The 72,089-nt window shown below is 46.9% G+C and overlaps 1 protein-coding gene across 4 annotated transcripts; it reads left to right on the forward strand.

Moving 5' to 3' along the window:
* Positions 1-34,577: 34,577 nt before the first annotated feature.
* LOC119960695 (atypical chemokine receptor 3-like) lies at positions 34,578-58,092 on the forward strand. 4 transcript variants are annotated; one of them, XM_038788315.1, is made up of 3 exons: positions 34,726-34,869; positions 35,022-35,169; positions 56,920-58,092. In XM_038788315.1, exon 3 carries the CDS (start codon positions 56,946-56,948, stop codon positions 58,041-58,043), a length of 1,098 nt encoding a protein of 365 aa, XP_038644243.1. In that variant the 5' UTR covers positions 34,726-34,869; positions 35,022-35,169; positions 56,920-56,945; the 3' UTR covers positions 58,044-58,092. The 4 variants fall into 4 exon arrangements, with proteins under 4 accessions (XP_038644241.1, XP_038644243.1, XP_038644247.1 ...); XM_038788313.1 differs by lacking the exons at positions 34,726-34,869; positions 35,022-35,169 and adding an exon at positions 34,578-34,667; XM_038788319.1 differs by lacking the exon at positions 35,022-35,169.
* Positions 58,093-72,089: the final 13,997 nt, after the last annotated feature.

Consider the following 72,089-nt stretch of genomic DNA (forward strand, 5'->3'; position numbering starts at 1 on the left):
ACATTAACATTCAGGATTTTGTCAGATTCTTATTGGATTGATTCAGATTCACACACTGAATAAATTCAGATTCATATTCTGATTGATTCCGATTCACATTCGGAGGATTCCAATTCACATTCAGAATGATTCAGATAAACATGCTGATACATTCAGATTCACATTCAGATTGATTCAGATTCACATTCCTAATCATTCAGATTCACACTGAGATTGATCAGGTTCACATTCAGAATGATTCAGATGCACATTCAGATGGATTAATTTATACAATAGAAATGTTTCCAATTCACGTTCTGATTGATTCAAATTCACATTCAGTTTGGTTCAAGGTCACGTTCAATTTGATACAGATTCACACTCGGATTGATTCAGATTCATGTTTAGAATACAAAGAACAAAGAAAAGTACAGCACAGGAACAGGCTCTTCAGCCCTCCAAGCCTGTGCCCATCATGATGCTTTAACTAAAAAAAAGCCTTCTGCCCTGTCTCGGTCCCTCTATTTTCACCCTATTAATGTATTCATCCAGATACCTCTTAAATATTGCTAATATGCCTGCATCCATCACATCAGCACGTTCCAGTCACCCACCACTCTCTGCGTGAAAAACCTACCCCACACATCTCCCTTAAATATTCTCCCTCTCACCTAGAACCTGTGCCCCCTGGTAATTAACACTTCCACCCTTGCAAAAAACCTCTGACTATCCATCCTCTCTATGCCTATCATAATTTTGTAGACCTCTATCAGGTCTCCCTTCAGCCTCCATGTTTCCAGTGAAAACAATCCTAGTTTATTCAACCTCTTCTCATAGCCAACACCCTCAAGACCAGGCAACATCCTGGTGAACCTTCTTTGCACTCTCGCTAAAGCTTGCATATCCTTCTGATAATGTGGTGACCAAAATTCCACGCTATACTCCAAATTTTATATAGCTGCAACATGATTTCCCAACCCCTGTACTCAATGTCCTGGCTGATGAAGGCAAGCATGCCATATGGCTTCTTAATCACCTTGGCCACTTGTGTTGCCACCTTTAGGGAACTGTGGATTTGCACACCCAGATCCCTCTGTACGTTAATGTTCACAAGGGTTCTGCCATTTACAGTATAATTCATACCGAGATTTGATCCTCCAAAATGCATCAGCTTGCATCTGATTCGGCCCCTGCTCTTTCTCCCCTTGCCTTCCGCAGGAACGATAGATCCCATCCGGCCGCGGGGACTTGTCTACATTAATGCAATTTATGATACTTAAACACTTCCTCTTTTGATATATTGATATTCTCAAGAGAGTTCACACACCAATCCTTGACTTCAACATCCGTCATGTCCTTCTCCCTGGTGCATACCGATACAAAGTACTCATTAAGGATTTCACCCATTTCTTGTGGTTCCATGTATAACTTCCCTCTATTGTCCTTGAGTGGGCTGACTCTTTCTCTTGATACCCTCTTGCTCCCAATATATGCATAAAAAGCCTTGACCATATTTGCTAAAGACATTTCGTGGCCCCTTTCAGCCCTCCTACTTCCGCATTTTCCTTCTGACTCAGCTTACAATTTCCCTTGTCATAACTGTTTCCCAAATCCTGCCATTTCTATCCTTCATTTTTACGGGGACATGCCTGTCCTGCACTTCAATCAACTGGCCTTTAAAAAGCTCCCACATGTCAGATGTGGATTTGCCCTCAAACAGCCACTCCCAATCCACATTCCTCAGTTCCTGTCTAACTTGGATGTAATTAGCCCTCGCCGAATTACGCCACTCTTGTCCTTATCCATAACTCTTGAAACCTTATGGAATTATGGTCGCTAAACACAAAATGCTCCCTCACTGAAACATCAATCGCCTGGTCTGGCTCATTCCCCAATGCCAAGTCTAGTATGGGCCCCTCCCTGGTTGGATTGTCAACTTACTGTATCAAAAAACCCTCCTGGACATGTCTAGTAAATTGCTCTCCATCCGTGTCCCTGGCTGTAAGGGATTCCCAGTCAACATGGGGGAAGTTAAAATTGCCCATCACAACTACCCAGCTTTTTTCACACCTTTTCAGTATCTGTCCACACAACTGCTCCTCGGTCTCCTGCGGGCTGTTAGGAGGTCTATAATACACTCTCAACATTGTGATTTCATCTTTCTTATTCCTCAGCTCCGCCCATAATGCCTCACTACAAGATTAGGTGAATGCTTCTGATTTATACACAGATTTATTCAGCTTCACACACAAATGGATTGAGAGTTTGAATAGCGTTGGAATGTGCATGCCAGTTATGACACCAAGTGCAGATTTTTCAAACCTTAGCTATAATGCTTTAAATTACTGTGCCCAAAGCAGATCAAACTCTGAGGGACTGGAAAATGTGACTTCAACAATATAATTGGATCTTCACCACGTTCATAGCAAACATGCTTTTCTGGCTGACATTTCATATTGTTCCAAAACAGTTTCACTGACAATGAGTCATACCCTCATTTAAATGCATTAGATAAAGAGTGAACTGTGTCCTTATGTGCACTCATCTGTAAAGGAGCAAGGTGAAGGCATATGAGCTGATACTGAAACCTTTTGCCATTCTATTGTTTTCAGTTTTTCAGCAGATGTTTAGTACATGCTATTATTCATATTTCTTTTCAATTTTTTTCTTTTACTCATTCTGTTCAACCTAATATTGTCAAATGTTGTCGGCTAACTTAAGAGGAAGCACAGTAATTTAAAGCATTATAGCTGAACAAGATGAACTAAAAAATAGAAGTGCTTCACTAACTTTCACAAGCTATCTCAGGCAGAATTCCATGCTAATCAGTGTGGCGATATGCCTGTGAATAGTATTACATGCACTCAGCAGTGTGACCTCTCACCAGCAGGTGGCAGCAGACATCAGTCACGTGACATCCGACTGGAGGCAGAAGGCTGTAAGGCGTACACCAGGACAGTCGCACAGAAGGACAGAAGGGTAATTTCAGGAGAGTCTAATGTAACTTAACGCTACATTGTTCTGTATAGCATTCTGATTGTTAACTTACCACGTGTACATCAACAAATCATCATTCTAGTCAAGTCACCAGCAGTTCTGGAGAATCGTTGCAGAGACAAGATCACGGGACACAACATGGTTCCAGAAACGTTGAAGGTTTAAAGGTAACAGCAGAAAAGGCGAAGTTAATTCGGCTGAAAAACGAAAAAGAAGATTCTTCCATCGACCTGGTGAACTGCGACCATTGGCGACTCAACGCAGTAAATGATGATGAAGTTAGAGATGGAAGGTTTAAAGGCACCACCAGCTTCAATTCTCATGTTACGTAGTAAAAATTGGCATGCTTTTAAGCAGCAATTCAGATTCTATATTGTAGCCCTTGGCCTGCAGGCACAGCCTGGAGCGAGGCTTATTGCGCTGCTGCTCAGGGTTGCAGGTCCTCAAGCAACAGAACTATAGCATGCCTTCACCTATGACAGCAAAAAGGAAAGCAAGAGGTACGATGAGGTGATAAAGTACTTTGATCAGTACTGTTCTCTGAAAGAAAACGAAGCATGTGAACAAGACACATTTAGTCCACGCACCCAGAAAGAAGGGCTTCAATCAGAAAGCCATATTAAGGTGTGTCATGCGAGTGAGGTGGCTGCACAGCAAAACAGTACACTCACTCTGAAACATTTTGGCAGCAACATGGAAGAGGACACCAGCACCGTCAGCACTGTGATATAGGTCAAAAAGAAACATGGTCTCAGTGCAGGCGGCCATTTTAAGCAGCCTTCGAAAATGAGTACAGGCTCAGCCACATGATACAGGAGCATAATGAGCCCATTTTAATGCACCTACAAGATGTCGCAATAAATTTCTCAGATCCCGGACAGCCAATGAGCTTCACTCTGGAGTTCCAGTTTGAATTGAATGAGTACTTCACGAATGAGGTGCTTATAAAAACATACTAGATGGAGTCGCAGCCTGAAGGGGCAGGTTTCTTCATATTTCCAATCACGGGGTGCATGGGCTGCCACATTGACTGGAAGAAAAGAAAAAAAGTCACAATGAAAACCATTAGACTGAAACAGTCACATGAGGCTCAGCCTGCTCATAAAGCAGTCACGAAAACTATATTGAATGACTCTTTATTACTCCCCCGGTGGTTCCGGAACATGTAGTGATTGATGGGAGCTCTGCAACAAGACTTGCTGCTGATTTAAAAATAAGTCAATTCCTGCATGAACACATACTTCCACGAGAGGTTTTATACTTTACGGAAGATGATGATGACTAATACAAAGATATTGATGATAAGTACGATATTAACTCTGAAGGTGAGTACATTGTTGAATTCTATGAAGACGATGCAGACAATGAAGTAAGCAATGATGAGCCGGAGCTGGACGAATATGTAACACTAGTTTTGTGGGAGAGATGGCACACTCAGTGAGGGCGCCTGTGCAGTGCTACGTCAGTGGTTTGGCTGGAATGACGAGGTGGTCACAAGAGACGCCCAGACTGTGCAGCTCTGAAATGGTGCACTCCGAAACGAAAAATGAGATGGCAGTGGCCAACACCTCAGAGGACCAGGACTTGAATAGACCAGTAGCAGAAGACGCCATACCAATCTTGGAGCAGCTGGCTCCATGCCACATGGTAAATCGTCTCAGGCCTCTGAAATGATTCTGGTAGTCGACTGCCTGATGCTCAAGGCTACTCCACTGGAGGATGATTTGGATTTGGATTCTGTTTATTGTCACGCGTACCGAGGTACAGTGAAAAGTGTTTTTCTGCAAGCAGCTCAAACAGATCATTAAGTGCATGAAAAGAAAATATGTAATAGGGCAACACAAGGTACACAATGTAATGATATAAACACCAGTATTGAATGAAGCATACAGGAGTGTAGTATTAATGAGGTCAGTCCATAAGAAGAGTCTGGTAACAGCGGGGAAGAAGCTGTTTTTGAGTCTGTTCGTGCGTGTTCTCAGACTTTGTATCTCCTGCCCGGTGGAAGAAGTTGGAAGAGTGAATAAGTCGGTGGGCGGGGTCTTTGATTATGCTGCCCACTTTCCCCAGGCAACGGGAGGTGTAGATGGAGTCAGAGCTGATGACCATATCGCTCTGTAGGTCATCGGATCACACGTACATATGAGAGCAAGACAAAGTTGGCCCATTGCCTGGATCGCCAGGGCCAGGGAATGTTTGTATTGTAATCTCCAGTGATGAAGTTTCGTAAACCTCACATGGCGGGCTGCGGACTGTGTCCAGCGCCACAATAGTGTGGAGGAGGAGCCGTTACGCTGGCCGGGGGGGGCTTCAACGGTGGCTGGAAGGAGGGACTGGTGGGGGATGGTCCAGGGGTGGTGAGGGGGGTTACAGGGGGGCACTATCTGGCAGGTCGGGTCTGCGCACGGCCAGCATCATGTTGTATGGCGCGACCGCCGCAGGTCGCCGTACGTGGTGCGACTGCTAGCACACCACCCAGGGAGTATGGAAAGTGTCCAACATTACCATAGTTTGCTGACAGTTATGCCATTGGCCGGGGTGGGGGGCTTCTGCCAGGGCTGGTGGGAGTAGACGGAGCGTGTATAGGGGGTGGCTGCGGGGTCGGGGTGGACCAGCACAGAACACCATTGCCGTAGCCTTTACGGCAGTCATGCAGCTGCACACGCTGCTGACTTCCCACTGTGAACTTAGTGCCACGGATCGTATGGGTGACCCCCTTGGCACCCTTTGGCTTAATCAACCTGTCAACAGGATGGGTGCGCTCCAGTGTAATCAATGGCGCCTTGTTGACTGGGTTTAAAGTGTGTCGGGAGTGGAGTGTTAATATGCAGCTGCAGCTTTCAGCCTCTCGAGTGCCAATCCCGACCCCGGCAAATCGGACACTATTTCTCATTGGAATCTATTGTGTTCCACATTGCACCGGTGCTAGCCCCTCAAAAGTCGCTGAATCGGTCCAGGCGCGACACCAATTTTGCTGTCATAGAAGTCTGCGAATCCTGACCCAGCATCAACACAGCCTCAGGAACAGAAAATCCCGCCGCATATCTTTTGGCTCATTCCATTATCCTTCTGATTTGTGACATTACTCAACATAGAACATAGAACAGTACAGCACAGAACAGGCCCTTCGGCCCTCGATGTTGTGCCGAGCAATAATCACCCTACTCAAACCCACGTATCCATCCTATACCCGTAACCCAACAACCCCCCCCCCCTAACCTTACTTTTAAGGACACTACGGGCAATTTAGCATGGCCAATCCACCTAACCCGCACATCTTTGGACTGTGGGAGGAAACCGGAGCACCCGGAGGAAACCCACGCACACACGGGGAGGACGTGCAGACTCCGCACAGACACTGACCCAGCCGGGAATCGAACCTGGGACCCTGGAGCTGTGAAGCATTTATGCTAACCACCATGCTACCGTGCTGCCCCTAAAGTTGTCTGGCTTTACTAGAAGAGTTTTCCACTTGATCATATGACAGATTGTTGATTGTTGTTGCAGCATTCGTCACCAGCTCATCACATTTATCAATGGTCTTGGATTTTGCTTCTTTTGCTGTCTGCTGAGGATAGCCAAAAATAATTGGTAACAGCTGGTGCATTTGGACAGTGTCAAAAACCAGTAATTGCATATTGAAAAGTTTTTGACAATGCTGGCTACATTTGTACCAGCGCTTTAGCCTCCAGATCACGGACGATACTCTCTGTGTAGAATGGATAGTATAGAATTTACAGTGCAGAAGGAGGCTATTCAGCCCATCGAGTCTGCACCGGCCCTTGGAAAGAGCACCCTACTTTTGCCCACGCCTTCACCCTATACCTGTAACCCAGTAACCCTACCTAACCTTTTTGGATACTAAGGGCAATTTATCATGGCCAACCCACCTAACCTGCGCATCTTTGGACTGTGGAAGGAAACTGGAGCACCCGGAGGAAACCCCACGCAGACACGGGGAGAACGTGCAGACTCCACACAGACAATGTCCCAAGCTGGGAATTGAACCTGGGTCCCTGGAGCTGGGAAGCAACAGGCAGCCTGCAGATTGGTGACAAGGTGACATTGTCCATTACGCGCCATTCTGATTCATGGTATTATCCAATACAATTTATTTTGTTCTTTTAGATGGGACGTGGGCATTGCAGAAATGGCCAGAATTTGTTGCCATTCCTAATTGTCCTGGAGAAACTGCCTTCATAAATGACTGCAGTCCATGTGGTGTAGGTACACCCACAGTGCTGTTGGGAAGGAGGTTCCAGGATTTTAAGCCAATGAAGGTGACAGAATGGCACAGTCTCAGGATAGGACTGTGATTAGGAGAAACTGCTTCACTTAGAGGGTTGTGAATCTTTGGAATTCTCTATTCCAGAAGGTTATGGGTGTTCCATCGTTAAATACATTTAAGACTCTGTTCCAGACAGGATTTAAACAGCTCTAATTTTCCCTCTCACCACCGACCATAAACAAGAAAGAGTTTTGATTTGATTCCACTCCACCTTTATAAGTAGGTGGCATGTTTCCCAACCCATCAATTTTGGTGTGATCCAATTTTTAATAATAACCCCAAAGCAAATTTGAGATAGGATGAATTCAAAGGGTTAGTTTCTTTGCACAGACTTAAAAAAGCAAGAGGAGGGTTACAATGTTGGTTTCCTAGCATTCATAAAATAAAAAAGGATAGACAAAATAAAGATTTATAGTGCAGAGACAACCTGTCATGTGGGTTCCAGAGTCCAGATTCAAGATCCGATGAGGTATACCTTCACAAAATTTGGTGAGCTCAAAATCGGTTCTGGGCAATTCCCTTTTCCAATGGCGTTAACTTTGCATGATAAGATAGGCACACAGAGATAAATCAGTCTTGTAGGTGATGATACAGAGCTTGTCATAAAAACAGTGTAGATGGTCCAAGTGTTCAACCTTGCCTGCGATGCTGCTCGTTAGATGGTAAAGTGGCAGATTGACTTTGCAGTACAGCAAGGCAATATTACTGGCTTCACAAACCAGAGGTTCATGTCATATGACTCCCACCTCTACACACTATCTTTAACAAAAGGTGTGTATCCCTTATTTCGGTTCATGAGATTGTTAAATGTCTCAACCATTAAGAATTAATAGTAAATTGTAAGGTCCTTTCTCTTAGAAGACAAGTAGACTCTAGCTGGCCACTTGGTTTATGAAATGCAGATGGCCATTGTAAAGCTCTCTTTGAATTTCATAGAATCATAGAATTCATAGAATCATAGAATTTACAGGTATCTGGTGAAGCATACAGGGGTGTAGTATTAATCAGTTCAGTCCATAAGCAGGTTGTTTCAGATTCTGATAACTGCGGGAAATAAGTTGTTTTTGAATCTGTTTGTGCGTGTTCTCAGATGTTTATGACTCCTGCCCGATGGAAGAAGTTGGAAAAGTGTACAGCCCGGGTGGGAGGAGTCTTTGATTATGCTGCCCGCTTTCCCAAGGCAGCGGGAGGTGCAGATAGAGTCAATGGATCAGAGGCAGGTTTGTGTGATGGACTGGGTGGTGTTCGTGACTTTCTGATGTTTCTTGTGGTCTTGGGCCGAGTAGTTGCCACACTATCTGCTTTCCCCCACCAGCCATAGGCAGAGCCCCAGGTGCCGACCAGAGACAAGGATACCGATACAGGTGGGAGCCATAGACCCGAGACCCAGGACACCCCAGAGCTCGAGTCTGAGGATGACACCAATTTACAGTCACAGCTGTCTCCAACACCTTCCACCATCCCAGAGACACTCACCTCGGTTGGGCACTTTAGTGAAGAAGCTCCTGGGGCACTATCTGATGCGCACCACACTCATGCCCACAGACATGATCTGTTCAGACCACAGGATAGTGCACACTCTGCACCCCCCTCCCAGGAGAAGGCTGCCCATAACCGCCGGGAGCGGGAGAAGACTGGAGGGGGACCGTTGGAACTTGGGGCAGCACGGTAGCATTGTGGATAGCACAATCGCTTCACAGCTCCAGGGTCCCAGGTTCGATTCCGGCTTGGGTCACTGTCTGTGCGGAGTCTGCACATCCTCCCAGTGTGTGCGTGGGTTTCCTCCGGGTGCTGCGGTTTCCTCCCACAGTCACAAAGATGTGCAGGTTAGGTGGATTGGCCATGATAAATTGCCCTTAGTGTCCAAAATTGCCCTTAGTGTTGGGTGGGGTTACTGGGTTATGGGGCTAGGGTGGCGGTGTTGACCTTGGGTAGGGTGCTCTTTCCAAGAGCTGGTGCAGACTCGATGGGCCGAATGGCCTCCTTCTGCACTGTAAAGTCTGTGAACTGCGCCCCCTCACTGCAGCAGAGCAGAGGGCCTGGACGTGGTCTATGAACCCAGGGAAAGTGCAGTCGCCGGGATAGAGATCGCCATCGGGTTAGGAAGTGAGACCCCATTGAGTTGCGGCTCCCCGTGACATATGTGTCCAGCACCCCAACACCACTCCACACCCACCCCATCCCACACCACCCTCACACTCCTGCTCCACCACCCCCACCACCCCCACTCCCCTCCCAGCCCATGGTCGAATCATCCATCTTGTCTTATGTCTTGCAGGACCTGCTGGTGATGGATTTGGATTTGGATTTGTTTATTCTCACTGTCCAGAGGTACAGTGAAAAGTATTTTTCTGCGATCACCTCAAACAGATCATTTAGTACATGAAAGGAAAATATATAAAAGGGCATCACAAGGTACACAATGTAAATACATAACACCGGCATTGGGTGAAGTATACAGGGGAGTAGTGTTCATGATGTCAGTCCATAAGAGGGTTGTTTAGGAGTCCGGTAACAGCGGGGAAGAAGATGTTTTTGAATCGGTTTGTGCGTGTTTTCAGACTTCTGTATCTCCTACCCTATGGAAGAAGTTGGAAGAGTGAATAAGCCAGTTGGGAGGGGTCTTTGATTATGCTGCCCACTTTCCCAAGGCAGCGGGAGGTGTAGATAGAGTCAATGGATGGAAGGCAGGTTCGTGTGATGGAATGGGTGGTGTTCATGACTCTCTGATGTTTCTTGTGCCTTGGGCCCAGTAGTTGCCATACTATCTGGTTTCCCCCGCCAGCCACAGCCAGAGCCCCAGGTGCCAACCAGAGACGAGGATACTGACACGGACGGGAGCCATAGACCCGAGACCCAGGACACCCCAGAGCTCGAGTCTGAGGATGACACCAATTTCCAGTCCCAGCTATCTCCAACACCTTCCACCATCCCAGAGACACTCACCTCGGTTGGGTACTTCAGTGAAGCAGCTCCTGGGGCACTAATCGGTGCGCACCATACACATGCCCCGGTAGAGCAGGTGGAGATGGCAACTCCCTAGAGGGCTAGGGGGCAGATGGTGGGAGGGCAGGTTGACCCTAGCAACTAGCTGCCATACAGACGTGTTTTGGGCTACTGGAATGGACCGCCCTATCGATTGAAGAGATGCAGTCGCAGAGCAAGGGACTACATGAGGGGTTGTTGGCGAGTGGAAGCATTTGGGGGGGGCAAGGGTTTCAGTCATGGATCAGCATGTCCAGGGCCTGGGGCAATCTTTGCAGGCGGTAGCCGACCCTCTTATGGACTGAACTGATCTCTCCACACATCTTCCCTACTGAGTTGTACTACACTCCATATGCTTCACCTGATGCCTGTGTCTATGTCTATGTATTCACATTGCATATGTTTCGTATGTCCTATGATTTCCCATGTATGCAATGATCTGTCTAGACTGTACACAGAACAATACTTTTCACTGTACCTCAGTACTTGTGACAATAAGTCAAATCCAAATCCAACCTGGATCATTGGTCTACACAGTGGTCCCGGTTGGCACTGCAGACTCTGCCCCCATATGCCCCCCCCCCCCCTCCCCACCCCACCATCACTGCACCCCTGGCCCTGTCGTTGCCCGGCATGGTGGGGACCTCTAGCCCTGGTGCCTGTCCCTGCTGCCAGGTGTACCATTAGTTGGCGCTGCCCATGCCAGAGGTATGCTCCGCGGACTCCATCCTGCATCCCCTTGTAGAGACTACTGTGGCGGTTGCACTTGGGCGAGCTGCGTGATGCTCCACCGGTGGATGGTGGCCCCCTGGCAGAGGGGGTATGGTGGAGGGTGGAGTGCATGGGTAGTGGGGGTGTGGCACTCATACAGTCAGCGGGACTCTGTCGAACTAGGGAGGTGGTCAATTGGGTATACAGCGGGATGCCTGGCTAGCAGGCTGCGGTTAAGGCAGTTCAAGACTGGACACTGTCCCAGTTCCGTGGGTGGTCACCCTGGCCCCACACCCATCCCCCCCATCACCTCCCCTTCCCCAGGCCCTAGCAGTGCCCCAGCCAGCCCTGCCAATGTCAAGACTGGCAGCACACACTCACGCCTCTCCGTATCCTATCCCCTCTCTCTCCCTCATCAGCCATGGCGTCTGTTTCTCAATTTTTAAAAGCACAAGTGAACCTCTACCTCCGACATGGAATCATGGAAGCCCTGGAGGATACCAGGACAGGCCCGTTAATGACATACAAATGGCGTTTACTTACATGAAGAGTAGAATGCAGTGATGCCTCTGTCGATTTGGCATTTGGCAGAAAATTGCTATTTGGCGTGAACTCGGCTCCCGTCTCTATTGCAGCATTGGAACCAATTCTCTGCCTAATCGTGTTTCCCGATTCCAGTGTCAGCTGACGGAGAATCCCGCCCCAGATCATTTGTCCCTGTTTGAACAAAGGGAAGGATTCTCCGGCCGCACCTGCCTGACGAAGGAAATTCATGCCTGAGGTCAATGGACCTTTACATGGTCCACATCCCGCCCATTGAGGCGGGCAGGTGGAAGAATCCAGCCCAAAGGCTGTAATAAGATCAGGAGTTGAGTAGCCCTAGCAGAACCCAAACTGAGAATCAGTGAGCAAGTAAGTGAAACTTGATATTATTGTTGACAACACATAACATCACTTTAATTATCCATTTGAATGCTGAATGTTAATGATTCTTCTAATTGGTAACATGCAAGTCTTTCAGTCTAGGTGACATAAAACCATTTCACTGATTATAAAATCAGTCTAGGCTCAACATGGGTTTGTTGACCTCAGCATAAGAATCAATAGATGTCCTCCGCGACACTCCCATTGATGGGTCCAGGGTCAGGAAGTCATACATAGAACATAGAACATAGAACATAGAACAGTACAGCACAGAACAGGCCCTTCGGCCCTCGATGTTGTGCCGAGCAATGATCACCCTACTCAAACCCAAGTATCCGCCCTATACCCGTAACCCAACAAACCCCCTTAACCTTACTTATTTAGGACACTACGGGCAATTTAGCATGGCCAATCCACCTAACCTGCACATCTTTGGACTGTGGGAGGAAACCGGCGCACCCGGAGGAAACCCACGCACACAGTCAAACCTTTGACTGCCAGAAATTAGAGTCACATGGTGAGACGGATGGACAGCGAAGCAGCATCCAATGAATCTGGTATCAAGGCCAAGTGAGTAAAAGACTCAGTTTAAAATTTATTTTTTGGTTTTGTTTTGTTGGTCCACTATACCATTTAATTTAGTACTAATCGGCTGCTCGAGGACCCTTGCTGAGCCTGAATTAAGGGGGCAATTGAGCTCTCACGTGAACGCCAGAGTTAGTTGGGAATCCAAGACGCACAGACTGTTGAGTGTTAACGGTCGCGGAATTTGCCATGATACACTGACAAGCCAGGACTGCCACACTACGGGAGTGGATGATAGGTAAAGGCCTCTGAGCACAGTTGCTGAGCACACCAGATACGCGGGTGATAGAGACGACAGGGTTAACACATCATGGAAAAGGGAGGCACGAGGTGCTTTTCTGGGGTCCGCGGGGATCCATGAGTCTGGCGTATGGACAAGAATGAAAGACTCTGGTACAAAAAATGATCAGAGATGGGTGGGATCCCGATGCAGAACAAAGAAACTGGTGGGATAAACAAAAGCGAGATTCGGCAAAAAAAAAAGACAGGAGTCATCTTAGTTCACCAGTTAGAAGAACAAATGACAGAAATTAAGTGCACCCCCATGCAGCGTTTTGCTAATAATGTAAATTACAGATGTAAAGTCTTCACACCGTTTGAAAAACAGGCTATTTTAAAGGAATTGAGCGCTCACTCTCCCACATTCACACCAAATCATTTTAAGCATAGAAATAAAGCGAGAAAAGATAGCGGCAGTACAGATTGTGCAAACCGGCAAAAGAATCACAGGAAACAAAAAAAAACTAGTAAGATCTCTTTCAAACACTGGTTAAATAGCAAACATTGAAAATTGAAATCAGTTTAAAGAAGAAGAAAGAAATTTGAGTAACTTTAAAGGAAAGAATAAATAATGTTTGAGATCACTTAAAAGACAAAATGACATCATTCCAAGTTCTCCACCCATTCTCTGCCCCCATAGGTTCTGTACATAATTTAACCATTTCAGCAAGCAGGTCATCTGACAAAAAAAAATATTTGACTCTAAGAATAGCTAATGCCTATAAAATCAATCAGTGGAAATTGAATTAAATGGAATAAAACAGATAAAGTTTTGTGATGAAGTAGAATGGAAGATCTTGTTCAGTATTTTAATTATGCAATTGTGAAATTGCTGTCTCTTTGAGAATCTGTAGCCATGAGAGAGGGCTAACAGTTAACTCTGATATTTGCGAGCTGTGAGAATGTGTGTGTTTGGTCTGTGAATTTCATATATCTCTGCTAAGATTTATCTTCTGAGAAGTAACCTTGAGTTTAGAATTTGGAACTTTAAGAATAGGAACCAGAAGGATCTCTACCAAACTAATTTTGGTTAAAGCACTGAAGTGCTAGGTTTCCTTTGTGAGTGTGGTGATATTTGTGTGTCATCTGACATTGCGATTTAAAGATCAGAGTTTAAGTGTAATTAACTTTTCAAAAGTTATCATTGACATTTCCAGGGTAATTTTGATACACAAGGAATTTTAATCAGGGTACAAAATCACATATGTAAGAATAAGAAAATATTAGTTTTATGGTGTTCATTGGAAGTTAGGATAGTTGAAATACATATGACCAGTCCGGTGTTGGATTAGTCCCGGGTTAAAACTTCCCTGACACAACGCAGATGTATTAATTCTGACATTGCAGAATTAAGTGTTTAGGACAGATGGGTAAATGAAATGAAATGAAAATGAAAATCGCTTATTGTCGCAAGTAGGCTTCAATGAAGTTACTGTGAAAAGCCCCTAGTCGCCACATTCCGGCGCCTGTTCGGGGAGGCTGGTACGGGAATTGAACCGTGCTGCTGGCCTGCCTTGGTCTGCAAGGCATTTAGATAAAATATGTCCATGATCATGTTTCTTGTTTAAACAAAAGAAGGGTGGTGACAAAATGACATTTGGTAAAGAACCCTTACTCCACCCATTTTCAAACCAGCAGAGAATTGACCCGTGCTTGTTAATGCTTGGATCTGGTATGTCTCTTCTGTGGGAACCATGAATTGGATTCAGTTGAATTTGTTTTTGGAGCAGGCAAGGAGCTGGATTAGGGGTTTGTCGCTGTCCACACTCTGAGCTCTGTAATTCTGATAAAGTAATAAAGAAAAACAGCTGAAGATGTATTTTTAATTGGAACTTACAAATCTTAAGTTTTGAATTGTCAGATATATTCAGATTAATTAACCCACTCTGTCCAAAGCAGAATGGATCTTTTGTGTTTTACTATACAAGTAACTGCAAATGGAACAATATTTGCAGTAGCTTCAGGAATTTGAGATAGTTGAATTATTGTAAACTGGCGACTTAAACAGGCACAAGCACGTCAGGGTCGGGTTCAAGTGCAACAGAATCAGGTGCGTAACCATGAGGAAAATAGATGTGAAAAGGTTGTAAAATATGAGAACTACTGACTCCTGAATAACAGACGTGTTCAGCCCATACAGGAAAAGCTTTATACAGACAACACCTAACACTTGGTGACGATCAGGACACTGTTCAACTTTTCCTTTAAATTTTTAGATTAAACATTCAAAAAAGGCTGGAATGACAGCAGCAGCTGTGGGGACTTGTGATGGCTCTTGAGATCTCAGAACAACTACAAGCACATAAGAGCGCAGGACCATCACTGATTTCACAACGGACACAGGATGAACGTAGCTATATGAACTATGGTGCTTTATATAATTTTATTGATGGGATGTGCATCCCAGCAGCCAGAGACTGGAACAATGGTAGAACTTATTTTAATGCGTGGCTGCAGATACATTCGGGGAAAGACAGAAGATGCGTATATAAATTGTGTCTGTACTTCTCGTGGGTTCAGGTATTGTTTATAATATGAAATAAATATGTATAGTGTTTTAAGTAAAGTTGTTATGAAGCAGGCTGCCAATAAAATGCGTGCCAACCAGATTTTGAGGGCATGACAACCTACACAGGGTTAGAAGAGGCATAATCAATTATGCAGTGACATGACTTAACACAGAAACTTCTACAGTAAAGTCACTAGACATACAAAGGTTAAATGAAAAGGTGGAACAACTTACAGGAAAAAGGAAGAGAATATTAGAGAAAGAAAAGAAAGGTCTAGCCAGCTTTGGAGAAGAAGGCCTGGGTATACAATTGAATGGGACAACAGTGTTAGGTACACACACTAAGACAATCAACAATAATTGACAAACTCATCGACCGAGAAAGAGAGACAGCCGGAAGGCTCTGACAGGGTCAGCTAAACCACAACCTTGATCGGATCTAAAAGGGGGAGGTGCCTGATTGAATAGACAGCCCACAACTGGCTAAGCTAGCCAAATCACAAGGGACACTGGACAACTGTACTCTGAAGGAGGTAACCAGAGTATACTCCCCGACTGCAAAATGGACAAGATAACGGGAGTAGGTATGGTCTGTAATTGAAAATATGGAAAGATGTGTAATTTGAAACATGGAAGTCTGGCAATATCTGGTCTGAGAGAAACATGAGAGGATACAGGGAAAGATCCCATGAAGGGTTAATAGCAGCTGCAAAGAGCAGGATTATAAAATGCAGATTCCTTCTCCCAAGCAAACACACAGGATTTTTGTATTAAGCTAAAAACAATGGCTCACACCTTCATTGAAAGTAACTATCTTAGTAAGCATCTGGAAAAGCATGGATGAGAGTTTCAGTTGAGCTAGGTGATAAATGTAAACTTTTCAAGTTATAACCAAGTGGATTTTAGCGTACAGCTAAAAGCAATGTTTCACACCTTCATTGAAATTAACTATCTTAGTAAACAGCTGGAAAGGAAAGGATGAGGTTCAGTTGAATTTGGTGACAATTCTAGGTGTGATGTTTTGCCGATATCAAGTAAATTAAAGAAAACTGGAGACTATCAGTCTACAAGAAACATACTTTAGAGCCAAAATCAAAGTCAAAGTTACGAGCTGAGGACACAATTGGAAAATAAAACTATAGAAATGACAGGAATTAAAAGTAACACCTCTTGAAACAAAAGCATTTTTGAATACCACAAAGGAACTTTGAACATCACAAAGGAAACAATGTAACCAGAGACCTGAGAGGTGAGGTTATGTCAAAATGAACACTTAGTTGTATTAGAATGTTTAGATCAAAGATACTTCTTACAATCAAAATGAAATAATAGCTACTTTACAATAAGGTCATAAAAACATAATAACTGTTAGAAAGAGAATATAAACCCATAGCAGGAACTACCAGAATCAGAACTCAGAAAGAGGAGAGAAGCAGAGAAGGAACAAGAGAAGCAAGCATATTCAGCTTAGTCAGCTCGGTCATGGGAAAGATAAGATATAGCAGCCGAGCTAAAACAGCTAATACATCTAAGGAAGACTAGAATTTAAAGTGGAGGCAGTGTCAGCTCAGAGTCAGCTCAGCGATAGCCAGCAGAGCCAGCTCTCATAGCTCAGTACATGGGATCGACAAGACATAGCAACCGAGCTAACCAGCGAATACATTTAAAGTTGATTGATTGCCAAGGTGAAATGAAAATGAAAAAATGAAAATCGCTTATTGTCATGAGTAGACTTCAATGAAGTTACTGTGAAAAGCCCCTAGTCGCCACATTCCGGCGCCTGTCCGGGGAGGCTGGTACGGGAATCGAACCGTGCTGCTGGCCTGCTTGGTCTGCTTTAAAAGCCAGCGGTTTAGCCTGGTGAGCTAAACCAGCCCCTTTAGGTGGGCCTAAAGGTCCCTTCAACCAACCAGAAGGATCAATAAGCAAGATCTTTTCACCTTTCTGTAAAGAAAGTGATTGCAGCTTTTAAAAGAAAAAATTTAATAACAAAATAACTTAATTTAACATGAAACAGTGGTTATTCCTAAGTCTACTTTACTTACTTAGCAATGCGGGACCCAGGATCAATGCTACTAAGTGGTAAGTAGATGAAATCTTCGGCGAGAAGGTATGGGTTATACCGGGGAATAACTTTGACCTGAATAGCACCCATCGAAGCCTGCATCGGAGTCAGGGAGTGAGAATCCCTGTTCACCATTTAGAATGTCGGCCCTTTTTGGGATAGGGGGATTTCTAAGAATAGTGGTGAGTTTTAAACAACAGGTCTTGATGATCCCTATGATCACACCAGACCCAGAGCCATCCCGCAGAATATAGAATTCGTACGGGCTAACGCCTCCCTCAGGTACTATCTCGCTGAGACCTCTGCTATGCGCAGAAATGCTCTGGGCCCAGCAAGGATCATTTGAGTTAGGATTATAAAGAGCCAGAGATGGTCCCACATCTTGCAGAAACTCTGAGGGAACGAAGGCTCAAGATTGGTCAATCAGTTCAGTTTTACCACTAGTTACCGAAAAAAAAATCCATGCTTTGAAAAAAAACACAACACAGAGGAACTACTTCAGAGTGAAAGTTGGTGGCTGAGAGTGTGGGACTGTTAGATGAGCTTACTTAAAAACTGTTATGAATAATATCATTTAATGACAGACAGCAGAGTTAGTCAGGGAGGCAGGAATAATTGATATCAAGGCATTAAATGTGACTTACATGGGTTCGTTTGAGGGGTGATCTTTAAACACGTGTACGGTGTATGTACGGAAAATCTGGGAGGTTACAAGCCCCAAAGGCTGTATTAAAACGCACCCGGCAGCCCTCGTATCGAATCATTGTGGTCATTTGGGATTCAGTAAACATCTTCCATGACCAAAAGGAGGGGATGTTGATGAGAAAATTCTGTCTCTCACTTATATGATTGTGGGACATGTTGGTGGGAAATCCTGCTTTTCCAATATATAACTAATTCTTAACTATGTTACAAATTGTATCTAACTCTGCAGTTCAATATACTTTCTGTGTCTGCGACTGGAATAACAGCCCTGTGTGCAAAACAAATGACTCATTGCCAGGTGCGTACTCAGAGATAATGGACTATTGACAAACTTTGCCCACGGTCTGAATGCCTGAAGATATCCCTTCTCTGCCCGGCTAGCCACAAGCTGAAGAATTAGCAACAACAGGAAAGGGCTGTAGATCACAAACTAATAACCATTTATGGCATGAACTGGGATAATGGAGGACGAATTAGTTGCATGTAATGAATTGTGATGCAAATAAAGGTGATTGGCTATATGTAAATGAGATTACAAACTGATTTCGCTTTCAAATCTTAACTGTGTGAACCTTAGCTCAAGTGAAAAAGAGTGCTGTCTAAAGGCTGCGGAGCCTCAGGCCTCTCTTCCAGAATTTTGATATAATAAACTGCTTCTTTACTCACCTAAAAGGCTATTGTGTGAGTATTTTCACCTCTAACAATTTTATGTGAAGAATCGTCCCTCACGGCCAGGACAGGAAGCACGTGGCTTGGCCATATTGGAAGAGTCCCATGTGCCATAGTCTCAGAATTGGCTGACAGAAGGTGACCAGTGAGAAGGTGTGGGTGTACAATTCAAAACATCCTTTGCTGGAGACACATTTAAAAGCCAAGCTACTAAGTCTGATACTATAATATCCCCCGAATGGAGCTGTAAGACAGCAGTGCAAATTGAAGACATGGTCAAAACGCAATCAAGTGTCACCCCAAGATTCAGCAATACCTCCCTGGAAGTACTTCTTTGGGTTACAGGGAGTGGAGACTAGACCTGTTCCATTCGGATGGCACCAGCATAGCAGACCGAACAGACCTCCACAAAGGTTGCAGAGGATGTCAGCAGGTGTGGCATTGCCCCTTAGGAGTTATGCCTCTTTTTGATGGGTGACTAACAATGGAAAGGTATGTGCTTGCAGAAGAGAGTTCATAATGCTCAGGAATGTCAAAGATCTGAGGTGGCTGTCGTATAGCCCAATCCTTAATCCCATAGGAACAGAGGAACTGGAGTTATGTGAACTGGAGGCAGACCAGGCAATCAACGATTGTGGCTATGGAGCCCCAAGAAAGTGATCCTTCTGGATGAGCCTAAGAAACCATCTGGTGAACATAAATGATTGTGCCTATTTGTGCACCACTGCAAGCATAGAATGCCAGATGATGAATAGTTAGAAAGACAAATTGAACGCCCTTTCATCAGGCCTATCTGTCTGGTACATCCTGGACACCTGTATCCAGCTACCCTTCCTTAACAATTAGCTTTGAGAAGGAGAATAAGATCTGGGAGGGTGCACTAGCACATTATTCTTCTGTACTCTTTGCCAGTGCAGATACCAATACATGGGTGGGTGGTCATGCACGATTATTAATATGGCCACAATTTGATGACAACAGCACAGACATGTCTGAACTGCTGAGCGAGGCAGTGAGACAAAGATCATTCACACTTTAATGACTGTGGGAGGGCCTGGTGATGTTGTCTGGGTGATCAGCAAGGTAACAGATGCTGAAGCAACAGTGTGAGGTGCTGGAAAATCTGGCAGAACATCCAGAGAGTATGTGTACTCATATGCAGTAGCTGGAGAATAAGTGCAGGTATTATTTTAGTGTGGCGCACATGACTTTCTCCATTGGGAGAATGCCTACCCTTATGGAGAGTAATATCCAACATACCGCCTGGAAGATGCTTGACATGTATGGATCAGTATGCCACTTAAGAGCAATGACTGGTTGAGAGGGGAATGAGATGCCTGGAGCTAGAACATAGAACATTACAGCGCAGTACAGGCCCTTCGGCCCTCGGTGTTGCGCCTACCTCTAAAGCCCATCTACACTATTCCCTGATCATCCATAGGTCTATCCAATGACCATTTGAATGCCCTTAGTGTTGGCTAGTCCACTAATGTTGCAGTCAGGGAATTCCACGCCCTTACTACTCTCTGAGTAAAGAACCTACCTCTGACATCTGTCCTGTATCTATCTCCCCTCAATTTAAAGCTATATCACCTCGTGCTAGATATTACCATCCGAGGAAAAAGGCTCTCACTGTCCACCCTCCGATCAGCTTATGTGCCTCAATTAAGTCACCTCTTAACCTTCTTCTCTCTAATGAAAACAGCCTTAAGTCCCTCAGCCTTTCCTCATAAGATCTTCCCTCCATACCAGGCAACATCCTGGTAAATCTCCTCTGCACCCTTTCCAATGCTTCCACATCCTTCCTATAATGCGGCGACCAGAACTGCATGCAGTACTCCAAATGAAATGAAATGAAATGAAAATCGCTTATTGTCACGAGTAGGCTTCAATGAAGTTACTGTGAAAAGCCCCTAGTCGCCACATTCCGCCACCTGTTCGGGGAGGCTGGTACGGGAATTGAACCGTGCTGCTGGCCTGCCTTGGTCTGCTTTAAAAGCCAGCGATTTAGCCCAGTGTGCTAAACTAAATGCGGCCACGCCAGAGTTTTATACAACTGCAACATGACCTCATGGCTCCGAAACTCAATTCCTCTACCAATAAAAGCTAACACACTGTACGCCTTCTTAACAACCCTCTCAACCTGGGTGGCAACTTTCAGGGATCTATGTACATGGACACCGAGATCTCTCTGCTCATCCACACTACCAAGAATCTTACCATTAGCTCAGTACTCTGTCTTCCTGTTATTCCTTCCAAAATGAATCACGTCACACTTTTCTTCATTAAACTCCATTTGCCCCCTGTCAGCCCAGCTCTGCAGCTTATTTATGTCCCTCTGTAACTTGTAACATTCTTCTGCACTGTCCACAACTCCACCAAATTTAGTGTAATCTGCAAATTAACTCACCCATCCTTCTATGCCCTCTTCCAGGTCATTTATAAAAATGACAAACAGCAGTGGCCCCAAAACAGATCCTTGTGGTGCACTATTAGTGACTGAACTCCAGTCTGAACATTTCCCATCAACCACCACCCTTTGTCTTCTTCCAGCTGGCCAATTTCTGATCCAAACTGCTAAATCACCTTGAATCCCATGCCTCCGTATTTTCTGCAATAGCCTACCGTGGGGAACATTATCAAATGCTTTACTGAAATCCATATATACCACATCAACTGCTTTACCCTCATCCACCTGTTTGGTCAACTTCTCAAAGAACTCAATAAGGTTTGTGAGGCACGACCTACCCTCACAAAACCATGTTGACTATCCTTAATCAAATTATTCCTTTCCAGATGATTATACATCCTATCCCTTATAAACCTTTCCAATACTTTGCCCACAATAGAAGTGAGGCTCACTGGTTTATAGTTACCGGGGTTGTCTCTACTCCCCTTCTTGAACAAAGGGACAACATTTGCTATCCTCCAATCTTCTGGCACTATTCCTGTAGACAAAGATGACTTAAAGATCAAAGCCAAAGGCTCAGCAATCTCCTCCCTAGCTTCCCAGAGAATCCTAGGATAAATCCCATCCGGCCCAGATGGGTGGGGTTACTGGGTTATGGGGATAGAGTGGAGGTGTTGACCTTGGGTAGGGTGCTCTTTCCAAGAGCCGGTGCAGACTCGATGAGCTGAATGGCCTCCTTCTGCACTGTAAATTCTATGTATGTAAATTGTGGTCACTATCACCAAAGTGCTCACCTACCTCCAAATCTAACACCTGTCCTGGTTCATTACCCAGTACCAAATCCAATATGGCCTCACCTCTCATTGGCCTATCTACATACTGCGTCAGGAAACCCTCCTGCACACATTGGACAAAACCGGACCCATCTAAAGTACTTAAACTATAGTGTTTCCAGTCAATATTCGGAAAGTTAAAGTTCCCCATAACAACTACCCTGTTACTTTCGCTCCTATCCAAAATAATCTTTGCAATCCTTTCCTCTCCATCTCTGGAACTTTTTGGAGGCCTATAGAAAACCCCTAACAGGGTGATCTCTCCTTTCCTGTTTCTAACCTCAGCCCATACTACCTCAGTGGACGAGTCCTCATCAAACGTCCTTTCTGCCACCGTAATACTGTCCTTGACTAATAATGCCACCCCTCCCCCTTTCTTATCACCTTCCCTGAGCTTACTGAAATATCTAAACCCTGGCACCTGCAACAACCATTCCTGTCCCTTCTCTTTCCATGTCTCAGAAATGGCCACAACATCGAAGTCCCAGGTACCAACCCATTCCGCAAGTTCACCCACCTTGTTCCGGATGCTCCTGGCATTGAAGTAGATGCACCTTAAACCACCTTCCTTCCTGCCGGTACACTCCTGCAACTTTGAAACCCTACTCATCACCTCACTACTCTCAACCTCCTGTATACTGGAGCTACAATTCAGGTTCCCAATCCCCTGCTGAACTAGTTTAAATCCTCCCGAAGAGCATTAGCAAACCTCCCCCCCCCCCCCCCCCCCCACCTCCCCCCCCCCCCCCCCCCCCCCCCAACACCCCCAGGATATTAGTACATCTCTGGTCCAGGTGTAGACCATCCCATTTGTAGAGGTCCCACCTACCCCAGAATGAGCCCCAATTATCCAGGGATCTGAACCCCCCCCCCCTCCTCCTGCACCATCCCTGTAGCCACATGTTCAACTGCTCTCTCCCCCTATTCCTCGACTCGCTAGCACGTGGCACGGGTAACAACCCAGAGATAATAACTCTGTTTGTTCTAGCTCTAAGTTTCCACCCTAGCTCCCTGAATTCCAGCCTTAATTCCCTATCCCTTTTCCTACCTATGTCGTTGGTACCTATCTGAACCACGACTTGGGGGTTCTCCCCCTCCCCCTTAGGGATCCTGAATACATGATCCGAGACATTGCATAAGCTGGCACCTGAGAATCAACACACCAACCGCTTTGGACTCTCAGTTCATCTCCAAACTCCTTGTGACTCAGTGACTCTGAGTCTATCTCCAAACTCCTCATAACCCTCAATCCAACTCCAAACTCCTCATCACCCTCAATCCGATGCAAACTCCTCAATGCCTTCAGTCCAACTCCAAACTCCTCTTAACCCTCAGTTCTTCGCCAAACTACTCAAGACTCTCAGTCCATCGCCATTCTCCTCATAACCCTCAGCCCATCTCCAAACTCCTGATAACCTTCAGTCCATCTCCAAACTTCTCAAAACCCTCAGTCCCATCTCCAAACTCCTCATGCCTCTCAGTCCATCTCCATTCTCCTCATAACCTTCAGTCACCCTCCAAATACCTCATAACTATCAGTCCGTCTCCAAACTCCTCATAACTATCAGTCCATCTCCAAACTCCTCATAACCCTCAGGCCATCTCCAAACTCCTCATGACTCTCAGTCCATCTCCAAACTCCTCATAACTATCAGTCCATCTCCAATCTCCTCATAACCCTCAGTCCATCTCCAATCTCTCCAGAACCCTCAGTCCATCTCCAATCTCTCCAGAACCCTCAGTCCATCTTCAAACTCCACATAGCCCTCAGTCCATTTCCAAACTCCTCATAAACTTGAGAGCTTGTGGCAGCACAGTAACACAGTGGTTATCACGATTTCTTGACAGCTCCAACATCCCAGGTTCGATTCCCAGTTTGGGTCACTGCCTGTGTGAAGTCTGCACATTCTCCCTGTGTCTGCGTGGGGTTCCTCCAGGTGCTCCGGTTTCCTCCCACAAGTACCAAAAGACGTGCTAGTCGGTAATTTGGACTTTCAGATTCTCCCTCTGTGTACCTGAACGGGCACTGGAATGTGGCGACTAGCGCTTTTCACAGTAAACTTTATTGCAGTGTTACGTAAGCCTACGCGTAAAAATAAAGATTATGATTAAAATAACCCTCAGTCCATCTCCAAACTCGTCATAACCCTTCGTCCATCTCTAAACTTCTCTTGGCTCTCAGTCCACCTCCAAACTCCTCATAACACTCAGACCATCTTCAATCGCCTCATAGACTCCAGTCAATCTCCAAACTCCTCATAACCCTCCATCTATCTCAAAACTCCTCATAACTCCCAGTACATCTCGAAACTCCTCAGAAGCCTCAGTCCACCTCCAAAGCCCTCATAACCCTTAGTCCATCTCCAAACTCCACATAATCCTCCATCCATCTCCAAACACCTCATGACTCTCAGTCCATCTCCAACCACCTAATAACCCTCAGACCATCTTCAATCTCCTCATTAGCCCCAGTCAATCTCCAAACTTCTCAAAACCCTCAGTCCACCTCCAAACTCCTCATAACCGTCATCCATCTCCAAACTCCTCATGACCCTCAGTCCATCTCCATTCTCCTCATAACCTTCAGTCCATCTCCAAATACCTCATAACTATCATTCAATCTCCAAACTCCTCATGACCCTCAGTCCATTTCCAAACTTCTCATAAACTTGTGGGCTTGTGGCAGCACAGTAGCACAGTGCTTAGCACTGTTGCTTTACAGCTCTAGCGTCCCAAGTTCGATTCCCAGCTTCGGTCATTGCCTGTGTGAAGTCTGCATATTCTTCCTGTGTCTGCGTGGGTTTCCTCCGGGTGCTCAGGTTTCCTTCCACAAGTCCCGAAAGACGTGCTAGTCAGTAATTTGGGCGTTCAGAATTCTCCCTCGGTGTACCTGAACAGGCGCCGGAATGTGACAACTAGGGCTTTTCACAGTAACATTATTGCAGTGTTAATGTAAAGCCTACTTGTTACAATATTGTTATTAAAATAACCCTCAGTCCATCTCCAATCTCTCCAGAACCCTCAGTCCATCTCCAAACTCCTCATAACCCCCAGTCTATCTCCAAACTCCTCTTGGTTCTCAGTCCATCTCCAAACTCCTCATGACTCTCAGTCTGAGGAAGTGAGCAAACGAATATGAGGGACAGTAGGACCCTGAAGGTAAAAGAGGAAAATGGGCCCACGATATGGCTGGATAAAACTTGCAATATCGATTTTCCTCTGTCTCGTATTCTGCTAACAGTCTAATCACTCGCATTTGATCGGGTGAGATTGTCTCGACAAAATCAAAGGTCAGTCTGATGGATTAGAAGATTTGATTTCAGTCATTGCAGGTACGGCTAAGTTTTGGAATGAGGCTAACAGTTCAGTTGGAGTCTGATGGGATGTTGCCTGGTCACTCAGTTGCATGTGAGTAGCAAATTAAAAATTGGCTCTATTAAATTATACTTTAATTCGGTTAAGGTCTTTAATGGATTGATGTGATGTCGCTAAAACGGTTCAGTGAGAGACCGCTGATGGAATGTTGGCGCACAATTCAATTCCGTTCAATTCGAATTTGGCTAAAATTGGTTAAGGTCTGCACCGGGTTGATGTGATGTCGCGAAACAGTTCAGTGAAAGACCGCTGATGGAATGTTTGCGGACAGTTTAATTCCGTTCAAATATAGTTTCGGGAAGATATGGGTTGTTTGAATGAAACAGAATTGGGTTATAAATGACTTGTGTGTTGATGAATGAACGTATAAGGATTTGAATTCCTTTTGTCTGAATGGAGATCTCCAATGAATGAATGAGTCTGTTTAATAAGAATGTGATATCCTCTGTTCCTAGTTTTGTGAAATGTTGTGTTTTAGGAGGTATTAAAGCGAGATTTAAAACGGGGTAAGTATTTGAAAGTTCTTCAGTAACTTAGTAATAATGCTTAACATTGTGGGAGTTAATTTGAACATAATTCTCAGGAAGAAAACAAAAAGTGAAATCAAAATGTATAAATTGGGATTTGTAAATGATTAGTTGCAACTCAACATAGTCTTGGCTGAAAAAAACCCAAATAATAAAATAGTTTCACATCACTTAGAAGTTATAAATGGCAGGCAAGAAATGTGCTCAGCACTAAATCGGTCTTCGCATAAACATAAAGAGCAGTGTTACTTCCAAGCAGTCAGCTCTGTGCAGCTGTCCGGTTGAAATTGACACGGCACAGCTCCACCAGGGTCCTAGTGCCCGATGTATCGCTAGAAAGTTACTAGCAGAAGGAATGAAGTTTAGAGTGTTAAATACATTGTAGAAGGAGCTTTAAGGAATGAAGATATTAGACCAGAAGTTAGAGATTACATTATAGAGGGGGTATCAGACAATAGAAACATTAGACCTGAAGTTAGATTAGGAGAATTACTTGCAGTATCAGGAAATAAGAATCTGATGACAGGGAAAGATTTAATAAAATTAAGATGATGCAGGAAAAAAAAAGAGGATATTAAAACCAATTGATGACAGAGAGGAAATGTGGGTGAAATTGCCAAATAAAACCACAGGAGAAGTAATCATAAAAAAAACATTTGGGTGAACATACAATTGTATTAGAGAACCATGGCGTCTGGAGCAAAATAAATTATGTCAGAATTTAAAAATCTGGTCAAATTGAACAAATACAGAGGAATTATGATACTCCATTGGCAGCCTACGGGCAATGAGTAATCAGTAAAGATTTAAATGTACGTAATGATAGAACAAGGGCGGTGCTTAATGGCCCTCAGTTTAAAATGGTTCACAGTGAGCATCAGGAAACCACAAGTCAGGATTGTGGGGCATTCTGTAGCCCGATTGTTTGGACTGGTAGTAGTCATATGAAACCCAGGAGACGGTCAGATACTGAGTATTCAGGATAATGCATTTGCAAAGACAGCGATGGGATGCTGCAGCCCCCAGGGAGATTTGGGGCATTTAGTTTTGTCATGATTGTTTTGTGGAATATCAGGCAACTTTAATGATTGAGGTTTGTGACCACAGGGGGGATTTTGAATCCAAGAAGTGTCAGTGTAAGTGGGATAGATTAATGACAACGTGCAATTACTGCAAGGATAATTTGGCCGACAACAATGTGACTCTAAAAGGCTGTGCAAGCTTGTAGACAAGTGACAGACTTATGGTATCGATTTGTGAGGAAGTACGTGGGTTATGCTGTTGGGAAGACCTGGAGATGGTACTTCTGGAATATCCAAGCACGGATAGGAAGATACAAATTAAGAAATAGGGCCCTCTCCGCCTTTGACCTGTTCATTTTAGTTTCAGATGAAGCAACAATAATACAGATGAAGAACCTGAACAACACTCTGCAGAAGAATGTTTCAGACAGTATGGAAAAAAAACTAATGATACAATTGGCTACATGTTTGAGGGAATTGAATGATAGAGCCCGGAAGAAAAACCTTACGGGTTAGCAACAAATCAAAATATCAAATTATTACTGAATACTGAAACCTCCGGTCAGACATCTCTAACGGGACGTTAGCTGATGGGTGATCTGTGGTCTCCAGGAGGGACGTATTACGCGGAGGAGTTATTAAGGGTCTCGGCAGACAGCAGCGACTGACGAGGAACCCCCATATTTTAAATGACAGTAGTCTGGAACAGTGCATCTCAAACTATCTGATGTGGCATACCGGCAGTTTTTTCCAATGTGCCAGGGACCGGTGAGCGAAACAAGCCAATCCAGGATTACTGTCTCTTTCTTTTCTGGAAACACTCCAAGTACCGGCACCGGTACGCGTACCACACTTTGAGAGGCACTGGTCTAGAATATTGGCAGCTTGCTGCCGCGAGGGGAAATTTGTAACCAATATAGCATTGGAGAGTACAGTATAACAGTTATTACAGATTAAATGTCCTGTAAGTTGTTAGGGACTGTTATGTATAAATTCAATTGGGTTGTAACCACAAGAAGTTAACTGTACTAAGTGTGTGCATGGTGTTTGACAAAAAACAAATAATGGCAAGTATACACTCCATGCTGTAAGGAAAATGATAACAGACAACAGGGGGTTGAAGAAAACAGAGCTATTGTCTCAAGTAAGCCAGGGCTGGCAGGCTACATGATTCAGTACAATGTTTGACGTCAGAGTCAGGAAGTCAGGAATAGAAACAGGATTGGTTGAAGCTCCTGCAATTAATAAAGCAAGATAATCAGTGCATGATACAAAATATCATCAGTTACATTCCTATGGGAAACGGAAAGAACTTCCTACAAAAAAAAAACAGTGAGGGATAAGGACCTTTTGGTCGCTGATGGACTGAGTTGTGTGCTGCTTCTAAGGGACATGAGGAAGCTTTTATGGTGCTACTACCCCGAGGTAGTCAGATGCCTTGGAGGTAGTGGAACAACCGAATGCCTATTGTGTTACCTTCCTGAGCGGCGCCAGCTATGGTTCACGGTGATTGGACTTGAGGAAAGCACATCACAAAGGGTCTATCGACACTGGTCTGCGAGATGGATGCATTTACCATTGATTTTCCTGCACAGTTTACAAATCATGACATGTAAATACGAATGACAAGGCTGAGGGATAGTTGCTAGTCAGTATAACTATACGAAGGATATAAATCCTAAGGGCAACACGGTAGTATTGAGGATGGCTATCTATCTAGTCGGATTCAGCTTGGGGTTATCTCTCATAGCTTGGTCATGGGGTTTTACCTGATGCATGGATTGATAATACTTGTTATTATAATTGTATACTGTATAATATTTGGATGCCTTAATATGTGATGTACGCTGGCTAGGGCTCGGATGCTGCCGATAGGCTTGGCCCATCATTATTCACCAAAGATGACATCTCGTTACTGGTGACCATCACACCAGACGGAAGCTGGACGGAGAGCCAGAGGCTGTAAAAATGTGATGAGGTGTTTATGTACGGAATACCGGCTCAGTTAAGTTCTGATAACGGGCCTCATTTTATTGGACAGATTAACAAGGAGTTCTGCTCCCAGTTGGGCATACGCCAGCAGCTAGACTGTGCGTACAGACCGCAGGTGGCTGGGTTGGATGAGAGACACAATCAGATCCTCAAAACTAAATTGGCTAAATTAAGAATGGACACGGGACTGACATGGCTAAGTTGCTCCCTGTTGCCCTCATTCAGCTGTAGGTCACACCTGCAGGATCGGCCTGGCTCTCTCCTGCCGAGTCTTTTACGGCAGGCCCATTAGAACACCCTGGAACCTGCCTGTTCCCAGATTGGTCCAGTTTCCCCATCTGACTAAAGAAAGGACTAACTATGTTCTAGCCCTCACTAACGCCCTCAAGGAGCTCCATGGCCAGGTCCGCGCAGCTCACTCGTCACCGTCCCTATCACATAGCTTGCTCTCAGTGCAGCCTGGTCGTTATGTCATGGTCGAAAAAAAAACACAAAAAACAAATTGGGCTCGGAAAGGGTCAGAGCCACGATGGGAGGGGCCTTTCCAAGTTCTCCTTACCACCCCCACTGCAGTTAAAGTGGAGGGGCGGAGTGTTTGGGTCCACCTCCACCACTGTAAAAGGTCGGTCACTAACCTGCCTCCCTTCCCCAACGCTATTTTACAGGTGTGAAGCATGATGGGGTGGCTACACACCACCTGTGCGATCTTCGGCATCGCCTCGCTTGGAGTGACATCGGCGGCGGAAAGGGAACAGGGGAATATCATCTACATCTGTAACCGCAACCGAAGTACCCGGACATTTCACCTCTGCAAAGGGACGTTCTTCGCTGCCCCCATATACGAGGAAGTGGTATCGACTCATGGAAGGTCATCCGTTAACGGACCAAGCAGGACTTATGACGCAATTGCACCGGTCCCAACGATGGGAAGGGAAGACTGCATGGACACTGCCTTGTTTTTGGAGTATATGTAAATTTGATTTTGGATGTGTTAACCTTGGTGCCTTACAGATAAAATCAGACTGTAAGGAGGGGGTAGGAAGAGGTTGTGAGAGAGAGAGAGAGGGACTAGACAGAGGAAGGGTTGTGTAAGGGGAGAGGTACAACTAGACGTAGGTTATCAGGAGATGTACTTAATTTATTTAGGACCCGGAATGAGGGAAACCTAGACAGTATTAATCTCTTCTACTAGATCTACCACCGCTTGTATGGCCAGGGGAGGGTTGTCTGCTACCCAAACCCCACATCGGTGTCTAGGTTATTTTCTGTTCACCGCTTTGGGGCACTCCCCAAACTGTGGTTCATTGTCAGAGTTCCGAGCCACCGCCCGAGCAAGTTACTCTTCCTTACGATCCGGGTTCGGCCCCACCAGCTATTTGCCTTCCCCTTCCTCGGGATGACTCCCATTCACAGTATGATAAGTTTCGACGGTGGAGGGCGTATATACCTAGCCACTTCACTCCCAATAGAGACTCCCGGTCGTACGAGAATTGTTTCAGCAGTGAGAGGTACGGCTGTTTGCTGGTAGAGATTAAAATGAATATAACATGTCTGTTCCCCACTTGTACTGATCCAAAGTGTTGCATAACCCTGACATCAGGTCAATGTGCCTGTTACAATGCCACTTGTGCCCCGCTGACGCCAGGCCTCCAGCTCCTTTGTGGCTGGGCGAATGTCTCTCATATCACTGTTGGAACTAGGGCTTTCTGCATTGCTAGGAGGCCCGAATGGGCGTTCCGAAGCTGGATGAAATGGGCTACTGGGGGTTCCCTGCTCAATCAATATACTGATTGTGATGCTAGCCTGTACACGAAGCAAAGATACTACTTTTTCTTTAATGGTACAGTGACCAATGTTTTGTCACCCCCATTTCCCCGCCAAATTGCTATCGGGACTCTAGTCCCCACCACAGTCCCCTGCCCCACTGAGTGGATACTGCACCATAAATTGGCGCGCCGGTCAGTCTCAGCCGAATTCTGCGAAGGCTGGAAGAAACCTCAGGTCCTAGCACCCAACCGGGGCCACTCAGCCGGATGGGGAATTCTGAGCGCCTTGACACTAGGGGGTGTGGGGGGTTCCTTGGCGGTCAACGATAGGAATTATTTTATTTGTGGCCTTACCATCCTGGGAAATGAGACCTTAGGGGCCCTCGGGGCAATAACCAGGGAATTATCTCAACTCAGGTTGTTTGCCATGCAGAACCAGTATGCTTTTGACTATCTCGCCTGCAACTTTGTGGGCCTGGCCATCCTTAAATGCGTGATGGGTAAAATGCAGGGTGCGCTGGAACAGATAGCCGCCCCTAGAGTCTTGACTGTTAGGATCCACGAGCATGCAGCGGCCGATGAGGATTTAGAAATGCAGCAACGAGTTTTCTTAGCTGAGGGGCCATAACTACAGCTAGGAATGATGGGTTATCATGAAATGATAAAAGGAGGGAATGAGGAAGTGAGCAAACGAATATGAGGGACAGTAGGACCCTGAGGGTAATGTGTTCACAGACAGAGAACAAATAGGAGAGCAAAGCATGGCTCGGGGGATGGTAGCCTCGTGGAGAATAGTGAAAAGGATGCTGGGTTAAAAATGTGCCCAGGATAAAGAGAGCCAATTAGGATATAGGGCCAGGTCAAGAGGTGTGTAAAATGAGAAGTTGGTATGCGAATCTTGATGTAATTTGAAGTATATCTCCAGAGTACTTTTGTTTGAGAGTCTCTTAATCCTGGAGGCTGCAGAAGACAGTATGTGTGTCATGTGGCTCTATGGATTGAGTCAGCCTTGCAAATTAGTTATAATTAAATGATATACCTGCAAATCCATCTCAGATTTTATTGAATCTAGACTGACAGCAAATTAAACAGGAATTAACAAGTCCATCTCCAAACTCCTCTTGGTTCTCAGTCAATCTCCAAACTGCTCATGATTCTCAGTCAATCTCCAAACTCACCTTGGCTCTCAGTCAATCTCCAAACTCCTCATAACCCTCAGATCATCTTCAATCTCCTCATCACGCCCAGTCCATCTCCAAACTCCTCAAAATCCTCCATCCATCTCCAAAATCCTCATAACCCTCAGTCCATCTCCAAACTCCTCATAACTCTCAGTCCATCTCCAAACTCCTCAGTATGTAGATTGTCCAACGTGAGTGGAGGCCATATTGGATTTGGAATTTGGTAATGAACCAGGGCAAATGATAGATTTGTTAGTGGGGGAGCACTTTGGAGATAGTGACCACAATTCTGTGACTTTCACCTTAGTAATGGAGAGGGATAGGTGCGTGCAACAGGGCAAGGTTTACAATTGGGGGAAGGGTAAATACAATGCTGCCAGACAAGAACTGAAGTGCATAAGTTGGGAACATAGGCTGTTAGGGAAGGACACAATTGAAATGTGACACTTGTTCAAGGAACAGATACTACATGTCCTTGATATGTATGTCCCTGTCAGGCAGGGAAGAGATGGTCGAGTGAGGGAACCATGGTTGACAAAAGAAGTTGAATGTCATGTTAAGAGGAAGAAGGATGCTTATGTAAGGCTGAGGAAACAACTTTCAGACAGGGCGCTGGAGGGATACAAGATAGCCAGGAGGGAACTAATGAAAGGGAGTAGGAGAGCTAAGAAAGGGCATGAAAAATCTTTGGCGGGTAGGATCAAGGAAAACCCCAAGGTCTTTTACATATATGTGAGAAATATGAGAATAACTAGAGCGGGGGGAGGTCCAATCATGGACAGTAGCGGGAGATTGTGTATTGAGTCTGAAGAGATAGGAGAGGTCTTGAACGAGTACATTTCTTCAGTATTTACAAATGAGAGGGGCCAAATTGTTGGAGTGGACAGTGTGAAACAGACTGGTAAACTCGAAGAGATACTTGTTAGGAAGGAAGATGTGTTGGGCATTTTTAAAAACTTGAGGATAGACAAGTTCCCCGGGCCTGACGGGATATATCCAAGGATTCTATGGGAAGCAAGAGGTTAAATTGAAGAGCCGTTGGCAATGATCTTTTTGTCCTCACTGTCACAGGGTGGTATCAGGGGGTTGGAGATTGGTGAATGTCGTGCTCCTGTTCAAAAAATGGAATAGGGATAACCCTGGGAATTACAGGCCAGTTAGTCTTACTTCAGTAATAGGCAAAATAATGGAAAGGGTATTGAGGGATAGGATTCTGAGCATCTGGAAAAAAACTGCTTGATTAGGGATAGTCAGCACGGATTTGTGAGGGGTAGGTCTTGCCTCACAAGTCTTATTGAATTCTTTGAGGAGGTGACCAAGCAGGTGGATGAAGGTAAAACAGTGGATGTAGTGTACATGAATTTTAGTGAGGTATTTGATAAGGTTCCCCATGTTAGGCTTATGCAGAAACTAAAGAGACATGGGATAGTGGGAAATGTGGCCAGTTGAATAATGAACTGGCTAACCGATAGAAGTCAGAGGGTGGTGGTGGATGGCAAATATTCAGCCTGGAGCCCAGTTACCAGTGGTGTATCGCAGGGACCAGTTCTGGGTCCTCTGCTGTTTGTGACTTTCATTAATGACTTGGGTGAGGGAATTGAAGGGTGGGTCAGTAAATTTGCAGACGGTACGAATATTAGTGGAGTTGTGGACAGTGAGGAGGGCTGTTGTCGGCTGCAAAGGGCCATAGATAGGATGCAGAGCTGGGCTGAGAAGTGGCAGATGGAGTTTAACCCTGAAAAGTGTGAGGTTATCCATTTTGGAAGGACAAATATGAATGCAGAATACAGGGTTAGTGGTAGGGTTCTTGGCAATGTGGAGGAGCAGACAGATCTTGGGGTCTATGTTCATAGATCTTTGAAATTTGCCACTCAAGTGGATAGAGCTGTGAAGAAGGCCTATGGTGTACTAGCGTTCATTAGCAGAGGGATTGAATCTAAGAGCCGTGAGGTGATGACAGAGGTAGGTTCTTTACCCAGAGAGTAGTGGGGGCATGGAATGCACTGCCTGTGAAAGTAGTTGAGTCGGAAACATTAGGGACCTTCAAGCGGCTATTGGATAGGTACATGGATTACAGTAGAATGATGGGGTGCAGATTAATATGTTCTTAATGTAGGACAAAAGTTCGGCACAACATTGTGGGCCAAAGGGCCTGTTCTGTGCTGTATTTTTCTATGTTCTATGTTCTATAACCCTCCGTCCATCTCCAAACTCCTCTTGGCTCTCAGTCCATCTCCAAATTCCTCTTGGCTCTCAGTCCATCTCCAAACTCCTCATGACTCTCAGTCCATCTCCAAACTCCTCTTGGCTCTCAGTCCATCTCCAAACTCCTCTTGGCTCTCAGTCCATCTCCAAACTCCTCTTGGCTCTCAGTCCATCTCCAAACTCCTCATGACTCTCAGACCACCTCCAAATGGCTGGTAAAATCCAACCTGTTCCTTTCAATTGTATAATTCCAGCAAAATGTCACTTCTAAGTGTCTCGCTAGTCAATAACAAAGAAAGGACATGCTTTTAACCTGAAGTTTTACAAAAATGGTATATATTTATTCCTGTATTTTGCAAATAAACAAATCTAATGGATTTTATTTTGTTCTAGATTCTTTTTAACTTCAGTTTTTCTGAAAAACAGATGTGAGTAGACAAGCACATTTTTCAGATTGTTGTATTTGTAACTAGATACTGCACGAACTTGGATGCCTGTAACATCATAACATGATTCACAAATTGCTGCAAAAGGAACTGCCCATTAACTAACCCCGGAGTTCCATTTGGAGGCGTCTTCCTCTAACATTATAAATCTGTGCAACGCAGCTCGAGGAATTTTCAGGGACAAAGCTCCACAAGAGCGAGAAGAGAATTGCAGGTAAAGTGCAGAGTTTTTACTTGTTCCTGTGTGATATAGAAATTACGCTTTTTCGTTTCAGTAATAATAACATTCGCTACACAAACTCATTGTGAACACGCAGAGACGTGACACCAACGCACCGTTTGTCGAAATAAAGTTAAAGCAGAGCTCCGAAACGGGCAGAGTGTAACAACTGCGATCACCGACTGGAACTTGTTATGTGAGGGCGAATTTCCTATTGGTTTCAGCACCCAGATTATTTGAAGCATGTTTATGTTAAATGCACCTCAGAAATGGCTATGTTGGTTAACTTGTGTCTTGTGCAAAAGCGAAAACTTATGCTATTTCTCCCCTCTGTGACTTATTTTGAAGTACGGTTTCATAGGTGGCGGTCGGTATCTTGCTCAGGCGACAATGCTTCATGTGCAGACAGACCTTGGCTGTCGAGGGTCAGCGAGCAATTCAACTGGTGCAGCAGGTCTCTCGGCCGGCGCTACTCTCGGGCACGCACTGGCTGCAGGTAAGGCTTTCCTCCCGCCAGTGCACCGCTCGGGAAAATGTTGCTGGAGGCCTTCAAGAAACCAATTCAAAACCGAACATCGCAGCGTTTATGGATTTAAATGTGAATAGAATTAGTTACAAGAATGCCAAATCGAAAAGTATTTGAGTGGAAATATCGATGTTTTCTCATCAGTTTTCTTCACTCAGAATTAAAACGTCGTCTTTTTTGTTTATAACTTTGCTGTTTGCTCTCAGAGAAAAGTAGGGTTGTAAATCTAGGGACAGTGCCTGGCCTCTCGGTTTGTCCATGGGTGGGGTTCCCCAGCCCGAGAAAAAGTGCAAGCCGCTCAATTTGGATTGAAATCTCCCGAGTTGCCTGGCTGAGTTCTCGTTTGCCAGCAGCAGTCAGGAACTGAGGCCACGGGTGGTTTCTTTACCCCTCCCTCACTGATCCACGGCCACTTGAAGCAGTCCTGCTGCTCAAACAAGTTTAAGACAATCTGGAACTTCATCGTCTCAATGGGCAGTGAATTGACCGGCTCAGCCACTGGGGCTATTATTTCAATCGTGTGACATAACAATCTGGATACAAGACCTTCGGCCCCGCGGGTCCAAACTAATGCTGAAGCTCCATATGAACTTTCATCCCCCCTCAAAGGGATGTGAGGGAAAACTTTTTTTTTAAACTCAGGTGCTGGGAGTTTGGAAACTGGCTGCCTAAAGGGGTGGTTGAGACCCTCATAACATTTAAGAAGTTTTTCGATGTGCACTTGCGATCCCAGGGCTGTGGGCCAATTGCTGAAAATAGGATTAGAATAGTTAGGTGTTTGATTTTGGATAAAAGCAAATTACTGCGGATTCTGGAATCTGAAACGAAAGGGAAAATGCTGGAAAATCTCAGCAAGTCTGGCAGCATCTGTAGGAAGAGAAAAGAGCTAATGTTTTGAATCCAATGACTGTCAAAGCTAGGTCTAGCTTTGACAAAGAGTCATCGGACTCGAAACGTTAGATCTTTTCTCTCACTACAGATGCTGCCAGACTTGCTGAGATTTTCCAGCATTTTCCCTTTCGTTTTAGGTGGTTGATTTTGACTGGCACTGACGTAGTGGGCCAAAGGGCCTTTTCTGTGCTGTATGACTCTCAATTTAACTGTTTCAGAACACCTTTCTATTCCTTCTCTCTCTGGCTTTTACTAATTTCCTCTGAAATGCATGCATGCACTCTGTGTGGTGGGAGAGTTCCACATTCTAACCACACTTCAGGTAAACAAGCTTCTCCTGAATTCCTTCTAAGATTTTTAAATGAAAATTTTATATTATTGCCCCCGTCTAGTTTTTGACTCTGATCTTCCAGTTAGTGGCGATGCCCTGCCCGCAACATTTTCTGCATCCTAACAGAAGTGCCAGTTCTCAAAGAACATGTTCTGATAGTTTAAACCAGGACTTCTGATGCCAGCTTAAGTAGGGCTAGCTCAGTACAGCACACGTCCACTGAGTGCAGGTGACTGAAAGGAAGGAGAGTTCATTTTATACTACCAGCTTCCATATCCAGTAAGTTTTTAAAGGTCTCAAGTCTTATGTTAATGAGTGTGTGGATTAGTCAGTGAGTGGGTGAATGAATGGCTGAGTTGGAGTTTACGCCTGCAAATTGGTGAACTACTCCCTTCCCTGCCCCTCCACCCCTCCTCCAACCCCCACCCCCATGTAAATATAAAATACATTGTGATAACGTCAGGTTGGCAGCCAGTTTGAAATCACTAACAAGCTATTGAACTTGTTGACAATCCAAAAGGCTTGCCACCTGGAGTCTGGCCAAATATAGCAGGAGATTCTGTGGCTGAAGGTTGGAGTGACTGCATGTTTTTTTTTCAAAACTCCTTTGAGCTTTTTGGTCCTTCAATATAAAATAAAAGAGAAATTCAGAGAGCAGGGGGTCGTTAAACTTTTAGCCATGATTGATGAGCTGTCAACACCATATGACCTCCATGCTGCCAGTCATGATTGGGTGTGGAGCTCCCCTTTCCACCTCTATCTTCCATCTCATCAGGCAGCCACTAATTGTACATCTGATGCTTATTTGGATGAGCTGGGGCAGTGGGAGAAAGTGGACCACTCAGTTTCCATTCCACTTCCTTCATCGTGCTGAGAAACATCAAACCCAGCTCAGTGTCAGAGACGTTTTACGTATTGTCCCAAGCAGCGCAAATCAGCCATTTGGAATCTCCTGAAAAATGACCTGGTGTGTGCCAGGACTTCCCCAGGGTTCCGACATCCAGCATAGACCTAAGTTAAGATTTTGCTGCTGTGGCCATCTAAAGATTTGGGCCTTTGTCTTTGTTGACACAGAATATATGCTCAATTTTACAAGCCATTTGGGATTGGGCTCAGAGATGGGAAAGTAGTGAAAATGACAAAGGAAGCAGGCAGCACGGTGGTGCAGTGGATAGAACTGCTGCCTCATGGCGCTGAGGTCCCAGGTTCAATCCTGGCTCTGGGTCACTGCCTGTGTGGAGTTTGCTCATTCTTCCAGTATTTGCGTGGATTTCGACCCCACAACCCAAAGATGGAACGATGGATTGGCCACGCTAAATTGTCCCTTAATTGGAAGAAATTAATTGGGTACTCTAAATTTATTTTTTAAATGACAAAGGAATCAACAGGTGGCATGTCCAATGTCTTCACACCACAATGCTATTTTGCCAGAGGCAGGATAGGTGGCAGAGTGCCCCCTGTCAGGAACCCAATTGAGCCACTTAAGTTTCCAATTAAAGGCCTCTTCCCACCTTTGCTGGGATATTGCTGAATGTGAGAATTGAATGCTGCATTCTGGTGAGACCTCCTTGCAGCCTTTCCCACTCCAAAATGGGGCTTATCATTTTGGGGCATTTCATGACCCACGAAAGGGGTTCCAGGTGGCCATCCCCAAGGCACCTTCACTTTGTGTCCTCAGTGACCTTCTCCCCCTCATTATGATCGCCCAGGCCTGCCAGCCTGGTTCAGCATACCCAGTCCCAACTTACCTGTCTTTGGGGGGCGCACAACCATCAATGGAGCCTCATTCTGCACATGTAGCCCCAGCACTGGACACTGCTAACAGCATCACTGCCAAGGCTGCTGATTTACGGGCACCAGATTGGACTGGCAACTCCTGGGGGTGGGCATCCATTCTTAATGGGGATGGCAGCCTTGTCAGCAGCCACTTAATTGGCCTCCACCAAGAAGATGCCTCTCAGAGCCATCATGGTAAAATTCAACTCCAACTCTTCTTCAGAACACTTGAAATGCCACTGTATACAAGGCTACGGACGAAGTGCTGGAAAATGAGATTAGAATAGTTAGGTGCCTGATCAACATGGTTGCAATGGGTCATTAGGCCTCTCTCCATGCTGTAAAACCCTGACTCTCTATGAACACTTTGACATTCCAGGAATGCTGATATCAAGGATGCTTTTAACAGCTTAACCACTTAAACATTTACATATTTGTTCAACACACTTACTATAAAACTTTGCAAACCGACACCATATGAAGAATTTGGGACCACGCCCAATCCACAGGAAGACAATTTTGCGTTTAATGAAAGGAAAATCATGGCTGGGTTCTCTGTTTATCCGGCGGGGTGGGCCGTACCGGCGGCAAGGAATGGTGTGAACCACTCTGGCATCGGGCCGCCCGGAATCCTCAGCATCTTTGTGGGCCAGGCCGGTGCTGGAGGGGTTGGCTCCGTGCCAACCGCGCCGAAGGCCTACACCGGCCAGCGCGAGCTGGCGCATGCGCAGAGCGCAGGAGCATCAGTGTGTTCTGGCATATGCGCAGAACCGTTGGCGTATTTCATGCGCATGTGCAGGAGGTTTCTTCTCCGCGCTGGCCATGGCGGAGCTTTGCACAGGCTGCATCCCCCCCCCCCCCCCCCCCGTGCCCCCCCGAGGACTCCGCAGGCCACCCTCAGAGCCAAGTCCCGCTGGTACGGACCTGGTCTAATCCACGCCGGCGGGACTGGCCGAAAACGGGCGGCCGCTCAGCCCGTCGGGAAGCGGAGAATCGCCGGGGGGGGGGGGCATATTCTTTAAAATTCTGGCCGGGATCCAAATTTCCAATATGTGTTCCAGAAGCACTCAAACAAGTAAAAATGTATCCTCAGATTGCAACAACTGTTCATATTGAAATTCTCATATATATTAGATGCCATATCAAATGCCACCTTCAGTCTCTCATTTCTTTTTTATTTCTTTAAATCCCAAATTTTCAAAATGGTTCCCAACATTTTCTAAAAAACCTTCCTCACCTTGAGAGATCGGCTCACCTCAGCATTCATGTGAGTCTTAAATTATCTGATTTCTTTGTGAATGTAAGTGGTGTTTCATGTTTGCTGTGACCGTTGCATATGTATCTCTTCTCCAGAGTGCCGTAAACAAGTATGTCTTTATTTACGAAAGAGAAAATGCTGGAAAATCTCAGCAGATCTGGCAGCATCTGTAGGGAGAGGAAATAGCTAATGTTTCGAGTACGGTCACTCTTTGTCAAAGCTTAGGAGCTCTCAGCTGCGTAAATGCAGTCACTTGCCAATCTAATGGCTGGGTTTCTCAGTCTCTTATACTATGTGTCTTCCAATTGCATTCCAATTTTTTCCTGGTTTCTCCTTGGTTTACTGTCAGTATTTATGCATTCCAAACCTAGAGCATGAGGTCTTGATTGACACTACAATGCAGTATTAAGAATGCAAAGCACTCTTGCAAGTAATTCCATTGAATGAGAAATTAAACAAAGGTCCCACCTGCCTGCTCCAGTTGTTCAGGTGAATGTAAAAAAAAACATCCTAGCTACTGATTAACATTTTTCTTTTAATCAATGCTGCAAAAGAATAGATAAACTATCCATTGACAACTTCTGGTGGTGACCATGAGCTGAGGGGTGGCTCCTGCTTGGAGGCTTTGCTTTTGTCCATTTTTCACCGGTTGATGGACATTTTTGTTGGACATTGTGCAGAATAACTTATGTGAGTTGAATTCTCCTCCGGACGGGAATGTTGGCGGGTATCTACACCTGACAGAAATTGAATAAGGCTGCAGCTCCAGAAGTGGAGGATCCGCGTGGAGCATCACCAGAGAACATGGCGGAGGCGGGAGCATCATTGTTGTCTGACCCACTGCTGGTGGAGAAGTTGATGGAGCTGATCAAAGGGGAACTCAGGCAGCATTGGCTGGAGATGCAAGGGACTGGTGCAAGGCGATTGAGGGAATGGCAACCCTTCTTGTCAGACTTTGGAGTGGGTGGAGAAGCACCTTGGAATCGGAAGGTGCAATGATCCGTGGGGTGGAAAGGGAGGTAACAGATCACAGTGAACTGATCATGGAATTGGAAGCAGAGGTGACGATGCTGGAAGTGGTCTGCAAGGCATTGAAGGTGAAGGTGGATGACCAGGAGAATCAATCCAAGCGGCAGAAATTATGAATCGTGGGCCTGCCTGGGGGTGGAGGGAACGAGTGCCTGCAAATGTTTGAGAAGCTGGTTGAGGAGAATTCTGTGAGAAGTCCCCGAAGGTGGCCAGTGTAACTAAGGTAAACATTGGTCCTTTAGAGGGTGAGAAGGGGGATTTAATAATGGGAAATGAGGAAATGGCTGAGGCATTGAACAGGTATTTTGTGTCAACCTTCACAGCGAAAGACACAAATAACATACTAATAATTGTTGGCAAGGAGGCTATGACAGATGAGGACCTAGAAACGATCATTGTCACTAATGGGATAGTGTTGGGCAAGCTAATGGGGCTAAAGGTAGACAATTCTCCTGGCCCTGATGGAATACATCCCAGAGTACTAAAAGAGGTGGTGGGGGAAATAGCAAATGCACTCGTGGTAATTTACCAAAATTCGCTGGCCTCTGGGGCGTTTCCAGCAGATTGCACAACAGCAAATGTGATGCCACTGTTTAAAAAAGGAGGGAGATAAAACATGAGTAACTATAGGCCAGTTAGCTTAACTTCTGTCGTGGGAAAAATGCATGAATCTGTCATTAAGGAAGAAATAGCGAGGCATCTGGGTAGAAATTGTCCCATTGGGCAGATGCAGCATGGGTTCATGAAAGGCATGTCATATTTGACTAATTTAGTGGAATTCTTTGAGAATATTCCGAGTGCAGGGAACCGGTTGATGTGATATATCTGGATTTCCAGAAGGCATTTGACAAGGTGCTGCACAAAAGGCTGCTGCATAAGATAAAGGTGCATGGTGTTACAGACAATGTATTAGCATGGATAGAGGATTGTTTAACTGACAGAAAGCAAAGAGTGGGGATAAATAGGTGTTTTTCTGGTTGGCGATCAGTGGCTAGTGGTGTGCCTCAGGGATTAGTGTTGGGTCCGCAATTGTTCACAATTTACATAGGTGATCTGGAGTTGGGGACCAAGTGTAATGTGTCAAAGTTTACAGATGACACTAAGATGAGTGGTAGAGCCAAGTGTGCAGAGGATACTGAAAGTATTCAGAGGGATATAGATAGTTTAAGTTAGTGGGAAAGGGTGTGGTAGATGGAGTTCAATGTTGATAAATGTGAGGTCATCCATTTTGGTAGGAATAACAGCAAAATGGGCTATTATTTAAATGGTAAATATTGCAGGATGCTGCTGTGCAGAGGGACCTGGGATCCTCGTGCATGAATCGCAAAAGGTTGTTTTTTTACAGGTGCAGCAAGTAATTAAGAAGGCAAATGGAATTTTGTCCTTCAATGCTGAGGGATGGAGTTTAAAAGCAGGGAGGTTATGTTGCAGTTGTATAGAGTGCTGGTGAGGCCACACTTGGAGTACTGTGTACAGCTTTGGTCTCCTTACTTGAGAAAGGTTGTACTGGCACTGGAGTGAGTTCAGAGGAGATTCACTAGGTTGATTCCGGAGTTGAGAGGATTGGCTTATGAGAAGAGACTAAGTAGACTGGGACTATACTCATTGGAATTTAGAAGATTGAGGGGGGATCTTCTCGGAACATATATAATTCTGAAGGGAATAGATAGGATTGAAGCAGGGAGGTTGTTTCTACTAGTGGGTGAAATTACAACTAGGGGGCTTAGCCTCAAAATAAGGAGGAGCCGATTTAGGACTGCATACAGGAGAACCTTCTTCACCCAAAGGGTCGTAAATCTGTGGAATTCCCTGCCCAGTGAAGCAGTTGAGACTACCTTATTAAATAGACAGAAACATAGAATTTACAGTGCAAAAGGAAGACATTCGGCCCACTGGGTCTGCAGCGACTCTTGGAAAGAACACCCCACATCTCCACCCTATCCCTGTAACCCAATAACCCCTCCTAACCTCTTTGGACACTCAGGGCAATTTTAGCATGGCCAATCCACTTAACCTGCACATCTTTTGACTGGGAGAAAACCAGAGCACCCGGAGGAAACCCACGCAGTCATGGAGAGAACGTGCAGACTCTGCACAGACAGTGACCCAAGCCGGGAATCAAACCTGGGACCCTGAAGCTGTAAAGCAGCTGTGCGAATCACTGTGCTACGATGCTGCCCCTTTTTAAGGCAAAGGTAGAAAGATTTTTGAACAGTAAAGGAATAAAAGGGTATGGTGAGCGGGCGGGTAAATGGAGCTGAGTCCACAAAAAGATCAGCCATGATCTTATCGAATGGCGGAGCACACTTGAGGGGCCAGATGGTCTACTCCTGCTCCTCGTTCTTATGTTTTTATGTACGCTTATAACAGCAACAGAGGCCGAGAGCGGGGGAACTGCCAAGGACGGTGATAGACCAAATGCATAAATTCCAGGAAAAGGAAAAGATTCTGAGGTGGCCGAAGACGACATGGGACTGCAGTGGATCCGAATATATCAGAACACTGGGGCCGACCTGGTCAAGCCGTTGGCGGGGTTTAATCAGGCCAAAGCGGTGCTGTTTTGTAATATTTGGAGTGTTATACCCAGTCAAACTTTGGGTGAATTTTAAGGGGAAGGGACATTATTTTACAATGCCAGAGGAGGTGAACAACTTTATTAAGGAGCATGGATTGGGGTAAGGGTTAATGGTGGGAAATGTTTGGTCTTTGATATGTTTGTAAATGTTCCGATTTTTGCACATTCTGGCTTTGTTGATATTTGTTGTGGTTAAAGGGGGTGGTTTTGAATCCTGGGTGCCTTTCTCCTGTTGGTGAGGGGAGGAAGAGGGATCAGGGGGGCAGGGCGGGGGAGGGGGGGGGGTGCTGCCTGAGCAGGAACTTTCTGAAGAGTGGGGGTAGGGCATATTTGGCAATATCGATGGGGGCCTTTATGCTGATCTCCAGGTGAGAGTTGTCATGTGCTACTGGTGAATGGAAACAGTCAGTGTAGGGGAGGGGGCTGTGATGGGTAGCAAAAGAGGGGGGTGCCATTAAGTGGTTGGCGAAGGTAAAATGTGGGGAGAGGGTGGGTTTAGGAGGGGACAGTGCTGGTGACGCAGGTAGCTTGTTGGGTGGAGGTAGGGGAGAAAGGAAGGGGGGGACATTTTCAGTGGGCTTGGACAGTGAAGGGGACTGGGGGCAGGGATAGTTTTGTGTTAGATTGGGATGCGGTCCCTAATGGGGTGGGGGAGGGGTCAGAAACCCCTGGTGAGGACAGTGACTTAGAATATGTGGGAATTGAATGGTCCAGTGACGCGATATCAGGTGTTCACGCACCTGAAAAATTTAAAGCCGGAGATAGTTTTCCTGCAGGCGAAAGATAAGATGAGGTTAAAAATAGAGTGGGTGGGGCAGTCTTTTCACTCAGGGTTTGACTCCAAGACGAGAGGGATCGCGCCTATTCAGCAAAAGGGTGGCATTTGTTGTGGCTCGTGGGTTGCGGGACTCAGGAGGTCATTACATGATGGTGAGTGGGGTTTTGGTGGGAGCGCCCGTCATGTTAGTAAATGTTTACCCAATCAAGACAATGCCGAATTTGTCAAGAAGATGGTGGCAGCGATTCCGGAACTGGATTTGCATCGATTAATAATGGGGGGGGCAATTTTAACTGTGCAAGAGCCTAGTATGGATAGGTCAAACCCAAAGTCACTGGTTAGATCGCGAATGGCGAAAAAGCTGCGGGCTTCATGGAGCAGGTTGGTGGTGGGGAGGGGGTGAACCCATGGAGGTGTCAGCATCCAAGAGAGAAGGAGTTCTTCTTCTCCTATATGCGTTGTGTATACTCTTCTGTAGACTTTTTAGTCGTGGGGAAATTGGTGCTCCTGGGGATTGTGCAGGCAGAATATACGGCGATCCGACAGGTGGGCATCTGGTTGAGCATGCCCACAGTGTCACCAGAATAATCGTTTTGATTTTCAGGCCTTAGTTACATGCTGTCAGAAGGCAGTAGGCACCTATCAGCAATTTATAAGTTGTGGAAGGGTGGGAAGACTCCCATGTTTAGTAATTTGGCGAAGGTAGGAGAGGCAGGAGCACTCACGGCCTCTGCCACCTGCGCCCAGGCCCAGTTGATGTCGGCAGGTGGCAGCATCCTTCCCACCCTGGTGAACAGGGTGACCTGACTCTCCTCCATGTTTCCAGCTCTGCACTTGAAAATCTTAGGGTCGCTCTTCGGGTTGGCATTTCTTGGCTGGAATGAGAGTGTGTGGGGACTGGAGTGCTTATGTGCAGCTCCAGATTTTCAGGCTCTCGGGTGCCGTACCCCACCCCGGTGAATCACACATTGGTGTGCGCTGGAATCACACTAGTTAGACATGGTGCTGGCTCATTAGCATGTCCTGAATTTCTCCGGGATGGGTGCTGCTATCGAACACCCGCTATTTAGTCCCGGTGTTCGCACTTAGGGCTAGATTTTCCAATATTGAGACTATATCGCCATGCCAAAGTCAAAATGGTGGAGTTTTACTCCTGAAATTCCATGATAAAAGTGTAATTAATTATCAGCCCTGCAGGGGGCTAGCAAGGGCCCGGAGTGGATCTCGCAGCTTCTGCTGCAGATACGGGCCCCCGCACTTCCGGGTCAGAGGCTGCGCATGCGCACAGCGGCGGCCTCCAGTGGCTGCGCCGTGCTCCGTGGCGGACTCGGATCGCAGAGGTGGACCCAAAAAGGAGACCCCCCCGATCAGCCGCACGCCTGACCCTCAAATCTCACACATTAATTCTCCGCCCGCCTATTAGGCCCTTCCTGGCCTCCAATCATTCCGCCCCCGACCAGGGCGGCCGCAGACTGAGTCCGCAGCCACCACATGAGCATCCCGACCTGCAATAACAGGTTAGTTCCACGCCGTCGGGAACTTGGCCGGTCGGAGGCGGAGGATGTCGGAGCGAGCCTCTGGCAATGGCTCTCGGTGGCACGGCATACTCCCTGGTGACGCCGATTTACGGTGCCCGGAGAATCGCCGAACCGGCGCCGGTCCCAATTACGGCGTCAAACCGGATTCTCGGCCCTGGAGCAGCCGCAATTTCGGTGTCGGAGGTGTGGAGAATCCAGCCTTTATTGTCTGAAATAGAGAATTCTGCCCTCTACGTTTACCTTGGGACTGCTCACAATCTTAAAGTATAAAAGGAAAAATTTGCAGATATTTAGCACCATTCACAAGCATCACGTCTCAAAGTGTTTTGTAGCCAATTAGTGTAGTCACTGTTATAATGTAGGAAACACACCAGCCATTTGTGGCAGTAAATTACAACAAACAGCAATATAATCGTGACCAGATTGTCTGTTTTTGTGGTGTTGTTTAAAGGGTAAATATTGGCCAGAGCACTGGAATGGTGCCTCTGCCCTTCCTCAAACAAGTGGCATGACATCTTTTGCATTCAGGCAAACAGGCAGATTGGGGTCTCGTCCGGAAGACATTGCAGCACACCCTGTATTTCACTGACGTGCCAACCCTGATGTTTGTGCTCAGGATTTGGAGTGGGGCATGAATCCAAGATTTTATAACTGAAAGATGTGTGCTGCAACTGAGCTACAAGTGACGCACAATGGATTAAAATATTTTTTATCTGGCAAACACATTGAAAAAGTAAATTCTAACTCTGTAACTAGCATTAATAGGATATGCACTCAATATTTCTTTAAACTAAAACAGTTTTTTAATTAGACCAATTTTATATTTTTTATTCAGCAGCAGTAATACTGTAAGGTAGTGTGTGGTTCTCAGGATTCCAGAGGTCTCAATCTAAATTTTCATTCTCGCTTCAGGGGCGAAATTCTCCGCAGACCGTCGTAACGCCGATTTCCGGCGAGCATAATTGGTGTGGATGACTCCGGCGTGGGGGCCTTCTTTTAGGCGGCTATTCTCCGTTCCCGGAGGGGCCAGCAGCGGACTGACGCGATACGCGTCAGTTTCACCCGCTGCGGAAGTGGTGAGACCCGGCGTTTTGGGGGGGGGGGGAGGAGGAGGAGAGAGACAGACCGGCATTTTGGGGGGAGGGGGGGAGGAGGAGGAGAGAGACAGACCCGGCGTTTGTGGGGGGGGGGGGGGGGGGGGGGAGGAGGAGGAGAGAGACAGACCGGCATTTGGGGGGGGGGGGGGGAGGAGAGAGACAGACCGGCATTTGGGGGGGGGGGGTGGGGGAGAGAGAGAGACAGACCGGGCATTGGGGGGGGGGGGGGGGGGGTGGAGGAGGAGAGAGACAGACCCGGCATTTGGGGGGGGGGGGGAAGGAGAGAGACAGACCCGGCATTTGGGGGGGGGGGGGGAGGAGAGAGACAGACCGCATTTGGGGGGGGGGAGGAGGAGAGAGACAGACCGGCATTTGGGGGGGGGGGGGGGAGGAGGAGAGAGACAGACCCGGCATTTGGGGGGGGGAGGAGGAGGAGAGAGACAGACACGGCGTTTGGGGGGGTGGGGAGGAGGAGAGAGACAGACCCGGCGTTTGGGGGGGGGGAGAGAGAGAGAGACAGACCCGGCGTTGGGGGGTTTGCGGCGTTGAGTTGAAAGGAGAGGGGGGGGGGGGTTTGCGGCGTTGAGTTGAGAGGGGGGGGTTGCGGTGTTGAGTTGAGAGAGGGGGGCGGCGTTGGAGGGGGGGTGGTGTTGGAGGGGGGTAGGGGTGGTGAGGGGGGATTGGAGTAGGGGCAGCGGCGTGCAGAGGAGGGGGGCGACGGATGCCCGGGGCCAACGCACCGTCGCCCCCCCCTCTGCACGCAGCTGCCCCTACCCCAACCCCCTCCCCTCACCACCCCTACCCCCCTCCAACGCCGCCACCCCCCCCTCTCTCAACGCCGCAACCCCCCCCTCAACGCCGGTACCCCCCCTCTCAACGCTGCACCCCCCCCACTAACGCCGCACCCCCCCCACTAACGCCGCACCCCCCCCCCCACTAACGCCGCACCCCCCCCCCCCCACTAACGGAGGAAGGAAGGGGGGGAGGAGGAAGGAAGGAAGGGGGGGAGGAAGGAGGGGGGGGGGGAGGAAGGAGGGGGGGAGGAAGGAAAGGGGGAGGAGGAAGGAAGGGGGGAGGAGGAAGGAAGGGGGGGACAGGAGGAAGGAAGGGGGAGGAGGAAGGAAGGGTGGGGGGGAGGAGGAGGAAGGAAGGGGGGGAGGAGGAAGGAAGGGGAGAGGAGGGAGGAAGGTGTGGAGGAGGAAGGGGGGGTGGAGGGAGGAAGGAAGGAGGGGAGGAGGAAGGAAGGGAGGGAGGAGGAAGGAAGGAAGGGGGGGAGGAAGGAGGGGGGGAGGAAGGAAGGGGGGAGGAGGAAGGAAGGGGGGAGGAGGAAGGAAGGGGTGAGGAGGAAGGAAGGGGGGAGGAGGAAGGAAGGGGGGGGACAGGAGGAAGAAAGGGGGGAGGAGGAAGGAAGGGTGGGGGGGGGAGGAGGAGGAAGGAAGGGGGGAGGAGGAAGGAAGGGGGAGGAGGGAGGAAGGGGGGGAGGAGGGAGGAAGGTGGGGAGGAGGAAGGGGGGGAGGAGGAAGGAAGGAAGGGGGGGAGGAAGGAGGGGGGAGGAAGGAAGGGGGGAGGAGGAAGGAAGGGGGGGACAGGAGGAAGGAAGGGGGGGAGGAGGAAGGAAGGGTGGGGGGAGAAGGAGGAAGGAAGGGGGGGGAGGAGGAAGGAAGGGGAGAGGAGGGAGGAAGGGGGGGTGGAGGGAGGAAGGAAGGGGGGAGGAGGAAGGAAGGGGGAGGAGGAAGGAAGGAAGGGGGGGAGGAAGGAGGGGGGGAGGAAGGAAGGGGGAGGAGGAAGGAAGGGGGAGGAGGAAGGAAGGGGGAGGAGGAAGGAAGGGGGGGAGGAGGAAGGAAGGGGGGAGGAGGAAGGAAGGGTGGGGGGGGAGGAGGAAGGAAGGGGGGAGGAGGGAGGAAGGTGGGGAGGAGGAAGGAAGGGGGGAGGAGGAAGGAAGGGGGGAGGGAGGAAGGAAGGGGGGAGGGAGGAAGGAAGGGGGGAGGAGGAAGGAAGGGGGGGAGGAGGGAGGAAGGAAGGGGGGGAGGAGGGAGGAGGAAGGGGGGAGGAGGAAGGAAGGGGGGAAGGAGGAAGGAAGGGGGGAGGAGGAAGGAAGGGGGGGAGGAGGAGAGAGGGGGGGGTGTGGGTACCGGCCTTCAGAGGGAGGGGGGGGGGGTGTGGGTACCGGCCTTCAGAGGGAGGGGGACGGGGTGTGGGTACCGGCGTTGAGGGGGGGGGGACCCGGCGTTGAGGGGGGGGGGGGGGACCCGGCGTTGAGGGGGGGTGGACCCGGCGTTTAGGGGGGGGGGGACCCGGCGTTGAGAGGGGTAGACCCGGTGTTGAGAGGGGGGGGTTGCGGCGATGAGGGGGGGTTGCGGCGTTGAGAGGGTGGGGGGGGTGCGGCGTGAGGGGGGGTTGCGGCGTTGAGGGTGGGGGGTTGCGGCGTTGCGAGAGATGGGGGGTCGGCGTTGGAGGGGGGTAGGGGTGGTGGCGAGGGGGGTAGGGGTGGTGGGGAGGGGGGTAGGGGTGGTGGGGGGGGGGTAGGGGCGTTGGAGGGGTGGGGTGGTGAGGGGGGGGTGGTTAGGGTAGGGGGCAGCGGCGTACAGAGGGGGGGGGCGACGGTGCGTTGGCCCTGGGCATCCGTCGCCCCCCCCTTCTGCACGCCGCTGCCCCCAAACCCCCCCCCACCACCCCTACCCCCTCCACCACCCCTACCCCCTCCAATGCCCCTACCCACCACCCCTACCCCCCTCCCCACCACCCCAACCACCCCCCCAATGCCGCAACCCCCCCCCCCCCCCCCCCCCCCCCCCGATGCCGCAACCCCCCCCCCGAGGTGCCGCAACCCCCCCGATCTGCCGCAAACCCCCCCCGATGCCGCAAACCCCCCCCCGATTGCCGCAACCCCCCCCCGATGCCGCAACCCCCCCGATGCCGCAACCCCCCCCGATGCCGCAACCCCCCCCCCGATGCGCAACCCCCCCCGATTGCCGCAACCCCCCCCCGATGCCGCAACCCCCCCCGATTGCCGCAACCCCCCCGATGCCGCAACCCCCCCATGCCGCAACCCCCCCCGATGCCGCAACCCCCCCGATGCCGCCAACCCCCCCCCCCAATGCCGCAACCCCACCCCCCCCGATGCCGCAACCCCCCCCCCCCCCCCCCGATGCCGCAACCCCCCCCCCCCGATGCCGCAACCCCCCCCCCCGGACACTGAATGGCGTCAACCATCGTCAATGGTTGACGCCGTTTTAAAGCTACTCTGTTTTTCGCCGACGTGACCCGTGGCCACGTCGGCGGGACTTCGGCCCATCCGGGCCGGAGATTTGTTCAAACAAAAATATAATGAAATCCCGCCGGCGCCAGCTGTTTTCAGAGGCTGCCGGTGGGATTTGCACAACACCGGTTTCTGGCCGGTCAGAGAATAAAAAACCCTGCGGGAGCGGGATTAACGCCGCTGCCGGCCGATTCTCCGACCCTGCGTGGGGTCGGAGAATTTCGCCCCAGGTGTGTAGTGATTGGAGAATTCCCTGCACCGAAAATCCGACATCCATAACAGCAGCCTGAGCGTCTCGGGGGATTGGAACAGGAGTTGGGGGCAGGTGACGACAAAGGTGGTGTGGGGTCAGTGTGGGTTGGTAACTGGCAGATATAAAACGCAGGTTTTCAGAAAGGCCCATTTGTGATTTTGGAAGTCAATGATGAAGTATTTGTACCTTGGAGGTAATGACACTAACTTTGTAAAACTATTAAATGTTGCCCACATGTTTCGTTTAAATATATTTTTATTCTAAAAACTGAAGAACAACACAATAACCACACCACTTGTGAGCATCAGTACAACGGAGGCAGTGCAAACAGTTTGTTGTTTTTTGGTTTTAGTAGCATTAATGCCGACCGCCCCCCCCCCCCTTTACTTTTTCTTCCCCATCCTCCATGTTCCTTGCCCCCGGGCTATAGAGGGGCGAAGGCCAAGACATCGGTCTCCTTTCCCTCTAAGTGCTCTGGATAGTCCGACACCCCGCAAATCGTCACTAATGACCATGGCTCCACCTTGATCCATGTGATCTTGAACATGGCTTCAAAGAACGTGGTCCAGAAGCCGACCAATTTTAGGCAGCACCAGAATATGTGGGCATGGTTAGCCAGTCCGCTCCGACATTGCTCACAGCTGTCTACCACCCCTGAGGAAACCTGCTCATATGTATCCTGGTCAAGTGTCCCCTGTTTACCATCTTCAGTTGCATCAGGCACAGCCTTAAGCATGAGGTGATGGAGTTTCCTCTGTATGAGTTGCTCCAGAACTCTTCCCCTAACTCGAGACCAAGCTCCTCTTCCCACCTCTCTCTTGTTTCATCCAGTGGGGCCCTTGCCTCCTCAAGCAGTCGTCCATATATGTCTACATACTTTCCCTTCCCTAACTTGTCTTGTGATAACAGTCTGTCTAGCAGGGTGTACTTGGATAACTGGGGAACAATGGGGCCATATTGTGGAGGAAAACCCATATATGGAGGTATCGGAGCTCACCCCCTTTCAGGAGTTGGAACTTCTCTGTTATGTCCACCAACGTTGTCACTTTGCCATCTATATGCATGCCCCTGACCCTCAACACTCTTTCTTCACTTCTGCAAGTTTTGTGTGTGACGTCCATTCTGGCTGAGACAAATTTATGGTTATTGCAAATGGAAGCTGAGACAGTCATGTCTCTTAGCTTGAAATAATGCCTTAGTTGGTTCCAGGCTTTCAGTGATGCTACCACCACCGACCTCATCAAGTACTTAGCCGGGGAGAGTGGGAGTGGGGCAGTGAAAAGTGCCCGCAGGGACGTCCCTACTCAGGAAGCCTTCTCCATCTGCAAGCACCCCTCCCCCAGCCACACCCACACCCTCTCTACATTTACTGCCCAATAGTAATGCAGGAAGTTTGACAGTGTCAAGCCCCCTTGGGTGACTGTGTGGAGTTTGCACATTCTCCCCGTGTCTGCTGGGTTTCCTCCAGGTGCTCCGGTTTCCTCGCACAGTCTAAATATGTACAGGTTAGGTGGTTTGGCCATGATAAATCACCCCTTAGTACCCAAAAGGTTAGGTGGGGTTATGGGGATAGGGCGGGTGCATGGGCTTAGGTGGGGTGGTTTTTCTGAGAGTCGATGCAGACTCAATTGGCCGAATGGCTTCTTTCTGCATTTTAGGGATTCTATAAACCTTGAAAGGACATTCATCTTTATTATCTGTATTCTCCCCACCAGGGAGAAAGGGAGTGAGTCTCTCCTTCTCTGGTCCACCTTTCACCTCCTGTACCAGGCTAGATAGGTTCCACTTGTGGAGCCAGGCCCAGTTGTGGGCTAACTTGGTCCCCAGGTATCTAAACTTGGTTTGGACCAGTTTGAACACCAGAGCTCCCAGCTCTGCTCCTCCCCCTAGGGATTTGCCGGGAGTATTTTGTTCTTACTCAGGTTTTGTTTGTATCCCAAGAAAGCTCCAAACTGCCTCAGGAGCTCCATTATCTTTCCCATGCTGGCTGGGGGTGTCAAGACATAGAACAGCATCGCCATCGGCATAGAGAGACTCTGTGCTATCTGTCTCCTCTCTGTATGCTCCTCCATCCCTCTGCTGATCTGAGCACAATAGCCAGTGGATCAGTTACCTTGCATACCTTACAGGCAATGTCCCGGACACGGCTATCACATTCCTGGGTATGTCCTGTTTCACCGGCAGGACAGACCCAGCAGAGGTGGTGGCGGCACAGTGGTGTAGAGTCAGGAGAGAGTTGCCCCGGGAGTCCTCAACATTGACTCTGTACCCCATGAAGTCTCATTGCTTCTGGTTAAACATGGGCAAGGAAACCTCCCGCTGATTACCACGTACCGGCCACCATTAGCTGATGAATCAGTACTCCTCCATGTTGAACACCACTTGGAGGAAGCGCCGAGGATGGCAAGGGCCCAGAATATGTTCCGGGTGGGGGACTTCGATGTCCATCAGCAAGAGTGGCTTGGTAGTACTACCACAGACCGAGCTGGCCGGGTCCTAAAGGTCATAGCTGCTAGACTGGGGCTGCAGTAGGTGGTGAGGGAACCAATAAGAGGGAAAAACATACTTGACCTCATCCTCACCAACCTGCCTGCTGCAGATGCATATGTCCATGACAGTATCAGTAGAAGTGACCACTGCACAGTACTTGTGGAGACAAAGTCTCGTCTTCACATTGAGGACGTCCTCCATCGTGTTGTGTGGCACTACCATTGTGCTAAAGGCAATAGATTTCAAACAGATCTAGCAACTCAAAACTGAGCATCCATGAGGTGCTGTGGGCCATTGGCAACAGCAGAAATATATTCAACCACAGTCTGCAACCTCATGGCCCAAAATATCCATCACTCTACCATTAACACCAAGCCAGGAAGAGTGCAGGAGAGCATGCCAGGCGCAACATCAGGCGTACTGAAAGTGAGGTGTCAACCTGGGGAAGTTACAACACAGGACGACTTGTGTGCCAAACAGCATAAACAGCAAGTAATAGACAGAGCTAAGCGATTCCACGACAAACACATCAGATCACAGCAGAGGTGGCAGTGGCTTAGTGATATTGTCACTGGACTAATCATCCAGCGAGCCAGGTCTCTACCCTAGAGACACGGGTTCGAATCCCACCAGGGTAGATAGTGGGATTTGAATTCAATAGAAAATGTGGAATTAAAAAATTCTAATGATGACCTTGAACCTGTTGTTGATTTTCGTAAAAACATATCTGGTTCACTAATATCTTTTAAGGAAGGAAATCTGCCATCCTTACCTGGTCTGGCCTACATGTGACTCCAGGCCCACAGCAATGTGTTTGGCTCTTAAATACCCTTGGGGGGGGGGGGGGGGGGTAGCACTGGGACTATGGCACTGAGGACCCGGGTTCGAATCGATGGGGGGGGGGGGGGGGTAGCACTGGGAGTATGGCACTGAGGACCCGGGTTTGAATCCCAGCCCTGTCTGTGTGGAGTTTGCATATTCTCCCTGTGTCTGCATGGGTTTCACCCCCACAACCCAAAGATGTGCAGGATAGGTGGATTAGCTAGGCTAAATTGCCCCTTAATTGGGAAAAAATAATAATTGGGTACTCTAAATTTATTTTAATTTTTTTTAAAAATACCCTCGGGGTGGGCAATAAATGCTAGCCTAACCAGTGACACCCATATCCCATGAATGCGTTAAAAAAAAGTCCTGCCACACCCAACAGTGAATGGTGGTGGAAGCTCCACAAATATCCCCACCCTCAATAATGAAGGAGCCCAGCACATATGTGCAAAAAAAGAGGCCGAGGCATTTGCAACAATCTTTAGCCAGAAGTGTCAAGTGAATAACCCACCTCGGTCTCTTCCAGACATCCCTAACATCACAGATGTCAGTCTTCAGCCAATACATTTCACTATATGTGATATCAAGGAATGGCTGAAGGCACTGGATACTGCAAATTCTGGAAGTAGTACTGAAGACTTGTGCTCCAGGACTTGCTGCACCATGAGCCAAACTGTTCCAGAACAGCTACAACACTGACATCTACCTGGCAATATGGAAAATTGTCCAGATGTGTTCTGTACACAAGAAACAGGACAATCCAACCCAGCCAAGTATCACCCTATCATTAAAGTGATGGAAGGAGTCATGAACAGTGCTATCAAGCAGCACTTACTCAGTAATAACCTGCTCATGGATACTCAGTTAGGTTCTGGCAGAGTCACTCAGCTCCTGACCTCATTGTAGCCTTGGTTCAAACATGGACAAAAGAGCTGAATGCCAGAGGTGAGGTGAGAGTGACTGCCCTTGACATCAAGGCAGCATTTAACCGAGTATGGCATCAAGGAACCCGAGCTAAACTGGATTCAATGGGAATCAGGGAGAAAACTCTCTGCTGGTTGGAGTTGTACTTGGCACAAAGAAAGATGGTTGTGGTGATTGGAGGTTAATCATCTCAGTCCCAGGACATCACTGCAGGAGTTCATCAGGGTAGTGTCCTTGACCCAACCATCTTCATCTGTTTCATCAATCACATCCCTTCCATCATAAAGTCAAATGTGGGGATGTTGCGGATGTCGGCACCATTCGCGACTCCTCAGATAATGAAGCAGTCCATGTCCAAATCCAGCAAGACCTGGACAATATCCAAGCTTGGGCTGACAAGTGGAAAGTTACATTCACGCCACACAAGTGCCAGGCAATGACCATCTCCAACAAATACATGGATAGGATGTGTATAGAGGGATATGGCACTAGTAAATGCTGAGGGTTTTGGCCAAGGGCGGTATCATGACCAGTACAGGCTTGGATGGCCGAAGGGCCTGTTCCTGTGCTGTATTGTACTTTGTTCTTTGAAACATGCAGAAAATACAACTGGTTAGTTATAAACTAAACCAATTCCCACTTTAATCTACCCCCAATCTGCGCACACACACACACACAAAAACACACACTGAAGACAGACAAACACAGAGGGGTGGAAAGGGATAAAAATTATAAGTGGAGGAATAAGGACTCTTTGTTTCAGATGATGGTGTTTAGCACACTCTTCACAGCAAACATGCAGATTAAAATCTTTGGTTTACAGCCTCTACTGGCCTTCCTTATCGATGAATTCACTCAGATTCTGTGTAGTTTTAAAATGCAGTACTCACAACTTTCCTGGAGAACCACCTTACGTATCATCAAACTTTGTTTTCAGTTCATGGTTTGTCTTTAGGCCTGTTTAGACTCGAGAATATAGCACCCACGGCTTTCTGGAGAGCGAGAAACAGCCCTCTTTGCAGCTTTCTGGAGAGAGTTAGTTGGATATTTCTGGAGAGAGTTAGTGGGATCGTTTAGAATCAAAATTGAAACCCTGGGACTCCTATTCCAATTGAATAGGATACAATCACCACCTGCTACCAAGCAGAGCACCATCCATTGAGCCAATTCATTGGCCACCAGCCAAATCAATCAAACCGAGTCCCAACCCATCTCTCCCGACCAGTCTGCAACTTCAGTTTAAACCGGCACAAACCTTCTAGATTATCATAGAATTTACAGTGCAGAAGGAGGCCATTCGGCCCATCGAGTCTGCACCGGCTCATGGAAAGAGCACCCTACCCAAGGTCAACACCTCCACCCTATCCCCATAACCCCACCCAACACTAAGGGCAATTTTGGACACTAAGGGCAATTTATCATGGCCAGCCACCTAACCTCAATCTTTGGACTGTGGGAGGAAACAGGAGCACCGGGAGGAAACCCACGCAGACACGGGGAGGATGTGCAGACTCCGCATAGACAATGACCCAAGCCGGAATCGAACCTGGGACCCTGGAGATGTGAAGCAATTGTGCTATCCACAATGCTACTGTGCTGCCCTTAGATTCTTCTAGAATTAAAGTTACAGGCAGCTTTCCTTCAAGTGATATGTCCATTAATCATCCAGGATCAAAAATGTAACAGAAAAAACAAAAGAAGGGGGAAATGAGGGAATAAGCAGAGAGCAAACAGGAAGGATCCTTACACCAGTAACACCCATGTCCTGAGATGGAATTTATTGGGAAAGCGCAGAAATTTAGAGAATGTATTTTTAACACAAAATATCAGTCATAAGAAATTAACCATAAATATTTTGTAAAGCGTTTTAGTACTGTCAGTGGCAGGGCTTGATGAAGGTATCTGCTTTTCCTGACTGTTGTCTAGAACATTGTGAATTTAATGCTATCTTTATCCTTCAGATTTTAAACCAGGTAATGTAAACTGGTCAAATTTTATTTAAATCAGTTCAGTATTCATCTAGTTAGTGGTGTTTCTGGTGAGATAATACTGTAGAATCCATAGAATCCCTACATTGCAGAAGGAGGCCATTGGGCCCATCAAGTGCGCCGACCTGAAAGGGAAAATGCTGGATAATCTCAGCAAGTCTGGCAGCATCTGTAGGGAGAGAAAAGAGCAAACGTTTCGAGTCCGATGACACTTTGTCAAAGCCAGTATTTAACCCAGTATCGAGTGCACCGACCCTCTGGACGAGCACCCCAAGGCCCACTCCCCACCTTGTCCCCAGAACCCCACCTAACCTGCACATTTTTGGAGTGTTGGAGAAAACTGGAGCACCCGGAGGAAACCCATGCAGACCCAGGGAGAAAGTACAAACTCCACATAGTCAGTCGGCCAAAGCCGGAATTGAATCCGGCTCCCTGGCGCTGTGAGGCAGCAATGATAACCACTGTGCCACCATGCCACCCAAAGTTGGGTTGTTGCTTTATTTTGTCAAACGTTTCTATTATTTGTGGCTGATTTCCTGATTATCTGCTGGAACACTACACCTTCTCTCCAACCCCCAGTGTTAGCTTTCCACACTGAAGGGAATATGAAGTTATATTTGAGGAATGCTGGTAATTCAGTTAAGCAAATAAAAACTATTTCAGTGAATCAAAAATATGAAATCTTTAGATTTTCTTTTGTTTTTACAGCACACTCTCTTTGAAATCTGATCATCATGTCAACTGCTGACTTAATCACCTTCTGGGATTACTGGGATGAGCAGAACATTACCACGATGAATCTGACCTGGACCACTTGTGTAAATGAGTCTGACTGTTTGACCTGGGAGATTTTCCATTGTCTTCACAGCTTCTCCAAGAAAGCAATCCTGCATACTATATCTTTCTTTTATATCCTGATTTTTGTCATTGGTTTCGTGGCCAACATTGTGGTGGTGTATGTGAACGTGAAGGCAAAGCGATCAAGGTATGAAACTCACTTCTACATCCTGAACTTGGCCATTGCAGACTTGTGTGTGGTAGTCACACTCCCTTTCTGGGTCACGTCCCTCATTCAACATGGCACCTGGCCGTTTGGAGAGTTTATGTGCAAATTTACTCACTTCATCTTCAGTGTCAATCTTTTTGGGAGCATCTTCTTCCTAACGTGCATGAGTGTGGACAGATATACATCAATGGTGTGGTTCCAAGATTCCATTGACCGTAAGAAAGAGTTGATCCGCAAGGTTATCTGCATGTTTGTCTGGATTTTTTCCTTTCTCATCTCACTTCCAGATTTATTTTTCTTGAAAGTGACTCTCAGTTATCGGGATGAATCCATCTGCCATTTGGCTTATCCTGAGGAAAACTTCAGGGAATGGATGGCAGGAATGGAAATGATCTACATCATCATCGGCTTTGCTATCCCATTTGCAATTATCGCAGTTTTCTATTTTCTCCTAGCAACAACCATCCCAATCACAAATGACCCAGAGAGAAAAAATAGCCGGAAGATAATATTTGTCTATGTGATCGTTTTCCTTATTTGTTGGCTTCCCTATCACTCGATTCTATTTCTTGATTTTTTGTGGTTCCTCAATCTTTTATCATTCAGTTGTCAGCTGGAAGATTTCATATATGCTTCTTTTCACATTACTCAATGCCTAGCCTTGGTACATTGCTGTGCAAATCCCATACTCTACAGCTTCATTAATAAAAACTACAGATATGACCTCATGAAAGCTTTCATCGTCAAATACTCTGTCAAATCTGGTATTACAAGGCTTATGGACAGTACAGAAACAGAGCACTCCATGTTGGAGGCAGTTTCCTAATGTAATCGTCACTTTTCTTTATCAGAAGCATGACCAATTCAAAAATTTACTTAACATTTGCAGTGCTTGATTCAATTACATAATTGCTATCGTTTAAGTGTTGAAATATTTGATAGATTCCATACAGTGTTGTTTGGATGCAAGTATTTTGTTTCTAATTGAGGGAGCTCACACTTCCAAGTATTTAGGCAAATTGATATAGAACCAGTTAGCCTACCAGTGCTCAAATGTTACAGAAGAGCTATTTGAAATTATTTCAGACACGTGTGGGGCCAACTATGTTGGGAATGCAGAATATAATTGAGTTAATTGAATCACTGGCTAGCTATTCTGTTTTTCAAATTCAGATTGGATGAACCTATAACATAAACAGGGGTTTCAAAGGTAAATTGGGTAGGCATTTGAGGGAAATAAACTGGCAAAGCTCTTGGGGTAGAATGGGGAATGAGACTGGCTGGATTGTTCAGCAAAGGAGCTGGCATGGACTCAATAGGCTGAATGACCACCTTCTGTGCTTTTAGGACTCTTATGACCCCATGATTATATGATGATATCATCTTCAAGTCTGTAAATAAGCAAGAAAAAAGGTCTCTGATATGTTAAAGATGGCTGATGGCACCCTCACGTCAATGTCCGAAGATTATGGACTTGAGACACACCCCAGCCACTTATGCACAAAATCTTTGCAGCATCTGCAGTACGGTAGCATTGTGGATAGCACAATCGCTTGACAGCTCCAGGGTCCCAGGTTCGATTCCGGCTTGGGTCACTGTCTGTGCGGAGTCTGCACATCCTCCCCGTGTTTGCGTGGGTTTCCTCCGGGTGCTCCGGTTTCCTCCCACAGTCCAAAGATGTGCAGGTTAGGTGGATTGGCCATGATAAATTGCCCTTAGTGTCCAAAATTGCCCTTAGTGTTGGGTGGGGTTACTGGGTTATGGGGATAGGGTGGAGTTGTTGACCTTGGGTAGGGTGCTCTTTCCAAGAGCCGGTGCAGACTCGATGGGCTGAATGGCCTCCTTCTGCACTATAAATTCTATGAATTCTATGATCTGTGCAGTATGAGGGAGTGTTACACAGTAAGAGATGCCAGCATTCAGATCAAATATTAAAGCAAGGCTCAATCAGTCTCTCAGGTGGATGTGATTATTAAAAATTTTATTTTTAATAATCTTTATTTTCACAAGTAGTCTTACATTAACACTGCAATGAAGTTACTGTGAAAATCCCCTCGTCACCACATTCCGGCCCCTGTTCGGGTAGACAGGAAGAGAATTCAAAATGTCCAAATTACCTAACAGCATGTCTTTCGGGACTTGTGGGAGGAAACCGGAGCACCCAGAGGAAACTCACACGGACACAGGGAGAAAGTGCAGACTCCACACAGACAGTGATCCAAGCCGGAAATCAAACTCAGGAGTGCTAACCACTGTGCTACTGTGCTGCCCACGAGGCTATTCAGATAAAAACTATTTCTCTGGTACCTTTGTCAAAATTCATTTTTCAACGAACATCACAAAAGCAGATTATCTGGACATGATCCCATTGTTAATTGTGGGGCTTTTCTGTGCAAAAATGACTTCTGCATTTCTTACATTCCAGCAATGATTACACTTCAAAAATATTTAATTGACTGCAAAGAATTTTAGAATGTCCTGAAATTGTGTAAATGCAAACCTATATCTTGCAATTTAATTGATACGGGCTGAAGAGCCTTCTGTATTGTAATCATTCTATAATTCTATACATAGAATCTTGTCTTCCAATATTGATTTATTCCCTAATGGGAAGAACTTGTCTTTTGTTTGCAGCAACAAAATATACCATGGGGCTGAGATCAAAAGGTCATTGCTATGAATTTGTTTTGCACTTGAATCACTCAGTGACAAATGTTTTGATGTGCACCCACAAGAACTAAACTCCCGCTTATTATTGTGAAGTGGTTAGTTTTGTTTTTCTATTGGTGACTCCAGCATTTATTCCACGAGTTGTTGTTATAGGCATTATGCTTTTGTGGTGCATAACAACAAGTTGTTTTGTCAAAAATAGTACACTCTTTATAACGTCTCTTATACCTCTGTGTGTAGAATGATCCATATCTAGAATTGTTGTCTTCCAGGTTTGTACCTAATTAAAGGCTTTGAGTACCTTAGCTATGAGTACTGGATAAACCAGAGTAAACTGAAGACTGGAATCGAAATGAAGGCTTCAGAAGGTTTATCAATTATATCCAGTATAATAATAATCATCATCATTTATTGTCACAAGTAGGCTTCAATGAAGTTACTGTGAAAAGCCTATAGTCACAACATTCCGGGAGACCAGTACAGGAACTTGTGCTGCTGGCCTTGTTCTGCATTACAATGGCAGTTGTTTAGCCCACTGTGCTAAACCAGACCCAGGTCAAATAGATCAGGTATAATAGAGTTCTGAGCATGAACAGGTTGGAATCCAATAAATATTTCAGATTGGTTAGAAACAGAATGCGGATTACAAGAAGGGACATTGTTGAAGGCAGCCCTGCTGTTGGCAGCCAGAGTATTCAATATTGTTATCCATGCAGCAAGTTAGCAATTACTCATCAGCCTTTTTAAAAACATTATAGTAGAGATAAACTGATATTCCCAGCAGTAAAACATCACTCAATGTAAAGATGCTAGTTATACTGAGAATGCATCAATATGTCTGGCTTGCATAAATGTTAAAATGTATGAACTGTACCAATTTCTCACAGTATTATCATGGTCTTTCAATAAATTATATTTACAACATTTAAGTTCTGTATAATGAATTATCAAGTTCCATAAAACTAGTGCGTGCTTACTAATAAAAACCATAGTCCAATACTTTCAAAACCGCACTGGCAAGAATGACTACCAATGTAAAATATAGATCCCATCTTTTCAGGTGCAAGCTCTGAGACAATTTTGTCTATTTTATACAATTCAAAAATGACGAAATCTCTGACACAGCCTTCTACCATTTGCCGCAGATTTCTGGCAATATGCTGCCTGTGAATCTGGCTTCACGTGGCACTGTTGAATTACGAAAATGATTCTTCACAATTTCATCATTGGGAATACTTTGTAATTGTGATCATTATCCAGCTGTATTTAAAAAAAAAACAATTTCAAAGAGTAATACTGACATTTTTGTTTGATAATTCCTCTGAGAAGTATGTAGGATGTTTTATGGCACCAAGGCCTCAGCTCACACCAAAAACATAGTGATGATTGTCATTTGTACAAAGGGGCCCTTTGCACAAAGGGGCCATTTGTATGCCATCATGTACGAAGGGACGGTACGGTAGCACAGTGGTTAGCACTGTTGCTTCATAGCTCCAGGGTCCGAGGTTCGATTCCTGGCTTAGGTCACTGTTCTGTGCGAAGTCGACACGTTCTCCCCCATGTCTGTGTAGGTTTCCTCCTAGTGCTCCGGCTTCCTCCCACAAGTCCCGAAAGATGTGCTGTTAGGTGAATTGGACATTCTGAATTCTCCCTCTGTGTACCCAAACAGGCACCGGAATGTGGTGACTCGGGGATTTTCACAGTAACTTCATTGCAGAAGTTATTGTAAGTCTACTTGTGACACTAATAAAGAATATTATAAAGATTATTATTATGCTCTTTTTACGGGAATTACAAGATAGAAGATCATGGGCTGGGGTTGAATTTCACTGAACAATATTTTCAGAAGCTGCCTTGTAGAAGCTAGTTAAGCTATTGCAAAATAACAATAAAAGGCCTGGAGGTTTCCAATGGAGGAGAGGGGCCGGTGGAAGTTGGTCTCAAAAATTCAGTTTGAGTCGAATACTTCAATGTATTCTTGAATCCACTCTTTGGAGTGCATGTCCCTTACTGCCCCTTCAAACTCTGCAGTAGTTTTTCAGTTGCACAATTGGCCTTTCCTTTGATGATGAGAATACTACTGAAAAACTCACTTTGAATATTGGCCCGGTTGAGACGGGAAGGAAATAACGGGTTAGAAATATCTAACCTGTCAGCTGGACTATATAAAAATATTTTTCTATCATTTTCAAAATAGATTATTGCTGGGAGGATAAAATGGCTCCAGCTGTTCACATGTGAGTGCTTGGAAGTTTCTGAGCAGTTTGAAAGTGAAGAAAGCACTCACCTCCTGGAATGTACGATTCCTCTAATCACAAACATTTCAGCAAAGTCAAAACAATGATCTTGCAGATGGGATGTCCGTCCCAGTCAGCTTTGAATGAAGGCTGCTGTTTGCAACTCCTAGTCCCCAATCTGGTGCTAAAGGCCCACGTGTTGCCTGCCCCAACTCAATGGGCTGGATTCTCTCAAAATGGGACTATGTCCCCACGCTAGCGTAAAAACACTGGCGTTTCACTCCTGAGTTTCCAATAAAAAAGATCAGTCGGTTTACTCACCTGCAGGGGGCTAGCAAGGACCCAGAGTGATTCACGCAGCTTTAGCTTTGGATATAGGCCCCTGTACGTCCGGTCTGGAGTGCACGCATACGCATGGTGGTGGCCTCCAGCGGCCACGCCAAGCGCCACAGCAGACTCGGAACGCGGAGGCAGCTTCAAAATGTAGGCCACCCCGATCGGCCGCGCCCTTGCATCCAATCGCACACAAGCACTCCCCGGCTGCCCATAAGACGCCCCCACCCCTCCGGGTCCGATCCCCCCCCGGCCCCCACCAGGACGGTCGCGACTGAGTCTGCAGCCGCCATGTGAGCATCCCAACCGGTAATCCCAGATTAGTTCCACGCCATCGGGAACTTGGCCGGTTGGGAGCAGAGGATCGCTGGGCGGGCCTCTGGCAATGGCCCCCCAGCCGCGCAAGGTACTCCGTGAACACACCAATTTTCAGGGCCCGGAGAATCACCGAACCGGCGCTGGGTCAGATTTCAGCGTAAAATTGGGGTCTCTGGCCCCGCTCCAAACGCAATTTGGCCGCGGGTCTGCGGAACATCCAGCCCAATGGCTTTCAACGAGGGGCATCATTTAACAACATGAAACCAGTGTCACATGACCAAGACTTGTGCTGTCTGAATTCCTTCAATTCACAAGCTGTTGTAAGTTATAAGCAGTAACTGTTTGATCTCCAAAGAGCCCTGGACAATCAGCCTGTGCTCGCTACCAATTTACCATCAAGCAGATTGCAGTAGAAAGAACTCTGGCCCTCATCAAAACTGCAAGCTACTGGAACATTTGAACGCATGCCTACAAGACTAACTCAATTCTACATGCCTTCACCCCTGGTGGAAAGATGGATCACCCTGCAATAGTCAACCTCTCCTCTGAAACAAATCAATTAGACTTTTGATTCTGGACTCTGGACACCCATAAAACTCTAACTTGTATTTCATTGTGGTTGGGCCCTGAGCCTCCTTCCTTTCCCTTATCCTTCTTTGTATTGTATGAATGCAAAATGTTGCAAAACCCCTCTCCTGTGTGAGCTTGTGTGAAATAAACCAACACCCTTTATTTTATCTTACCTGAAGAGGAAGTTCCTCCTATTTTTTTTTCTTACCTTTCCGATCTATCTTCAATCTCCTCCCATTTTCCCCAGTGGATATGGATATGGAGGCAGAGCTATTCCAGTATCCACAGTGTAGTATAATCAGGATGTGGAGATGCCGGCGTTGGACTGGGGTGAGCACAGTAAGAAGTCTTACAACACCAGGTTAAAGTCCAACAGGTTTGTTTCAAACACGAGCTTTCGGAGCACGGCTCCTTCTTCAGGATTCACCTGAAGAAGGAGCCGTGCTCCGAAAGCTCGTGTTTGAAACAAACCTGTTGGACTTTAACCTGGTGTTGTAAGACTTCTTACTGTAGTATAATCAGCACTGCTTTCTTCCTCCCTCGTTTGGTTTTCTCCACGTTCCTATTTTTTTAAATATAAATTTAGAGTACCCAATTCATTTTTTCCAATTAAGGGGCAATGTAGAGTGGTCAATCCACCTAGCTTGCACATCTTTGAATTGTGGGGGCGAAACCCACGCAAACACGGGGAGAATGTGCAAACTCCACACAAACAGTGATCCAGAGCCGGAATCGAACCTGGGACCTCGGTGCCGTGAGACGTGCTGCCTGCGTTCATCTTTTCTAATGAAGATACTTGGGGCTGGATTCTCCGATTTTGAGGTTATGTCCCCACATCAGCGTGGGAACGGTGATGTTGTACGACAGGAAAAAATGGCTTAAAATGGCCACCAATCCTCCATTTGGCTGGGGGCTAGCATCAAGGCAGCATAGAGCCCCCGGTCACGCTGCCAATACGGCCTGGGAATTGCTGGGTCCGTGGCCGCGCATGCATATGGCGCCGGCCTGCAGCGGCCACGCCATGCAACATCAAGCTGGATGCTTGCGGACCCGGCCTGCAAAATAGTGCCACCCCTTTGGCTGGCTCGTGCGCCCTGACCCAACCCCAACAATGCCCCCAGCTCCTAGCAAAGTCCCCCTGCCCGCGGATCGGCTCTCCCCCGACTGTGGCGGCACTGGACTGAGTCTGCAGCCGCCATGCGGAGTTCCCGACAGATGAGACCACACCCAACCAACTCTCTGACTGCGCTTCTTTGGAGGAGGAAGAGCATCGCAAAAGTGGCGCTGCCTCCTCCAAATAGGGATTCTGAATAGGGATTCTCCGGCTGATTGGCAAACGCGATTTTGCTGTTGGCGACCGGAGAATCCTGCCCTTGTTTTTTTTTCCGTCAACCTACTAGCGTGAACTGCAAGGCACATTTAATATTAGGATTCAAATCTCATCCCTGGTAGATCGTCAGCAAATAAACTTTGGCATGTGTGCTTGATACTTCTTTCTGACTGTACAAGCCATGGAGAATGTGCGTGCACGTGGCACTCTCCAAAATTGGGTAACTTGGGTGGGTTTCTCCGTTGCCCAATGTCGAAATCATGATCGTCGATCGGGCGGAGAATCGATTTAGATGCCGGAAATGGGACCGGCGCTGGTTTGACGCCAGTTCGCAATTCTCTGTCCCCTCCAAAATGCCGTCATCGTGGCACGCACTGCGCACAGTCGCAAGGCTGTTGGCACATCATCGGCTGTCTCACCCACGATCCTCCGCTCCTGATGGGCCAGGTTCCCGATGGCACGGGACGCTTGTGGTCTCAGCCGGCGTGCTGGCTGCGACTGTGTCCAGCCCCACCACACTCGGTCGGGATCCGTGCCACTCGGTGGGGGGCCTCTGCTATGGCTGGGGGGTGGCCTGTGGGGTCGCGGTTGGTGGGTTAGGTTTCACGCACGGCCGGCACCAAGATGTTTGGCACAACCTGTGTAGGTCATCAGCCGTGCGCATGCGCGGCCTGGGACCTGGCAATTCTCAATCCATTTACAGCACGGTCCATGGGCGTTTCAGGCGGCACTGATGCTAGCCAGTCACCAGTATCGGAAACGGTGAGGGGTGTGTGCTGATTTGCCGGTCGTGAAACACCACAGGTCCCACACCGGCATCGGCACTTAGCCACAGAAATGGAGAATTACGCCCATAGCCTTTTGATTTCTGTCTGGAAATGAGTGTGGCATCTCCAAATATCTAGGCCATTATCCTCTGCTGAAACATTGTTCCACAAGCAAATGTACCATGCCTCAAGGTCTATTCTTTGTTGTTAGTCCAAGCAGTGTGTGTTGACAGGGCGCAATTACTCCGAACTTCATTTAGTGTCTACAAATGTACATTTTAACGTTTCTAACCATGATCATTGGTGAACAGAAACCTGATTTCCCCTTCCTACCTGAAAGGCACTGAGGCCATTGCAATGCCCATGCATGCCCAGCTCATCTAGCACAAGTTGGGAGTCAATTGACCCTAATTTTAACAGCGGGATTTTAGTATGTGGAAGCCTGCTTATGTTTCATTCTCTTGCTTTCTTTCATTTTCCAGCAATACAGATTATCATAATTACTGGCATATGCAGGCATGAGATTGCAATCTTGAACAGGGGAACAGGAGTCTGGCATTTTACACATAAGTCATGCAGACTTATGAAACATTCTTACATTCAGCAAGAAGTAGTTTAACTGAAAACAATCAACTTAGAAAATAAGTCTCTCTGTTACTGTCCATTTTTTAAAAAAGCTTTCTGCTTCAACTGCCCTGTTTTAATATTTGTTTTGTATTGACTAATTTGTAAAGCATCACTGATTTAAAGAATATTCCAAGGTACTTCATAGAAAAACACAAGGTTAACACATGCTGCACTTCATAGAGAGACAAAAGAAGAATGGACTTTGTACTTCATAGATCCAAAGAAAACAGCCAGCTGAAAACTTGCCCAACAATTGAAGGACAAATAATAATAAGGCAATAACATCAGAGTTTAAAAAAGTATGTTTATTGAGAGATTTTTCAGAATAGTCAATACATCCTAAACAAACAAAAAAAAGGAAAAACATCACAGTCAAATAAAAGCAAACAATGAACGACACCTAATTAGCTTAAATATAAAAATTAACCTAAACCCTTCACAACTGACGGTGCCCACCTGCCAGCAATTATGGGCCCTTCATGAAGCCTATTGGATCCTCCAAGATTAAATTTGGGAGGTTAGGTTCCAGCTGAAACACCAGCACTAAGCGAATAGTTTGATATTGCATTCAGAAGCGAAATAGGATGGTCTGAACCACACTCTGTTGGATCTTTGTCCCTTTTGAGAAGCAGGGAAATAGAGACTTGAGTGAGGGTCGGGGGCAACGACCTCTGGGTTAGGGAATCATTGAACATGTCCTATAATAAAGGTACAAGCTGCTCCGACAACTCCTTGAAGAATTCAATCGGAAAGCCATCCGGACCAGGGGCATCTACCCAATACATTTTAAAATTTCATCAGTGTGTCACGGGGATTGCAACTCACTGTTCCTATCCATCTCAACCATTGGGATCGGTAGGCCATCCAGAAAGTCAGACACGACAGATCCATCCGCAGGAGGCTCTGATCTGTAAAGATCGTGGTAAAAAGATTCGAAAGCCGCATTAACCTGAGGAGTGGTGGAGACGAGGATGCCGTTTGAATTAAGTAATAATAATCTCTTATTGTCACAAGTAGGCTTCAATGAAGTTACTGTGAAAAGCCCCTAGTCGCCACATTCCGGTGCCTGTTCGGGGAGGCTGGTATAGGAATTGAACCCACGCTGCATGGCATTGTTCTCAATTACAAGCCTGCTGTTTAGCCCACTGTGCTAAACCAGTCCCTTATCTGAGTATCTGAGAGATCTCACCAGAGACTGCTGTTTAAGCTGGAAAGTCAAAAGGCGACTGGCCTTCTCCCCGTATTCATAAAACATGCCCTTGAGCGTTGTAACTGACTTGCCACTCTGCTAGTTGACAATAATTTGAACTGGGCCTGTAGTCTTTACCTACTTGTCAGTAACTCTGGAGTAGGATCAAGCGAGTACTGGTGATTTACCTCTTGAATGGAGTCCGCCGGCCTCTGCTGCTCCATCCTCATTTTCCTCAACAAAATCAGTTCTGTCGGAGATAATTTTTTCCCCTGAGGACCTGCTTAAGAGCCTCCCACAATGCGGAAGGTGAGATTGAATCAGATTTGTTAGATTTTACATCGTCCTCTATGGCAATGGACATACGCTCCCAAATTTTTTTATCCGCTAACAATGCTGTGTCAAATCTCCAGGGGGACGTTGGGTGAGGCCAGACTCCAGTGACAAATAAATAAGGCGTGAGGCATGATCCGAAATAACAATTGCTGAGTACTCAGCCGGCACCACTGAAGGGAGGAGAGTCCTATCCAAAACAAAGAAATCAATGCACAAATATGCTTGGTGTGAAAAAGTTAACTTTATCGCTTGGGTGCAGGAAGTGCAATGATCTTACACCCCACATCCTGATCTCCATCATGAAAGACTATAAATCCCTGTTCATCCCCAATGATTTTTATTAATTTTTTTACATTTCTTACAAAAGAATATAAAAGGCATGAACCATAACCAACATTTTGAAACAAAATTCCATAAACAAACACTCTTCACAAAGATTCTCACCTTCGCTCTCCCCTCCACCCCATCCCGCCACTTACCACACCCGGATTACCCCCCCCCCCCCCCATAAACAAACAAACAACCTTCCCCCTTACACTCTAGCAGTAACCAATTCTTTGAAGTACACGGTTGCCATCTTCAATAGAACCCCTCAATCGACCCTCTCAAGTTGTATTTGACCTTCTCGAGTCACACAAACGCCAGCAAATCAACCAGCCATGCCGAAGCCTGTCTTCATCTTCCAGCCCATTAGGATACGTCTCCGTGCCACCAACAAAGCGAAGGCCAGGATATCCGCCCCTGCTCCCACCCGTTGTTCCAGCACAGCGGTGAACCGACAAATTGCCACCTAGGGCAGGGTTCCATCCCCACATTCAGGATCACTGACATGGTGTCAAAAAAGGATCCCCAAAACTCCACTAGCCTGGGGCACGACCAGAATATGTGCGTGTGATGTGCCCCCTTGAACAACACTCGCACCTATATTGCGTCCCTTCAAAAAAGCGTCTCATCCTCGCTCTAGTGAGGTGGGTTTGAAAGATTACCTTCCACCGAATGAGGGTCACCCTTACGCACAATGACGTTGCATCTTGCTTCATGTCCTGATGTAACCGAAAGGTCTCAGAGGTAATATTATTCTTGCAAACACATACAGCAGCTGCACCCAGGACACAAATCCTGGACTCAGCCCAAATTTCTCCAACACCGTAAAGAGGTTTGCCCACACCACCCAGTCAAACGCCTTCTCCGTGTCCAGCGAGCCTCTGCCCTTTCACAAACCCTGTTTGATCTTCACCTATCAACTCCGGGAGGCCCGACTTCAGTCTCAAAGCCAACACCTTGGTCAGCAATTTGGCATCTAGGTTCAACAGGGAGATGGGACAGTATGACCTTGGGGTCTTTGTCCTTTATTGAGCAGCGAGATGGACTCCTGTCCCAGTGTCTCTGGGAGAGCTTGCCCCTCCAAGGAGTCCCTAAACATAAGAACATAAGAACATAAGAACTAGGAGCAGGAGTAGGCCATCTGGCCCCTCGAGCCTGCTCCGCCATTCAATGAGATCATGGCTGATCTTTTGTGGACTCAGCTCCACTTTCCGGCCCGAACACCATAACCCTTAATCCCTTTATTCTTCAAAAAACTATCTATCTTAATACCTTAAAAACATTTCATGAAGGAGCCTCAACTGCTTCACTGGGCAAGAATTCCATAGATTCACAACCCTTTGGGTGAAGAAGTTCCTCCTAAACTCAGTCCTAAATCTACTTCCCCTTATTTTGAGGCTATGTCCCCTAGTTCTGCTTTCACCTACCAGTGGAAACAACCTGCCCGCATCTATCCTATCTATTCCCTTCATAATTTTAAATGTTTCTATAAGATCCCCCCTCATCCTTCTAAATTCCAACGAGTACAGTCCCAGTCTACTCAACTTCTCCTCATAATCCAACCCCTTCAGCTCTGGGATTAACCTAGTGAATCTCCTCTGCACACCCTCCAGTGCCAGTACGTCCTTTCTCAAGTAAGGAGACCAAAACTGAACACAATACTCCAGGTGTGGCCTCACTAACACATTATACAATTGCAACATAACCTCCCTAGTCTTAAACTCCATCCGTCTAGCAATGAAGGACAAAATTCCATTTGCCTTCTTAATCACCTGTTGCACCTGTAAACCAACTTTCTGTGACTCATGCACTAGCACACCCAAGTCTCTCTGCACAGTGGCCTGCTTTAATATGCCCAGTAACAATGGACCAAACTGATCCATGAACATTTTGTAGAATTCCACGGGACCCATCCAGCCCTGGTACCTTCCCTGATTTCATCTGCTTCAACTCTCCCTGGATCGCCTCTAAACAAAGTGGAGTCTCCAACTCCTCCTACAACTTCCTCCCCACTTTGTGAGACTGCAGACTGCCCAGAAACTCCGCCATCCCACGTCCATCATTTTGTGGTTCCATTCAATGTAACTGCTCATAAAAGCCTTGAACACATCACTAACCTTCTTCGGATCAGAGACCAACTTACCCTCTCGGTCCTCAACCTGAACAATCTCTCTACCCGCCTCCCGCTCCTTAATTGATAAGGCAAAAGTTGACTCACCCATACTTGTATACTGCCCCTTTTGCTCATCTCAACTGCCACACTATTCTGTCTGTTGACATCACATTGAACTGCATTTGCAGTTCCTTCCTGCACATCAACAATTCAGGGGTGAGATTCCTCGCATATCTATGATCCACGTTTAAAATCTTATCCACCATCATAGACCTCTCCATTGTCATTATTTGTAATGTATTCCTGTATGGACCTTGAAATCTTCCCACAGATAACAACCCATCAAGCCAGCCCTGTGGCATTCTTGACCCATTCCCAGCGTCAGGTCCACCCAATGTGGGGCTTGATCTAAAATCACTACTGCTGAATATTCGGCTGCCCTAACTCCAGCCAGTTAGAGTTCTGCTGATAACAAAGTACTCAATTCGCAAATACACTTTTTGTACCGCAGAGGAAAATGTGAACCCCCTCTCCCCTGGATGCACGAACCTCCACGGGTCCGACCCTCCCTCCTCTTCCATGGACGTGGACAATACTCACGCCATCCTGACCTGGGCCAGCGATCACGACCTAGATCGATCTGCCTTCAGGCTTAACACACAATTCATATCGCCGCCCATAATTAGCTGGTGGGTGTCCAGGTCTGTCACTGCCGTCACCAAACATTTCATGAACAACAAGCCCCAATATGGTGCATATACATTTATCATTACCACTGGTTTCCCCTACAAGACTCCTACCACTATCACAAATCGCATCCCCCCCCCCCCCCCCCCCCCCCACCTTAATCTGCTGTCACCTTCTCCATATGAACTGAACCCGCTTGTTGATGAGGATTGCCACCCGCTGGGTCTTGCTGTTGAAGCCTGAGTGGAACAGCTGGCTCACCCAGGTCTTCCGGAGCCAAACCTCATCTTCCTCTAGCATGTGCGTCTCTTATAAAAATACCATGCCAGCTCCTAGACTCTTTAGATGGACAAAAATCCTCACCCTTTTAACCGGTCACCTCCTGAGGCCCCACATGTTCCAGGTAATCAACCATGTTGGGGGTTTTGCACCCATCCACAGCCAACACTACCTCAGTAGGTCAAAAACTCCTCAATAATACCCAGGTCCCTGGCCCACCGAACATGATGACCAGCCCCACCCCGAAGATGGGACAAAAAAACCCTTCTGACTACTGCTGGCCCCGCTCCCCATTCTTCCCTCCGCTTTCCCCCACAGGTCAGCAGAGAACTTACCACCTTTATTAACCCCGCTCCCCTCTCAACCAACCATGCTGGGCCCATTGAGCCCAACAAGTCGCAGCCCAACTCCCCATACCGCTCCCGTTAACTATCCAAATTCTTAGCGCTAGCAAGGTGACTATACCGCCCAAGGTATGATCCCCAAACAGCAATAAACCCAAGACCTGTGATCCCCGTTCTCCCACCCATGCCCCATGACCTACCATCCTATAGCAAAAAGAGAAGACCAAACATCAACAAGCAAATGACGCGGCAACAAAGAGCACGACAAACATAACCCACAGTATTACAATTAGTATTACACTCAGCTTATACAAAAAAGGCAAAAAACACAAACATAACCCTCAATATAACAATATTTGCAGTTGCCCCAGCCCCACTTGTACAAACAGGGAAAATAGAGTGGAAAACAGCCAAACAGCCTGCCCCTCTTTAAACCACTCCCAGTCCTCATTCCTTGAGAAAGGTCTCGGCTTGCTCTGGTGAGTTGAAATAGTGATCCCTCTCGCCCAACATAACCCTCAGCGTCACTGGATAAGCCACTCTGAACCGCACATCCTTTTTGCACAACGCCGCTTTCACCCTGTTGAAAGCTGCCTTTCTTCTCGCGTTTCAGAGCTAATGTTCTGTTAAATGTGCAACATGTTGCCATCCCAGTCGATATTCTGTCATTGCTTGGCCCAATCTAGGGCCCCTCATTCCTCTGCTAGTTATGAAACCAAATTATCACTGCATGTGCTGGCTAATTCGG

The sequence above is a fragment of the Scyliorhinus canicula genome, chromosome 2, assembly GCF_902713615.1.
Source record: "Scyliorhinus canicula chromosome 2, sScyCan1.1, whole genome shotgun sequence".
NCBI lineage: Eukaryota > Metazoa > Chordata > Chondrichthyes > Carcharhiniformes > Scyliorhinidae > Scyliorhinus > Scyliorhinus canicula.

Bases quoted from the DNA above. Each gene is read 5' to 3' on its own strand.
- LOC119960695 (XM_038788313.1), top strand. From the start codon at position 56,946: ATGTCAACTGCTGACTTAATCACCTTCTGGGATTACTGGGATGAGCAG.